At 37.1% G+C, this 72,089-nt stretch overlaps 1 long non-coding RNA gene across 2 annotated transcripts; it reads left to right on the forward strand.

Moving 5' to 3' along the window:
• Positions 1-4,082: 4,082 nt before the first annotated feature.
• Positions 4,083-53,717, forward strand: LOC107078485 (uncharacterized). Of its 2 annotated transcripts, XR_001479410.2 has the most exons (5): positions 4,083-4,144; positions 6,454-6,751; positions 7,322-7,406; positions 52,443-52,576; positions 53,537-53,717. It is a non-coding gene; the product is annotated as an uncharacterized lncRNA (long non-coding RNA). The 2 variants fall into 2 exon arrangements; XR_001479409.2 differs by lacking the exon at positions 4,083-4,144 and having other exon boundaries at positions 6,362-6,751.
• Positions 53,718-72,089: the final 18,372 nt, after the last annotated feature.

Below are 72,089 nucleotides of genomic sequence, written 5' to 3' on the forward strand. Positions count from 1 at the left end.
CACGTATTTAATACCCCGTCAATTCAAGTAGTTGAAATTCGAGCAGGTTTCTCCTAATACTTGAATTAGGACTACGTCTGCAGCTACTGTAAGTCTACAAAATGACACAGGTAAATTATACTAAGTCTCAGATAATGTCATTACATGTCTTGCATATTCCCCTTCACATGCTTTGTTTATTGTGTCGTGAAAAATAATAATATTGCTTAAAATAACATGTTTTGGAAGCAAGGGGCATTATGTTTGCATAGAATTAAAACACTACTAACATATCTCACACGCACGTCAATATTGCTTTTTCAGGAGACCGGCAAAATTATACAAATTAATCCGTCTTAATTTGCAAATTGTTTACAAAAAGTTTTCAATGCAATTGAGCTTTTCTGTGCAAGATTAATGATACACGTCGTCTTAAAATATCCAAGTTGTTTAAGACGGGAGTGAGCAAGGTCCTGAATAAATACATAACCTTTAGAAAAACAAAGGCAAGTGAAGTCTCCAGCAGACAAAGGGGCTTCTTTAGGAAAGGTGACAAGATTATTTTTATGCACTACACAGAGAAAGTGTTTTTTTTTACTCGAGAACCTGTTTGTTTTTGTTACGTTGCTCGGCTGTGCTTTCTGAATCGAAGTGTCATTTAGCGCGCCGTGCTTGTGCTTTCTTGTGAGCTCGGTCATAAAACGGTGCTGCGCAGTTGCTGGTTCACGTTCTGTGTTAGGCCGTCTGGAGGTCGGGTGCGAGGCGCAAAGCCAACGCGAGCTACTGTAGACTGCAGGCAGAGTTGGTACATCGACCGTGCTGATCTGCCCCTTACCTCGACCAGCACACAGCAAAACACACACACAAAGCAGTGTCAGCCAAGTCCTGCGGAAACTCTCTTTCTGGATCCAGCTTGTAGTTTCGGTACTTTACCTTTACTGAGGTAGTAGGCTATGCACCTTGGAGTGTTCTCAAAACCTGTTGAAATTATATAATATCGAGTTTAAAGGGGCACGACACCATTTTATGTTACTATCAACACAAAGCAGCACATTGGTGTATTTTTTTCAACACGATAATGTGTTTCGGTAGCACAATCAAAGCTTTAATTCCTGAATTAATGATAAAATTACAGAACTATTGTTGAAGGCGATAGAAGTCCACAAACTGTAAGCCTTTTGACTGATACCAAGTTCCTTGCACACATCTATTGAATAAAGCATAAGCGCCGAATAACTGTAAATTCACATTCATATACAATGAACTAAACGTATAGTAATTCAGATTTTAAAAAGTGTACTAACGAATTTCTGTCCAGTCCTCTTTAAACATAGACCCCTGTGTTGATCCCTTTTCAACACCAAATTATTACTGACACAAGTTAAATTGTACATTTCAGTACACTACTTACATAAGTGTATAGGTTTGAATACATACAGTATATATATACAGTATATTTACACATTAATACTAAACATCTAAACTAGATGTTTGTGTGTCACTGGGAAAGTGCATTCTTTACCGTGTGTGCTTTTTAGTAGAACTGAAAAAGAATTCAAATATTACAGTACATTCGAAACAGACAAAAAATTTTTATCTTTGAGTACGTCACCTTGAGTTGTATTATGACATTTACAATATCCCGAGTAAGCAGGAATTGGTGTATTAATGTCACTTTGTTCTGAACCTTACCAATTAACGATGTGCAGCGCTAGAACGGTGTTGCCGATCGAATAACTCAGTTCTGCAGAACCCAAAAACCTATTTTTCTGAACGCATAATGCCTGACAAAGTGCCGAAACAATCGAACTTACAGTAAATAACGCCACCTTGAAAATACTACATTAAAATACCGTAATATTGCCTTTAGAAAATCTATAAAGTGGTATATGTTCAGAAGAAAAAAACGAAAAAAAAAAAATAGTGTAGAGGTGATAACTGAACGTTTTGCTAAGCAAATAGGTACAGTATGATCTGTGTTTCGTTTCTGTATAATGCCAGTTAATAATTAAACATTTTATCACATAGACTTTTCTGATTTATGCGTCCCTTCTTTTAAGTCTATAGTTAATGAAAATTTTAAAGTTAAAATCAATTTTAGATATTGCGGAAGACGGGTTCTTACGACAAAATTTGCAGACTTGCTTAGTCCTGTTTAAAAACTAAATGCATTTTAAGTATTATCAAAGACTGGGATGAACCAGATTAAACGGAAGTTAAAGTATATTATTATGGTATATGAAAATGTTTAGTGGGTTTTCTGTGGTATTGGATATGCTTTTTAGGGAAAAAAAGTACATTCAAAATATGTCTACGTTTAAAACGTGTTTGAAGTGTTTCATCTGTTCATAGTCCTTGAATTGAATTCAGGTATCTAGGAAGTTATCTGATCAGTAAAGCGTAGGGGTACCTCAGCTGTCCGCGGGAAATTTTACCTTGTTATTGGGTATTCTTCAGCGCTTGTTTACACCCGGACAATAGCAGCTTTGTTATTAGAAAAGTCTCAGTCACTGATCTGGGTATTAAGCGGCAGAAACTAAATCTGATTCTTAGGTCTTTGCTTAATGTAGGCCTACACCATACAAGGACCAAACGTCTCAGTTTGATATTTTTAGCAGAGAGTTCTGTATAGTACAGTAGTTAACAACTCTTAGATTTCCCTGGTTTGGACAATTTAATGTATTTCTATGTACTGTAAACAGATGTTATATTGGTTTCATTTGCCTTTTATTATTAGAAAACAATAAAGAACAGACATAGGTATAATTTTTTTGAAGACATGTTCTGGAGTTTGCAAATGAATTAGTTTACGTGTTGTTTTGCAATATACAGTATGTAAACCCGTTTTACCATCCTACAGATGTCCCGGCTTAATGTTACGATGATAAGAACAACTCCCCTTATGCAGTTATATAGAGACAAAATGTCGATCATCATTGTACACCAAAGCCCCCTTTCCTCTCTGGAGAAGGATCAGATATCTTTGTCCCGTCCATTGTCCTGTTTTCGTACAGCCTTAGACTGAAAACAGTTCTCTACCTGTGCAGATTCTGTGTTTGTAGCTTCTTGCTAATGTATATCGTGCAGTTGTTTATTTGGGTTAGTAAAGCTGTGGAAATGTGATTTTAGGTGTAATGTGGGCAGCATGTGTGCTTTCCTAGGCTACCTGAAGTTTTACATCTAATAGTTTACAGATGTCTCTTGGCAATTTCTCCTCTCTTTTTGCCCTCGAAGCCAGTATACTGCTCTTTTTAAGCAAAGGGAAACTCAGACTTCTGGATCTTGTAAAATTGTTTGTTTGTGTTACGTCAAAACCCCAAAAGCTGTATCAGTCAGTAATCCTATCTCCTGGTCAGGTTAATTATACTTCTGATTTATTTTTTAAAAATACATAAACTTATGCAAGACTTGATTTCTCTTCACCCCGCCTTTTGAAAGTTTATTTACACTGGACTTATTTATTTAAGATATTCACATTTTAACCACTTTTAGTACAAACAGAACAGGAAATTTCCAACTTTTTGTCAACACTGTCTTTGTTGTAAAACAGGTCACAAAAAGATAATAGCATGTGGCTTTTGAATTTTTCTAAATGTAAACTTGTTTGAAAGCATATTCTGAAATTTCTTCTGCATAAGATGAGCTGTGGAACCCCAGATGCTTCACTGTAAAAAATGTAGTTGTACTGCTAAGGTATAATTAATGGCAACCACGCCCTCGTCTGAAATATTTTATATCAATTTACTCCGCTTTAAAGATAGTTTTCAAGTAATATAAACATTGTAAATAATGTAAAAGTACAGTCCATATATCATTGAAAGATAAATGTTATACATTTAATATTCCACACTACTGGGCTAATCAGTGCTGATGTTTTTTAAAAACTGAATTTACTGTAAATTTCAGCTCTGACTGCAAATTGTAATATACTAGTGGGACATGGAAGTTTGTACATACATGTTTATAGGGCTCATTAAACACAGATTAAAGAACTGTAACTCAGGTCATCACAGAAATAAGATATAAGATATAGTTTAAAATTGAAATGCATCTGAAAAAAATTAAGTACTGGATGCCTTCAATTAAAAATGCATCTGTTTCAGAACGGATTTTGCTGACCACCTGCAATATGAAGAGTTCGTTGAAAATTACACCTGACGCGCAGGTAATAATTCAATACAGATGGGTTGTGTTTCTTTGTTCAGAATAATCTTGGGTAAACTACACCTACGTGTCAGACTGTCAGAAATAATAACGTTTCTTAACGCAAACATTATATCAAAGAATGAGAAAAACATATGGCTGAAAATGTACATGTACTGTATATATTTTTTACTCCCCCACAAAAATAAAATACTTGCATTGAAATTGCTAATCTCTGATTGATTTTTTAGTTGAAAGCTTCTGATATTAAGATATGAAGTTTCAGACTGGCATGGATTCAAATCACCCTGAAATTTGCCATGTGATCTGAAGCACATTTAAAAGTGCACAGTTCAGGCCAGGGTTTTTGTTGAGTGATAATTAATGTGGAATGGTTTGTAGAAACTGTAACACAGCTCTACATTAAATTAAAAATAATATATAGATAACAATGATACATAATACAGGGGAAAGTGTAATGTAAAACCTCTGTATGTCTATTTTATTTTGTTATTATGGTTAAACAACAATCGTAAGATGTTAAATTTTACACACTTAAAAACACAATTTCTTAACCGGCTGCTACAAAAATCTGATGGGCAGTGATAACAGTGGTGAAAAAGTGTAAGTGAAAAGGAGCATCAGTGAGCACCAGTGCAAGCCAATTAGATGGCTTGAGAGGTGAACTCAGGAACATTGTGAGAGCTGGAACATTATCTTTCTCTGCTTCCACGAACCATTGACTGACCATTGATTTTTGATAAGAGGGTTTAGATTAGAACAGTCAGGCCATTTGCAAATGAAATTAACATGATTTATTTATCATCTTTAAAGATGATTAGGGAGAGCTTTCAGCTGCCTTACTCCACAACTCTGGAACTTGCTCCCTGTCAATCTGAGAATGTAAGCTCTTACAGTTTTCAACTCTAGACAAAAAAGACTTATATATTTTGTCAGGCTTTTAATTAGTGTTTGTCTTTTCTCATTTTTCCATGTTTTTTTTATTTCTATCATTATTGCTGTTCAATGCTATTTGGCTTTTTTACCCAGTTAAGTGCCCCAAACACTGTTGGTGTATGTGGGCACTAAAATAAATTTGACCAAGATGGCAGTCTGCTGTCAGGCCAATGACTGAACGCATGCATAGGACACATATACTGTAGGGCATGCTACTGAGACTTGCAGAGCACAGCTCTTTTGTTTTCTTCTAAAGAAATACAAATCAGTATCAATGGGTAATATTCTTTGATTATTCAGTCAGAAGACACACAAATGAATAATCCTACGATTTTTGCATAGAGTGTTAATAAGAACTTTTTGGAGAAAGCCAACTCCTAAACTACTAAAAGAAAAAATCTTATAGCCATTGGAAAAGCTGTGGCCCTTGCTACAACTATGGGCTAAAGAAATCCTACAGGATTTTTATGTGAGGCTTCAGTTTTTCATGATGTGTTTATAGTGCTGTCCTGTATTTTGACAATCTTTAACAAAAGCAATGGTAGCCATAAAAGAAACCAAAGTTAGGAACAGAGCTAAATAATTTACTTCAGGACATGTAAGAATTCCCGAATACAACACTGTGTAGTGGCAAGCTTGTTTTGAATACAACTTCCCGGCACATAATTTCATTTACATCCTCCCTTGCCTCACAGGGGTTATGACCCCATGCATTAATTAAAATCAGGCCTTGATTAGCCTGTCAGCTTCACCTGTAATTATAGCTTTCAGTTTCAATCATTCACTGGAAGTTCTGTGAGTTCTAACTACCCTGCTTTTTAACTAGATGGTGAAAGATTTCCTTCTGCAATCGCCATGCTCTATTTGAGATCCTATAGAAACCACAAAACTTACCAGTGGTAATGGAAATACAATAACAATAGGATAAGTAGGAGACTGTTGTTTCTTGTTCGTTCACAAGCAAAAAGGCATAATTACTCTGATTTAAATAATCATCCACGAAATATGATCTTAATACCCTGCTGTATGGTTTTCCAGTCTTTGAAAAGGTTCTAGTCTTGTTCCAGGGCTAAATTGGGCCTCCAGCCATTTCTTTTGTGTAGTTTGTACAAACTGTACTTCAACTGCATTTCGCAAGAGCACTCCTGAGGATTGCTGCTTTTAACAGATTTAAATAGATGTTTACACATCATTGACTGTGTAGTTCTCCCCTTAAATTTTGGTTAACCTTTCTTTACAAGCATATATTTTTACCTTTTTCTTCAGCTTAAAAAATATTTTTTCAAGAAGCAATACAAACAATTCGCTTTTGCCGACATAGAAATGAAGCTATTTTATTATTATTTTTAATTTTTCTATTTCTTTTCTATTCAGAATCACCAGTTGAAGCAAAAACTGATGTTCCAATTCTAAGGCCTGGAATGGAAAAGGGAATGTTGCTATCAAGGCCTTCCAACACAGAGGAAGGTGCATCTCAAGCATGATTTTGGCCTTTTCCAGATTTACAGTAGTTAAGCTTGCTGTGTTTTGTGGTCGAGGGGACCAGTATGCTCCTGGAAGATGCATATCCCTGCGTGGTGCTTGTGTGCTGGGCTGCTGCTCACAGACTCAGGGCTTGGGAAACTTCTCAGCTTGACTTCTAACTGCAGCGTAAAAATTCAAGGCAAACACTGTGAGTAAACTGCTAAATCATGTCTTAGATCCCTTCTGCTCTCCCGGATTCCTCTCTGAAATGTTTAACCAGGACATTTTTCTGTGTGTATGTCAAAAGTTTTAAATTGTCCCAATAAAGGATGCCCTAGGTGTTTTTCCTCTCCCTTCTGAGTGATATTACTGTACTTAATTTTCCTTATGGCTTTATTGTCTTAATTATGTTATTGAATATATAGTAATAAGTTTAGTTGCACATTTATGTAAATTTACAGTAAAGTAGTCTTGCCAGCACTAGTTCACGTTTATGAATCCACAATAATTAACTGTGATTTCTAACATTCAAGTAAAGTCTTGTTTGTTTTGCAAAATTGACACTGATTTTTAGTACTCCACGTCTGTGGCTTTCATTTGTGACCATTCTTCTGAGTCCAGTTTGGGAAACTGACTGCCCTTTTAAAGGCATATACAGTATAGTATGTTGAGCTCAGTGTGTGTGTGCTGCTGCTGCTTCTGTTTGTGTTTACTAGGTCCAATGAGTCATGAGGACTTTCCAAGTGTAAATACCTTGTTTGCCTAACCCCTGACATAGGGCTGGACATTGGCTGCTGATGGGAGATGAAGTAATGGGAAAGGGGCAGTGGGGCACTGCGTGGGAACTAGAGGAACAAAGCTAGGTAAGGCCACCTGTGCTGGATAACAGGGCTAATGTAAAGAACATTAGCAGATCTCCGCCTCTCAGCAGTAGCAGCTATTTAGCCCATAAATCTGATCCCCCCTATCGAGTCGTGACAGCTCCAACCACCCCCCTCTCCCAATCCTCTGTGCCCCTTCCCTATCTCCTGGTGGCTGAAGTTATTTCAGACCAAGTTGAGAGTCCTGACAAAGCATGGTCAGGGCCACATCTTGGAACATAAAAGTGGTGACAGCAGCAGGGCGAGAGTCTTATAGCCCTTTATATGGTTGGGAAAAGCAATAGGTTGTTAAATTTGCCCCGGTTTAAGCCCCCATGAAGAATTAATGGAATTCTACCCAGTTCCGCGGCACTGTGATAAATAACAAAGGGGCAGAAGAGCAAAAGCTAGCTTTTCACCTGTCTAACGCTTTCCCTCACAACTGCCAGTTTACCAAGATAATGCAGCCGGGTGGGAAGGGCACAGCTACAGTACAGTACCTATTGATGTGATTTCCTTCTGACTATGAACATTTCAGGGAAACTTTAAGATTATGCCAGAGGAAACAATTACAGACATTAATTCTAGAATATACATGAGAATTCTCAGTCTTTTTTGTTTTTCGTGTTTGTTCATGGGATTATTTGCTCTTTATGTAGGTTATTACTTACTATTCTGTTATTATTCCTATTTTTCCAACCCACTCACTGTGTCTGGTATAAGCATATAAATAACAATAGAAAGATTTGCATGACTTATTTTAAATAATTAGTTTAATGATAGAAATCCAAATGTTAAAAACATGCTGTACCCATCAGAGAATACTGATTTATTGGGCTGATTGGGAGTTTGCCTGGCCAGATCAGAGCACTTGGGCACGGTCGCCTGTTGACACGTAGTATTTTGTTCTGGGTAAAGTTTAAACAAGACTTATCACACCCCTGACACCATCAGAAGGCAGGACTGATTTAAGAGTATTGCTTTCTCGCACCTTTCTAAAATGCCTCCTACTTTCAAAACTGTTCCAGTTCCCACTGCACTGTCAAAATGCTAGGCAGAGGAGTTTGCTTTAAGTAGGAGAAAAATTCAGTAAATGGGCAAAAAAAACTCCTGCCTGTAGAATCATGTACTAATGTTGAACATATAAGCTGAACTATCCAGCTTTAGGTGCTATAAAATACTTTTTGTAATATTCCAAATATATATAATATTAAATATACACAGTAAATATTCCTCTTACATCTAAAAAAATCACTGGAATATATCTTTAAAACATGAAAAGGAATTGAAATCTCGCAAATAAGGCCCCTGGGAATTCGTTTTCACAAGAAGGATAGTGCTATGTAAATACCTCACTTATCGTTCATTAGAAGAACAATGGCTTCCAGCGACAAGTCTCTTAATTCAAAGACAAATATGAACCTTCTTGTGTGCTTATAGTTAATTGCAATTGAAAGTAATCGTTTATCAGTGGGTGGTAAGTGCAACTGTTATTAAGCGAGTCAGTAGTTAACATCCAGAGCAAAAACTAGCTGAGTATCTTAGGCAGCATAATGGATTTTAAGATTGAATGTCCTCTGATTAATCACACAGTGTTTCAGGGATTTATGAAATACCACTAACAGACAGAAGCATTAGAAGTTTATTTATGTGCTGTGTAACCTGCTGTACCTTGATACAATTTATACTCATTTCCTCTAAGGTGCTGTAAATTCCTGAACTTTTATCTTTTCCTTTTATTGCGTGGTTTAGATCTGGAGATAGCACAAATCTCTTTCCTTCTCAGGTTTGGCTTTCTGGCAGACTGAGGTTCATTTTGGGCATACAGTTAGGGCATCTGTGGGAAAAAAAATGCATTCCTCCTCCTAAGAAGACTAATTGCTCTAGCTGAACTGACATCCCACTTTCCCAATGGCAATGGATCACAGCCTCTGTGAATATGGTACAAGCAGAAGCTCCTTATTGCATCCGTGCCGAAAACTTAATTAATACTCAAATTAATTCTGAAATTGCAGTCTGTAGACATTGAAGTCAATGTGTACACACTGGAATTAATAATTAGTTACATGTAAGGAAATGATAAGTCCAGATAAGTGGAAGATGCCCAAATTGTGGTGCTGTAATTAGTGGAGTACCTCATGGATCTGTATTAGGACCACAGCCAATACGTATATTGACAAACTATATCCTGATATTGTTGAAATTAACTCTGTTTTGCAGATGATAACAATCTAGGCTGATCAAACACTGTTAATCCAGAACTGAGCTAACATAGACATTTCATATAGACAAAAGATGACAAACCGGCATTTAACATGTTTCTCGTATCTTTATAAATAATGCTCATAACGGCTTTCCCCACCTGTCAGAGTCCTTAATCTTTGGTTTTCAAACCAGAGTAAACAGGATTTTCAGACATTTCTTCTACCATTAAAGGTTACTCAGCTGAAGGAATTTCAAGTTACAAGTTACAAGCTTTTTCTTGAAAGATTTCCATTCAAGAACTTTGGTTCAAAAGTATACTGATTCAGGAGAGACAGAGGAGTTCAGTTGGCTTTTACAGTATGTGTGTGTTGACATGTGAGGTACTTCATTCACATTCAGCAATTCACAAATGTCCGCTGTTATTAAACTTTAAAAGAATTGAATAAGGGCTGTCACTTCTGTAAATAGGTCATACCACTGTTAGGTCTTGTAATCTTATTGTTTTTGAAAGCATGTCACATTTGGAGCATGTGAACTATCAATAAATTGATTATGCATTTAGCTTATCTTTTTCAGTACAATGTATTCAATGGTTTCTCTCTTGCTTAATTATAAATAAGGTGTATTGATGGAGGGGGTTGAGCAATGTTCAACTGGTTCATGAAAATCCATTTTAAGTTTAAGATGTTTAGCAGACATAAATGGCCAGAATTAATTAATCGACAAGTTCACAATATGTCTAATTTATTTGATTAGAAAGATGGTATTAGAGATAGATTTGCAATATGTTTCATTTCAACAACAAAATCTCCATTATTGGATATTAGAATAGTTATGTTGAGGTGCTAGCTGATGGTAAATTCTTTGCAGAGACATGACAATATGATCATAACTGATCAATTTATTGCATATTTGTACAACAGTGTATCTCAGTATACAGTTTCAGTGGTAATATTGAGGATTGATCATACTTGTTTTAGTATTATGGCCAAATATAGCTCACCTCTGTCCTGAACTGCTGTGTGTAGATCATATTTCAATGCTGATTGTGATGTATATTGTACAGTCTTGAGCTTGAAAGTAGAGTTACATATTTCACACTGAAGTTCATGTCTGGTAACAAGAATCTTAAGTCTACAAATTTAATGTTGACTTTTGTATCATTCCAAATTGCATTTTTAACCTTTTTAAGAGATGACAAAGTCATAGTGTTCAGGCATTTTTGTTGGTGTTATCTGGTACTGTATAGTTGCAAAAAATAAAGATGGTAATGATACAATTCAGCTCTTTTCAAATGGCCCATCTTGACTATTTTTATTTCATCCACATTTTGTTTTCAGTTACAGCCATGATGTTTGATTATCTCTGAGAATCTTAGACTTCAGTGCATAGTTGTATCGGTAAGCATATTTAGTACAGTATATAACTTTAATGCTTCCATTCATTTTCTAACTGCTTTTATCCAATACAGGGTAACTGGGGAGCTGGAGTCTAACCTAACAAGTAACAGGCACAAGGTGGGATACTTCCTGGACAGGATGCCAGTCCACTGCCAGTCCATACTTTAATTTAGTATTTAAAATACATTTGATACAAACTAGAATTCAGTGCAACTGAATTCACAAAAATAATCAAATGCAAATTTAACTGCACAATTAGGATTGTGAAAATACTTTCATCTCACTGCAGTTAGTCAGTAGATGTGCTTTCATCCCTTCTAAATATGCTCCTTTGTAGTTAAAATATACAATAGGTAACAGGAAAACAACCTAGTTGGGTACAGTAGAAAGTTTGACACAATATATTGAAATTGAAATCTTATTACATCTCATCAGACACCATTACTGACATAACAGCTAAAATAATACATACATACTGTACTAATCTAATTCTAATTGTCTTGGTTTGGTGGGGGAAGAACAAGCATTTAGTATGCTATATCTGTCTGATCTGAGGATCCTTCCAGAGTTAATCTGATTCTAAAAAACAAAGCAGCCCCTGTCAGCAACAGTTCACTGCAGCCCTCCTTTGCTTAGTGTGTGTCTTGGACAAGTCCGCTGTGTGCTTCTCGCTGACTCAGTCTCCCTCTCTGTGCTCACTGATCCCCAACCAGACTCAGAAGGAAATTACAGTTTAGGTCTCAATGATGTCATTCCCCCTTTTTCTTTTTTTCGGGCACCTGTATTTCGTGCCTTAGGGTGTAACTCCATGCAGTTTTATTTTTTTTTCCTATTTCTTTTCCATGTAACGAAAGCGAGATTTCTAAATATAGCCTGTTATGTCACATTGACGTAAGTTTGAAAGTCTGGCGACTTTGCTATTAACCACTTCCTTCAAACAACACACTCCAAAATCTCTATAGGTGCTGTGCAATATTTTAACTTCCTTATTTACTACACAGTTACTCAATAATGTTCATTCATGTCATGCTATAAATGTTTATACAGGAAATGTATATGTATACATAAGTGTAAATAGACAGTGACTTCTTTAGGTCTTTCACAAAGGGTTTATGTACTGTAGTGGTGCATCAAAGTAAGAACTAGAATTTAATGTACAGTATTAATTAATAATGTAATAATGTTGAAATTTTAAAACAAAACAGCATTTACGTTTTGACAGATATTGTCAGGGAGGTATTGCATAGCAGATCCCTGTACATAAATCTGTAATTGCTTATAAATGTCTAAAGTGTTTAAATACTGTATGTGATGTGTACAGATATGAAACCTTTTTTTAAAGAACATAATGGAAGAATGTAAGTACAAATCTTTTTTTGTTGGTAAATATAACTTCTTTATTTTGTGGCTTATGAAGTAGATAAACAAATATATATATATATTAATTTAAATATATAAGTGATGCAATTTTCAAACCTATCCACTCATTGACCTGAGTTAAGAAAGCATAGTTTATGAACAAAATAGCTGAAATGCAATGAACACAATATCCTACTTTATATAACAAATCAGCCAATAGGTAATGCTGTTGTAAAATTGTACATTAAATTTTACTAGATGTTTTGCATCTGACAAATGAATAACACAAAGAAACTTCCTTGGCGGAATTCTTCCTTTAGTTTGTATCATTCCTATATTGCCACATCTCCAATTCTTTCCAAGAAGCCCACAGATTCTCGGGCGAATGAAAAGGTTCATTCTTTTTTTGCGCAGTCACAGTTACACCTGTAAATGCCACAGTAATGAAAGAGCGGTGACATCTAACCCTGATGTGGTACGGCTTGGTGAGGCGCTTCTAGAAGTATTTTTGTCCTGGTTGACCAGTTAACTGGACTAGTAAGTTATTTGTCTTCTCAGCCTGGAAATATTCTTGTAGCAAAAACAATCTAAAATCCACATACTCATGCAAAACATTGTGGAAAGAAACCAAATATAATTAGGATATATACTTATTTGTTTCAAAATCAAGTACACATAGTCAAATGGGGTGCAATAATTGCATACAAAGCCTTTAATTAATTTTCCTTTGGTGCTCATGTTCTAGAGCTATTAATTGTTTTTTATAGCTGTTATGAAAGGAATACTACATGAGAAAGAGCTCCTGCCATTGTGAGGAGTGTAGTGAAGAACAGGAAACATTATCAGTTTTTATCTCTGTTATCACCACAGTACCACAGTAGTTTTATGAAATTAAAATGAAAATGATAGCCACTAATCCTGTAGTTTTTTTTTCCTTATGCTTGATCACTGGAACTTAATTAAAAAAATCAAGTTGGAGTTTTATGTGCCAATTTTGAATCACAGGTGCTGCCAGAAGATAAATGTTGGTCCTATTCTGATATATTTGTGTTTGTGTCTAGAAGATAAGGCAGCAAGGGGGAAATATTTGGCAAAAGTCGAAAGGGGGAAGGAGTGAACATTCTTTACATGTCCTTGTTGTTTGTTAAGCAATTGTGTAAAAGACAATATTTCTACATCAATACTCGAGTAGCAATGTGTAAAACCATTTTTAACAATAGCAGTTGCAACAGGTGTCTAAAGCTTTTCATACTGTACATGCTCTTGAATAAAGGAGCTGAAGCGAATTGTTTTTTAGGGTACTAGTCACAATCCCATAGGCTCATGGGTTTAAAACCCAAAAGCAAACAGTACGATTGTTCCTTTGAAAAAGGTACCATACTGGGTATTGGTGCAGTACCTTACTGCTTCAGTTAACCCAGGAGTTGGATCTGGATCTTAATGTGTGACAGAGATATCCATCCATAACTTCAGGACTGTTTTTATACTTTAAGCAGTTTTGAAATTAGGATAAACTATGTTGAGTCTTTAAGGACGTCAGTCTCTGATTCATTCTTTATTTTGATACAGTTAAAAATGGAACATTTCTATGCTGGTTTGTCATACATAGAAGCAGCATACATCTTATTGAATACATGAGCTTTTTCCCTTCATATCTTGTTACCCGGTGACTCGTTATTGCCAGTGACATCTCTTTACTATTATGCATCAATTTCACAGTTAAATAAAGCACTCATCCAATGTTTAAAACATAGAAAAATAATATTATGATCCATTAAATCACGGTTTTGCATTTTGCTGACAAACTTTCCTGAAAGGGGAAACAGAGAATGTCCACATGTGATTGCTTTGGAATGAAATGAGAGGTCATAATAAGGCACAACAGGGGAAGCTTTTCTTCTCTTTCCATTTTCTGTGGCTTTATTTTTAACGAGCACTTTGCAAAGTAGCGGAGGCAGTGTGAACCTGAGCAGGGTGTAGGGTCTGAAAGAGGTTAAGTGTAATATGTGCAAAGTACAGTATTCTCTGGGCACATCAGACCTCTGCCCAGCTATCCTGTATTCGGATCAGGTTCAGCACAGTGGGGTGGCGGCTTAATTGGAGCAGCCCAGTAGTTATGGCCCAGAGCCCCTGGACCCCTGCTTCTACCTTCTAAAGTTACATGAAGGAAATTGTCCTACCTGATTTCCTGAGATCCAATATTTGAACAGCGTGTGTATGAGTTCAGTGGGAGGAAAGAGAGTGTAATTCAATCAAGTTTATTAGATTTTTCTGTGATTGGTGTCCTCTGCTTGTCTGTTGACTTTCAGCCTAGTGGTCACCTGTGAGATAACAGCCCATAGCCATCCCTGCCAAGTAACACCTTAGTATTGTTACTACCATTATTACATGGACATGGGGGCAGGCATAGCTGTGAAATTATTCAAAAAGAAAATGGAATAACCCACCATTAAGAAAAACTGTATGACAAAATTTAAGAACATCACAAACGTTAGAGAGCTAATTTTCTTAATTGGTTTCTTAATATCTATTCTCATAAAAATAATTGCCACTGTTTTTTATATAGATAATATTGGATTGATGTGAAGGTCAAGCAGTGTGCTTCCTTATTACTGTCAACATTATCATCACCATTATTGTTATGCCGAGTGTGTGCTTAAGCAGGCTGGATTCCCCCCAGTGGCTTAGGTATGCAGACAGGAGTATTGAATCTGGCAGGGGAATGCATGCTGTTCTCACTGAGTAACCAGGCTATGTCACAAACACAGATGACTCAGTAGGTTATCAAGAAGCATTGACCTGCTTATCGCACTACCAAGGCCTGTAATTAAAAATATAGAGTTACCCTTACCTACAAGTGCACTCCCGTGACCTTCCCTGTGAGCCTTAATAACATTTTTTAATGAATTAACTCGTAAAGGTATTTTCAAAATGCTGACCTTGTCATTAAAAGGATGTCTCGGGAACCCCTCTATCTAGGTATTATGTTCTCTAATGACAGAGTCTGAATGTTAGTGCTTACGCATGGACATACAGGTCAATCCTTTCACCTGGCAGTGTGGCTCAGGGTTTTACACTGCGCTGAATAATATGATTATTTTTCATGGGCCTTGACCTCTTCGCAGTGCTAAACAGAGAAAGGAGAAGGGAAGAAGGTTATTGTATTCATGTAATACATAGTGCCAAAAAGGCTCTTTACTTATCACCCTGATTCATATAAAACAGAGCAACAGAAATCTATAGTAAATAATAATATAATCAAAGTATACTATCACAGTATAAATATAATTTGAACAGAAGGTAATAAATAACCTTTCAACACATACAGAGAAAATATTTTTTTACAGTGTTAACTTTAGGTCTTCCACTTTAAAAATATTTATAGTAGTGATATCCTTCCACAGCCCAAAGACATGGTAGGTTAATTTGCTTCTGGGAAAAATAGCCCTGGTGTGAGTGTGTGCGTGTGTACATGTTTATGTATGCGTGTGCCCTGTGATGGACTGGCCTCTTGTCCAGGGTTTTTCTGTCTTGTGCCTGTTGCGTGCTGGGATAGGCTCTGGCTCCCTCACAGCCCTGAATTAGAGAGAGTGGTTTGAAAATGGATGGAAGGATTGTCATTTATAATGATTCAATCCAATATGCCTCTTTCATTTATTGTTGTCTAACATTTTGTTAAAGCATGTCATTTTAAATGAATGGCTTTAAAGGTTGTACTTATGGTGAGAATGGTTGAATAGTCATATTGTGATGTGTGGAAGAGACACAACCCCAGATTGTAACACCCTTACAGCCTTAGTGATTTTCTCCAAATACACTGTGGAATTTTCCAAATTTGACTGGATTTATTCAGTAAAGCCCTACTTTACCTGTCATTTTTTGTTCATGTTGGCTGTCTCAGTCTCCGGCTGTGTTCTTTACTGAATGCCCTCAGTTGGACAGCAAAAAGAGAAGAAAAAAGCATTTGTACTCCAGCCTCAGCACCCCCAGTTCAGTTCCACTTCATAGTTAATAAGTTTTGACTAAAAGAGTGAGAGAGGAGAGGGATGGATAAGCGCAGCTGAAGTTACAGTCACATTTGATGTGTGCGTCTTAGCTGAGTCCTGTCACATGTTAGGCGAGGGCACATGAAAGTTCTAGGCACAAAGCTGAAGAGGGGTAGCTTTGAGTGAAAAAAAAAACTTACTGGTAGCACAGGTCAAAGTCTCCTGGGTCATTACTGAAGCTCATGTGAGAGGCTAGGAGGAAAGACCATTTCGGAAGTTTTCACTGCAGTAATTGATTACCAGGCGGAAGGAAGGATGTGTTGCAGAGAGTGAGTCCTTAGAGCTTAAAAGTTTACAATTTAATGTAAAGTAGGGGAATGAAAGTGGCAGGAAAAGCATGGAAGCTGAGCAGGCTGTGTGTCAGTATCAAATTTGACCCTTGTTGCCTCACAAATCGACAGTGGTCGACCAACAAAAGTCCTAGAAAGTCTTAGTTTCTGAGTGGCACAACCTGGAAAAGTGCACATCTGCAGTTTAGATGGACCTCTATAGCCCAGGGTCAAGGTTCACTGGTTCAGGCCTTGAACCATAGATATCCTTAGTCTAGCATTGTTAGTGTCCTAGTGTCGTTAGGTAACTTTCAAAGATTCTCCAAGCAGCAGTGCATCACAGGCCAAGCATAATCTTAAATCAGCCTGTGTATCTTTGATTGGAAACCCCATAGTTACTACTACTACTACTACTACTACTACTTGAAAGGTGCTTGAAATCTTCTAGTACTCAGTGTGGTCAATAAGACTGTCAGTCCTCCCTTTGATACTGACTTTGCTATTGTCAGTGGAACTTTCAGCATGGAAATTGGCAGCTCGATCTAATGTGTGTGTTTCAGGGAAAAGTGTGTCTTCAAGCCACTAGTCCCCATCCTACCCCATGACTACATAAAGATCATAGTGTCCCTTGATAACAACGGGAAATTTTAAATTAGAGGAGCTTATTAGCTGATAATTTAAGGCCCATGACACATGAATCGCGTTTAATGGTGAAAATCCCACAATAAAAAAAAATGAGTTGTGCAGGCTGTGTGTGTCTAAAACTACGAATACACTAAAGATATTTTTTCTTTCCTTTTATTAAAAATATGTATAGTTGATAAGAATTTATAAACATTTCATGTTTACTCACAGTAGCTCTTCATTTGCCTTGTTCAGCCGAATCCATGAGATATATTATCAGGTGATTTTGATTCTTGACCAGGGCTCAGAGGGGTCTGTGCTTATCACACTGAGTGAAACTGTCATCTATGTCTGTGCTGTAGTAAATGCGCACAGATCTGTGCTCTTGCATTACTGACAGACAACTGTAAATCACTGAAGCCTGATTCATATGGCCTCACCTTCTTTTTCTTATCAGGCAGGTTGCTTTACAGAGTGCTGGAGAGACCAACAGTTTAAAACTAGTGTATCTCAAAATCTTAGACAACACTGCAGTGAACAAATGCAGTGAACTTCATTGATGGATGTCTTGTAATAGTCTTAGATTGAAACTTTGAATTGATAAGTTGAATTTTTATTAATTTATTTGTGAAAACCTAGGGTGTCATGTGTACTTCAGGCAAAGGAAACTAACAGTGAGCACCCTGCTTTGTGACAGAACCTTGGTCTTAACTCCAGTGCCGCTAAAACGGTGATCTTACTTGCACTCAGCATTGTGTAGTATATTAAAGTTGTCATGCAAAGACGTTTAAATTTCTAATAAAAAAAACCCACGTCTAAGCTTTTCAAAACAGGGGTTTGCGTAAAGTCAAGTATCACCTCACTGAATAAATAAATACTGATGAATGTAACTTTATTTCAGAACAAGCTTCAGGTTGTATCAAACTGAAAGCATATAGTCCTGTTTCAGTGTGGCATCGCCTAACATTTTACTGTAAAATAATTCATTTCCAATCTTCTGTGCCTCTCAAGTTCATGATCCCCGATCTCAAAACACATATTTTAAAAACAAATGAAAACACAGTTTGAGTAGTAAACCCTTTATTACTAGAAATGTTGATATTTACTTTAAATTAGCTTTTTTACCTAACTGCAGACTACTATACTATATAGTTAATGTATACCGTAAATGCTAGTTAAATATTATTGAGACCTGAAAGGTTTTTTGGAGGTTAAAAGAGATTACCTGTTTTTCTTTAATGCAATAAGAAATATACATGATTTTAATAAACAAAATACCCTCTTTGTTAGCTTACTTCTCGTATTTCCAAAGGCATGCAGATTTTTTTGTATATGGACAAAATTCTAGACGATTCAATGTAGAAACTAAGGGGCTTGACCTAATATTTATTTTTACATTAATTCAGAAACAGGCCAACTTTCCAAAATCTAAATGAAAGGTAAAATGTACAGTAAATTCCTTTTTTTTACATTTCATGTGTGGTTTATTAGCATCTTCCTTTCTGGCTGTGCCAGTAAATAAAAAAGGCAGCTCCTCAGTAAGTGCCAACTGATTTTTATCGCCTTTAGAAAACAGACCCCACTTCCTCTACAGTTTCTCTTTGGCGCATTTAATAAATTTTACACTGACACGAATCAAAACAGGTAACTCTAGATCCGCTTAATGAAATCTACCATCAACAGTGTCAATTGTGAAAAAGCAATATCTTTGCTTTTATTTATTTTTTTAAAATATTTTATTTGAGCTTGTGAAATGTTTCTTTTATTTTGTGCTATTTATTTCATGACGTTTCACCTTTGCAACCCCTTTCCTGTGAGGATTGTTATTATGAGCAGGGGAAGGCTTGCCAAAAGGCACTGAAATAAAGGAGCTTCAAGACCAATCAGACAAGTCAGCCACGGCAAAGCATTTGAAGGTTAACTCCATCTCAGTCCTGTTCATTTCCTTTGTTTAGGCACCTTGACATCTCCATTTCTTCATGGTAGTACTGCTCCCTGTTTGCTGAAGAGACATTTGAGACTGTACAATTGCACTGATTCGATTTCTACATCTTCAGCTGAACTTAGGGTACTTAATGCAGCTCAGCAAATGTACTCAGATAGTTGCTAACATTGAAGTAACCAAGAATTGATCCCACAGTTCCTCTAGGTTTCTTTTTGGCCTTTTCTTTCATTCTTTTCTGTGATCCTGCAAATAATGTGAGGTGAAATTAGAAGCGAAAAACTAGTGGCTCCTATGGTTTGAGAACGATCCAGTACTTTACGCACTCAGGGCCTGATCCATTGTCTAGTCCCAACAGGGGAAGGAACTGGGATCCCCACCTCATTTTCCGCCTGGGAGAGGACTAGCCAGCTCTATGCCTCTCCCGCTACAACCTGAACCATTTCTAGGACTGCATACTGTATGAGGTAAGCAGTTCTTACTATACTGTATATTTCTGACTTTGCCCAGAATAGGTCTGTTGTGAGTTATGCTTCAGGGACCGTAAGACAATTTGTGAGGCTCATGGAATCAACTATCTGCATTTGATACAGTTACAGTATATCTGCTACATCCAGTAATTCTTAATCACATCGCAAATGCAAGTTTTTGGAATATCTAAAAGTTTCTAGATGGTCCAGAATACAGTGGTATTAGTAGTAATGTAGTAGATAATGAGTACTTAACTGGGGAGCGCCAAATTCAAGGATAACTGTTGTATTTCAAAAATGAAATTTGGTCTTAATATTCTCATCATACAGCATGTATGTGAATAAATGTAGAAAAAAGATCCATTGTGTTTAAAATGCAGTGTGGTTAATGGCTATGCTACAGAGTGCCGCAGGAGCAGAAACAAGCCTGCTTAATAGATGAACGACATGGCAGCATCTTTATGCTCAATGGTTGTAATTGTTTACCTGCAAAACCTGTCCTTGTGTGAATAAGTACTGCTTTTGGTAGCTGAAGATCAAAACTGAAATGAAGATCAAAAATCTCTTAAAGGATTAAAGGCAGTTATGCTTCAGCATGTTACTATACCATATGGTAATCAGCTTAAGTTACCAAAGAAAAAAAAATCTTCCAGCATTTAAAGACAGAATGATAGTCCCTTATAAAAAAAATGTATATTATACTATATAGATTTACACAATATATTTTGTGATAATTTTGTACCATAATTCACAAGGTAAAAATACGTTTTACTGGTACAAAAAAACGTTTTGATTTGAGTAATTAGATTTGTTTTCATAATCTGGGCACTGAAGAAAATAGGGGTTTACAATGTTAATGATTTTGCTTTGACTTTTTGATTAAGCTGTTTTTGGGCACTGCTAAGGCCCTCTCATGCCATAATTTTGAAGTAGTGACCGTAACTGGTGAAATGAAACCCATACGTAACACTTCCATCAGCGCTAACAAGGTGGGGCTCTAATTCCAGTTAACACAATCTGCAGGTTCTGTTTGCTTTGTTTAATAGTTTAATTTTCTCAGCCTCAGTCTTATTGCTGAAAATTCTAAATACTGGGTGCAAATGTTTGCTTAAATAAAAAAAATCTAGCATAACAAAAATAAAGGCAATGTCACATAAAAAATATTTGAAGTGGCAGCTACTTTGTTTTCCTTTTATTAAAAGCTGATTAATATTCAGTGGTTGAAGGTTAATACTTCATTCATTTTATTCCCCAGTATCCTGCAGAAAGGTTGGTTTCAGTGCTTCATCTGGGCTGTAAATGCTCAGAAATCTGGTTTCAATCAAGTTGAGACTATATTACAGAATAAGCAGAATTGTATTTTTATTAAACTCATAATTTGCAAAAATGGGGTATATTTCACACCAAGCTAAAATGTAAAATGTCACAGTGGTGCCTTATCACTTTTGTCAAACTTCCTTACAGTGAAAGCCCATAATGTTAACTTGATATTTACTAGTAATAATTGTGTAACCAGCTTAGAAATTGCTGTGAACTCATTTTCTTTTTCTTGCTTATTTGAGCTCTGTGGCCAAACAGCTTTCAAACTGCTGAAACTGATACACCGATCTCTTGGTTGCCCTCAACAGGGAAGAATAAGAGTGGATGATAAGGGAACTAAGGGCCTTGCTTGTGTCACATTTGTCAAGATATCAATACAAAAATTAAATGGGGAAACATAACACATGTACAATAATGACCTACAATTTATTTCATGGCTCTGAAGTCCCTGTTCAGTGTCCTATTAATTATGCTGTACTACCATTAAGTAATAGTATTATGTAAGACAATATCACTTAGCTTTTACCAAATTTGTTTTTATAGCAAGCAATTTGAGTGTGGAATGTCCAACCTTCAAGAGCTATGCTCTAAAAGAAATATCTTTAATATCTAAGTTACATAATTTTGTAACGTAACTCCAAAAGAAGTCTTTGCATTAAACGAGAGGCTTGATTTGTTCTTTATTTACATTGACTGCTGTACTTTAAAGAGCCTTAAGTGTGAGAGATTACTCACGAGGGTCAAGGATCAAGTTTGGGACTTTCAGTACAGACATTTGTTGATGGTGGAAGATATTCTTGTAGCGTGCATATACCATTACTGACCATTGTACGCAAACCACATATCAGAATCACAGGATCGGTGCAAGGTTTAATCGATCAAGGTGGCCAATGGGAGAATACAAGGGCAAATGATTGGAGGGGAGGAGGGGAACAGAGGGAGCAGAGAGGGTGCTGGGAGTTCAATACAAGGTGGAGGATTTGTGGTGGGAAGGTTGTTTCTTGTGGTTGACACAATTCCTCAGCATGTATTTCTGGTAGAATTCTGGTGAACGTTGTGTATACTGTATGTGAGTTCAGGGAAGGTGGCAACCAGTATACACAGAAACCCTTCCTTTCTTGTCCCCCTGCTAGAGCTTGCCACACAGAGCCAAAAAATGCTTAATAAGCACAGATACCAAATTAGCTCTTCATTCGTTTTCAGTTTTGTCCTCCATCTACCTTCTGCATTCTATATGCCAAGCCCAGTCACGACATTAAAAGGCCTATCCATGTATGAACCTTTAGCGTTAGAATGGAAACAGAACAGTCAGGGCTCTTTCAACGCCTTTTTCAGCACCTCTCGGAAAATGATTTAAATTAGAAGCAATAATGTCGAAGCTCCAGCACCTGCCGCTTGAGGCAATCATAGTGATTCATCTACTGTAAGGGCCAGCCTCCCTTTCCCTCAGGTTATTACTGCTCTGCTTGCAAAAACATTTTGGAAATTAGTTCTGAAAATATGTGTTGAAGAATAGAGGAAGAGAAGGGAGGAAAGCACTCCAAAATATAAATCACTGCAGTTGATTGTATTTTTTGAAAATGTGATACTCTGTTATTTTCCTGAATTGCTCATGCTTTGGAGACCCTAGATGCTTTCTATCTTGTAAGCTTTTCTTCTGTCTCTTCTGTTTCTTAGTGTGATCAGGCTGTTGCTGAAGACCCGATGTGTTTGTAATGCACACAACACAGACTGTAAACGATATACTATATTTGCATAGAGAAATGTATGAATTATGCAGGGAGAGCTATAGAATACAGATGTGGGAAGATATTAGACATCACCACACCACTGTTGTCACTTTGTTTCAGGTAAAACAAAAAACCTCTTACAGAAATAACAGTGTTTTCCCAAAGTACTGTATGCTGCTCCATACTGGAAGCCATCTTCAGAGGTTAGACCATTGCTGGATCAAAAAAATACCTCTGAACATACAGTATATACAGTACCTCTGAAATACCTCTGAGTTATGTACTGTATATATAGTGTACATACAGTATCTAATTGGATTCACCTAAAATACACATATATTTTTTGTACTGATTCTACCTTATATGTATAGAATCCATTGTAATTCATTTAAATATTAAGCTTCAATTTCCAGTCTGTCTTGGAAATGTATTATAATCTTAAACAATAATTTGGAATTTACAGATAAAAACTAGAATAAGTTTTAGCATTCATGACGGTGCTTTTGTTGTGAAGAGATAGAAAACCAAGAAAGTGCACAAGTAAGGTAACATCTAATTCTGTAAAGGATCAAGTAATAAGTTTATTCCATGCTGAAAAGAGAAGAAAGAAAACATAACTTTTTGGCCATGGAGCCTTATTCAGGGTGTACGAAAGACTGGACAGTAAGCAAAGGTAATGTAGCAGGAGAACAAAAGCTGGGAGAGAGGAGGGACCAGAGGTGGGAGCAGGGGACAGACGGGCCAATCAGGTAATGTGAAGTCAGGATTGGTGAAGAGAGGTGTGATATAAAACCTACAATGAATAGAGAGAATTTAGAAGAAAATAAGTCTGTCGTTGAGAGAAGGGGACAGGTGTGATCCTAGCTGCAGAGTAATTTTAGTTAATTTTAGTTTCTGTAGTCTTTCTGATGTGGGGGTTAGGAAAACCATCTTTAAGAACACAGACGGAGAGATTAGTGTGATCATGGCCGTCAGAGGTGAAATGAGAAACAATAGGTTTCTTCAGAGCCCTAACATGTTCTCTGAAGCGGTCTCCGAGTCTCCTTTCTGTTTCCCCAATGTAGATGGTTGGGCATTTACAAGAGATACAGTAAATAAGGTTGCTGGAGGTACAAGATGTACCTCCGGATGCTGACACAGCTACCCACCTGAACTACTTCAGTCTAATACCTTAAAATACATTTAGAAAATACATATATATTGAAAAGTGACATACTGTTACTTAATTTTTCAGAAGCAAACATACATATGCTTAAAAAAAAGTTCACACGTGTTGCAGGCACTCCAGCTTTACTGGAAGCAACATTTCTCCTTATCACCAAGGAGTCGTCAGATTTAATTAAATTAACAGAGACACGAGCCACAGCTTTGCCTCAACTGTATGAGCAGGAAAAAAAAAACAACAAAAAAGTTGAGTTGACTGAGAAAGAGAGGGAGGAGAAGAAAGTGAAAAGAAAAAGGTTGCAGTGTGGAGAAATTACAGCGGGTATAAATCAACGCTTTGATTAGGCAATCAGCCTTAAGCAACGTTCTCTAGTAAAGTTTTAATCAGGGAGTCATGCTGTCTCTTTTTCCCCTCCATACACATCCAAGCTAGGTCTCTGGAGAGCTGTTGTTGAGGAGTTTGACTGGAGTAAATCATGTTTTATTTGTGCAAATCTCTCTTTACAAATTGTTATGATGAAATCAAAGAGGTCCCCCCCCCAAGGTCTCCCTGGGAATAATTCCTTCCAGAATATTAGAGTTAGTGAAACGACCAGGCTATTTTACACTGGACCTGGATCCTGGTGTCATGTGGTTTAGATAACAGGGCAGTAATCAGTGTTTTATTGCTGTCTCTCCAATTACTGGGTATCTTTAGCATATCAGAGCAATTATTTATGAAAGTGTACTGTGAAAAGCATATAGAACCCCCTGGCTTTCCTTTTCGGTTTCTTTTTGTGTGTTAGCCTTAAATATAAAATTCATCCCTTTGGATTATAGTTCTCAGTTCCCTGTCAGTGTCTTGGAAAGGCTGGTTAAGTCCAATGAAATTGTTGAGAAATTCTCTTTAAATAAGTAAGGATATCCATATTAGATATGATCATTATCATATCTAAAAGCTCATGTGAAATGTATTTTGTCTAATAGGGTAAATAATAGATTTTGGTATTTTATATTTTGAATGCTTTCTTTTTTCCATTCTCTAGATGACTAGTGATTTTGTCACACAGACACAAACTGTTCATTGTCAGGCACACAACAATACTGTTTCACACTGAGGAAAGCACTGAAAGGAAAGCAATGCTTGTTCCCTAGTTACAAATTCTAGAAGTTTGTGACATCTTGATTTTCAGTTTCCGTCATTAGAACTGGTTTAAGGTTTCCAGAGAGTGGATCCCAGTAGCTAATTCCTTCTGTACGTTTTTGGCTCAATGAGCTCTTAACTTCAATTTGTCATGGCATTTAATGATTTACACTGGGTTTGGAGTTTCTTTTTCATGTTTTTTTATTTTATTTTGTTGTTGCTCATTATTACTACATAAGGGGTCAAAGTTGCGCTGAAATGTTCTTGGTTATCCAATTTAATAGTAGCTGCCTCTCCAAAACTGAGGTAATGCCCCAAAACAGAAAAACGAACTCCCTCTGAGCCCGTCACACTGGAATATGACGAATAGACCGTGTCCTGGTTACTTTCTCTCTCTCCCTTTTCTCCTTATTTTCTTTTTCCATTTACGTAACTCTTGTTAATGCAAATGCTCAAATGAAAAAGCGGGGAGCTGTAATGGAAAAATAAGACAGCATACAAACAAAGTTAAACAAGCTGCCTTTTTATGAAACATTGTAAAAGGAAAACCAAACAAACAGGAGACATGTACAGTAATACTCAAGGAGTAGTGGCATCTGAGAGTGGCATTTATTACATTTTTACAGCCATTAAATGTAAATTTGTGTTCCAAATTCAATGATAAAAATCAACATTGACAATAAATGACCTGCCTGATATTTTGGCCAGAATCTTCATTAGAAGTTTGATATTTAACATTGGAGCTAATGGTTCTTAAAATATCACATTTGTACAGGTAGGTTAACACTATTGTCCTGGCAAGATTCCAGTTTGGTTTGTTTTTTTCTGAAACTCCAAATTAATTCAATTGTTGAAGTAATTTCTCACTTCTCCACCTCATCTTTGGTATAGTAAGTAGTGCAACAGCTGTTGCATAATGGTAATCTTGCATTGTCCTTTGGGGTGAAAGTAAATGCAAACACTTATCATTATGATTCATTCTGGAGATGGAGTAGATTGACAGCTCTTGCAGGGAGGATAGTTATGATTGAGTTACTCTAGTCTGGGTGGGACAAGGACCCAAGGAATGTGCCTCTTCTACTTCAAACACTAGGAATGTGTTTGAAGTAGAAGTGGCAGGGACCATGAATGGAACCAAGGCTCTTGAAAGAGGAGGAGGGTTTTAGGATGGTGGTGGAGTGAAAAACAAAAGAAAGGTCTGATAAGGGGAAGGAAGAAGAAGGGGGAAAAAGAATTAAAACTTCAAGAGGTTATGTTCAAAAGTGATAGAGTGCATCCAGGTGGAGAGATTAGTATTAGTAAGAAGAAAAGACCAATATATAAGCATCATTAGCACAAAAATAAGAAAAACCATAGGGAAAGATGAGAGGACCCAGGGATGAGATGTACAGAGAGAGAAATAGGGGACCAAGGGCAAAAACCTGGCAAAGAGTGAGAGTATGGGAAATTGAGCCTCACCAGTAGGTCTTTTATGTTTGACCCATGAAGCAAGAGAAGAGGCAAATGTGAGCACTACCAGTAGTGCGTAGGTCAGAAAGTGTTGACTGGGGGATAAAGCGGTCCATAGTGTTGAAGGTGGCAGAGAGAGGAGATGGCACAGGTGAAGGGCGAATCACTAGACAAATAGCTGAGAGATGGGAATCAGTAATAGAAAAGAGAGCTGATTTTGTCAAGTGTACCCAGAAATTAAATCAGACTGGACATGGCGAGTGCAGTAAGTGGAAAGCAGAAATCTGGTGGTCTTTTTGACGGCTTTAGAGAGAAGTTAAGACAACTGTGAAGCTCTGAAGGAATGAGGAATAAATGGAAAGAGAGATATAATATAGGCCTGTTAAGAAATTTGAAGGAAAACAAGATGTGAGTAGAGAGGTGTCAGGAAATAGAGAAGTGATGTTTAACAAATTCCTGACTTGGCATCACTTTTTTATTCCCTGCTATTAATTAATTAACCTTGGCAAATATTAAGTAATATAATTGGAAACACATTAGTCTTCCATTCTTTGAACCGATACAGTTAAAAAAGTACAGGAAATGCCTTTTGCTGGCAACAGGTCTAAGACATGTTCTGTGAATCGGTTCATTGCCCACAATCAGTGATGCGATTTTACTTCTGTGTGGTCATTTTTCCTTGCTTCTAAATGGTTAAATGGTGCCCTGCAAGGCCAATAGTAAATAAGGGACAGCGTGTACACTTCATTGCCAGTCACTCGTAAAGTTGCCACGTCCTGTAAAATGCTGAAAGGAATACTTATTACAACTTTATGCGTTAGTGAACTTTATTTTTATGAGGTTTTAATAAGTTTCCCTGGGGCTGCTATAATTTTGTGGTTTATTTTCGGAACAGTTCTTATTTTTATGTAGGCTTTTTTCTTCTCCTCATATTGTTAAATTTTACAGTAAGAGGCATGGCTTTACACTGCACAGACCCCGAGCTGCATCCTCTCTCCACCTTTCCCTCCCCACCCCTCCACGCTGGCCATGTATACAGCAGTTGGAGACAGTTCTGGGTGGCTTAGGGGGAAAAATAATGGTTGGGAGCACTCTGACGTTGGCCTTGGTAAAACAATGCTTTTGAGCTCCTGCACAGTTGGCTGTTCCTGAATTTCAGCTGCAGCGGGAGAGAAAAAGTCCTCCTTTGTGTGGACAGAGCCTTGTAAGATGAGCCGCAAAATTCCCGCTCCAGGTCACATTAGGCAAGCATTAGATAGACATGGAGGAATAGAAATATAATCAAGCTGCCCATTGAAACAGTGATGTTGCAGAGACACAAGTGGGAGATTGCAGGACTCATCCGTTTTGATCAGTTTGTATTTGTTGTGAATGTCATTGCATACTTTGTTTTACAAGACTCTGAATAGGAAATGGGGAAAAAAAGAGCTTTGCACTCTGAAGTTAAAGGTTTATTAAGATTCATTTAATGTTCACCCAATGGATTCAAAATCAAATTGAAGGCTCTATTAACTGCACTGCAAACTGACATTTTATAAGCCTACTAATAATAATCTGGAACTCACCAAGGGGCAGTTAATTACCCATCTGCCATGGGTACAGTCTGGGTAATCTTACAGTTTCAGTTTGTTTTGGTGAAATACAGATGTAGATAGAGGCAGCACAACTGAAAGCTTCAAATTAAGATTTTTTTCAGAAAATATCTTTAACACACTATTGTGTGCGCTAAATGGTTCATCTACAGCTTTGCCATGAATGACTCTGACATCCAGTTCCTAACTCACTCAGATTAGAAGATAGTAAAATTAACGCTAAACTAATATTCATATGCATTTTAAAACAGTTTATGTCTTAGCTTGTAAGTCCAAACCAATGTAATGTTTTGAAATACTCCAGAAACTCAGTGTTAATGATAGTTAGAACAGTTATTGTCTTGTATACTGTCAGTTGAACAACTTTAAGGCATGTCGTTATTAATTTATGTCTCCATTTCAGATGTAGCAAAAGCCAAATATTTTTCCTGGAGCAAAACTGAACCATCCTAAGGGCTTTTGGAAGAACATTTGTACAGGATAAACCAATCAATTGAGATTGTTAGGATGCCAACATTGCCTTTTGTTTGTTTGGTTTCATAAAATAAGTTTTAAAAACTATGACAATACTTTTTTGAAAGGTTGGGTCTTATGTTTATTGTTTTGTTCACTTGTACAATGGCTTACCTTGTTGATATTCATATATATTTAGTGAACCATTATATAGCATTACTGTATTAGCATGGTATATTTTTATGGGATAAATGTAATAATATAACACTTTTCTTTCTTGTGGGTGAAAACTATTTGCAGAAAGGAGCATGTATGTTTTGTAAATCAGTATGATCTTCTCCTCCTTCGCGAAGCTGTCTGTTTTCTGAGTGGGAAGGATTATGAAAATTGCATCCATATGTTTGCAAGAGACATTTAGTCAAAAATCATGATCTATAACATGTCAGATGTTAAGCAGGACTGCACGCCTGACATCCAAGAACCCTTTTTTAGAATGGCAATTACTGACAGGTCACATGACAATGACATCATTAGTCTAGTAATTCTGTAAACTCTATCACATGAATCTATGGCTTTCTTATTCATTGGGTGGTGCTTTGACAGATACACCAGTGATGTAACCTTATCCATCTAACCTGCTATGCATTAAAAAACAGCTTAACCTCAGCTAAATCTTGAAGCTACATCCTGAACCCCAGCAGTTGTATCATTACCTTGGCATGCCAGTATCACATTTAATTCAAATAATCATTGTCTTCTGTGCTAACTGGACAAGATCTGAACTTGTCTGCAACACAGTGACCCCATTGGGGATAACTACATACCAGAACTTTTAGTCTGTTCCAAGACAATATGCATTAATATTCTACATTTTGTTCCTACCCAGGAGGGCAGGTGGTGAGTCCCAATCAACAGGGAAAGTTAATGTGGCTAATGTTAATTGTTAATGTTAATGTTCCTGGACTACGCAAGTCTGTAGATGGGAGCAGCGTGGACCAAACTAGAGCAGCACAAGCAAAGTCAGTCAGTAGAACAGCCGTGGGGTGGAAATGTTTGGAACCCAGTCATGACGGAACTTTTAAAAGTTGAAAAAATTCATTACATTGGCAATGATGGGTTTTAGTACAGTTACAACGATCTACCTTTAATGTTGTCCCAAGTCCTTAAAACTATAATCAATAAAGATATTCTAGATATGCACAGGGATATTGTAATAACAGGTCCTATTTCACCCTATTTTGTTAAATGTAGTAAGAATCAATTCTATTTATATCCAGTACAGTAGTTAATTTTATAGGATTAAAAATACAAAAAATAACTATATCCATATTTTGATTAATGTTATACTGTATGCTTGTGACATGGGCATTTGATTTATTTGAAATGCATTCAATTTCCAGAATCAACGTTTTGTAGTTTTAATATAATGCAAAGAATACTTTTTTTACTGTTGGAAATATAAAATTTCAGACCTCTGTCTGTTCACAACTCAGAGGTGTTTTGTTATCATATTTTTTAATGCTGTCAAACGTCTTCCTGTAATCAGTTTTTATTTTTATTTTGTATGTTCTTTTGAGTACATTTGTGTAGTTTAATACTCACATTGTTTCCCTTTAGATATCATTTACCATACTGGCTAAGTATTATAAAGGAATCCTTCAGATGACCTCTTACTATATCAGGAGTTGGCAACTCATTTGATTCTCATTCTGACTTTAATTTTAACTATATAGTCTAACTAATTATTGGACTAATAGGTCAAGTCAACTCCAAAGCATGGCTCAGTTGCTAAATGAAAATCAACATTTAAAGAATTTTAACACTTAAAGAATTTTCAGTCCAAGAAAATGCGTGCTGACCATTCCTGAAGCATACCCTGTTCAAGCATGAAAAATTAGGATCAAAATTTAATTACCACACACTCAAAGTTTACCATCTCATCCTTTTGGAAATTCATTGTTATTGTGTTATTGTGTGATTGTCACCAGAGGTTTCATGGTGGACACTGAAAGACTCTTTTTGGTTTGGTTGTCATTTGTACATGAGCTAAATATCAAATTCCAATTATAACCTTTGCAGCTGGACAATGAGAATCAATTCATTAAAGTTTGTTGACAGCTGCTGTACATTTCTAAAACCTGTGTGGTGTTATTGAGAGCCCTAAGCAGGATTTAGACCTTGACAGCATGGTTGGTGTCAACAGGTTGACTTTACGTGTTGTCACTAATTCATTACAGGTAGAAATTTTAATTCCACCTGTTCTGAGCCTGTTAATCTTGGGATCATGGCTGATCACTTTGACCTGTTTACCAAAGCAACACACTAGGACTCTAAATGGAGACACCAAGGATGCAATTGTAACGGATTTTTAAGGAAAGATAAACACAAAATATGACCAACCGTTTCATTTCTCTCAATAATGTGATTGAAATATCAAATCAGTTGAAAAACATATTCTATGCATGTACGAAAGCTAGCATCATAGAAGAGTAAATAGTTGTGGCACATGTTTATTTGATGACTAGCTGATTAATTACATTTATTTGTGATTTTAAAATATTTTAATTTCACTGCTGACTGTTCTGTAAGTACAGTGGAATTGGAATTTCAAGGCTGGTTGCTGCACATTTACAACGCGTAGCAATGTGATGCTTGGTGCAGTAATTGGAAAGATATGTGCTAATCCACTCTTACTGGAAAGCTCTGGAAGAAACGCAGGAGGAACATTCCACTTTTATTATGGCACACTGATGGCATGACTCATGGACTTCTAATCTTATCCTACGAATATACAGTGTACCAGAATTTTCCTTCTTTTCTTGATAGGAAATTGACATGGCCTACTTAATGTGTTTTACAATATGTTTGACTGCATGAGCAGGACCTTTTCATATTATTGAGTTATTAGGGTAATTAAGAAATTAATTTACAGATTTTTTTTCTTACTTGCCAACTGCTTATACTTTATGTGTTTTCTCTACTGCAATGAAATGCATATTTTTGCTATAATGAGTGGGAAAACAGGTTTACTGATCTTTTCTGTGTGTATTATTATTAGTAACACTATTATTTAAATATGCTCAGCAGCTGCACATATTCAGTATGACTTAAAACAGGTTTCAAAATACACAAAAGAGATTCATTTTAAAACCTTAAGAAAGGCAGTTGTGGTACGTATCTGTACACATTTAACACAAAATACAAAATGCAATCAAATAATCATTGTTTACCTTGGTTTAATCAAGTAGCAACCAAGCCTCTTCATGTTCTTTAACCAGATTGAGGAATGCATACATCTCAAGCTATATGTTGATTAGTGTTTTCATTTAAAGAAAATAGTTTAAAATTTTAATAACCCTAAGCAGCCATCCTTGCTAAAATTAGACAGACATATCCCTGCAGGGAATTTGGAAGCAAAGCCAAGTATAATTGATTTTGGCTGTTTTTTGTCTCTCCTCTCGATCCAAGTGTTCCTAGGCTGAGATATACCGCCATCGTAAAAATGTATTGACAAATATTCTGCTGTAACGTTTCCTGGAATGTTCGGAGGGAACCTCTTGTAGGAGTTCAACTTCTAGAGCCCACACTAAACAGGTAGACATGCAGACATGCAGCTCTTCTCTCAGTCCACTGTAGCGCCAGTGCTGTGCCAATTTGTGCTTGCCAAGAAGTAATTGTTTCCATACTGTATAATATATTACAAGCCCATTTTTTTAAGCTTGTACAGATTGTAGCTTTCCTCATGTACCAGACTTCCTCCTCAGATCCCTCTGCCTCTGGCTGCACTTACCAAATGTCTTAATATTATTTAGATAATATGCGAGTGTGAAATTGAAAATATATTATTCACAGAAGTGAGACTTGGCCACCATTAATTCCACTGGTTTGCCAAAACCAGGAGACAGAAGTATTGCTGCTCATTATCCAACATATAGTGGTGTGTATATACAGCAGGCAATATACAGTACTGTACGTGCACTGTTTGTGTTCAAATAGGCTGACTGTAGAAAAGAGGACAAATAACAGCTTCATTTGTTAGGTTTTACTTTAAAAACAGTCTAGGATTTGAAAATAATTGATTAGCTGGTAGATTTTTGTAAAATGTATTTATATTATATTTTCCTGCCCTGCGGGAACATATGGCAACTTTTATTCTGTTGGCTTTATACTGCAGACTGGCACAGGCACTCAGCAAATGAATGAAAAACTCAAGCTGGCACTTTGGTTCCAAACCAGTTCCTTGGCTGTAGGATTTAGCCCTGGTACAGCTTGTGGGTGTCATTATCAGACCTCAGTTTACAGATGTGGTAAACTTATAGATCTTAATCACAGCGGCCAGCAGGATAAGTCTGTGACAGAGAGAGAGTGGTTAGGAGAGCCACAGGGATTTAGCCAGGCAGAACATCCTCTGCACTTGACAGGCAACAGGATTCTAGATGTTTACTGTTACTCAACTTACAAGCTTTTCCAGATGAAGATGCCTTTGCATCCTTATCCATAAAAGTGTCTACTCACAGAACCATTAATGTGTCAGTGCCAGTAAAAGCACATTAGCACACCCTCCTTATGCTTTCAAGCTGTTTGGATATGGTCTTCCTTTCTTTGATTGGATTTTCCATGTTTTGTACTTTGAAGAAAATAGAATCATTTGTATGGTTAGTCACCAATCTTCTTTCCAGATTAGTGTAGTTGGGTAACGTTCTGGAGAGAGCCATTTGGTATTTCTCAGGAGCCTGCCTAAATATTTTAGATTAAATAAGTAGCTTATTGAGTGCTTGGGGAATGAATGTAATTGGGTTTAACTTGGAAAAATAATCGCTCTTCGCAGCTCTGCACCAATGCCTGTGACTCAAAACTCCAATACTGTATATCCGTAGAAAAAGTGGCAGAGGGATTTTAATCAGATGATAATATAGCTGAACCTTTCTAAGTAATCTACAATATGGAAGAAGTAAAAACAGGTGTCTGGCTTGTCACGTGAAAGGCATCAATCTGTTTTCTTTAAAGACCTAGTGCTTTGTGTTACAAAAGAAGATTCTCTTAAGGGGACCTCCACTGGTCATTTTACAGGATCCAAGTTTATTAGGAACTGGTATGAGTTAGAAAGGTGGAGTTGCCTAGTGTTTTAACTGCTCCCTATTACCACTGAGGATTTTTAAAAGGTGGTTTTTACATATAATGTCATTTGATAGGTAGGGTTTCAGACAGGAGGCTGTGAGGCGGAGTTTTGTGTTTATTTAGAGGGCCGTCAAAGAGATAATAGCGAGATGTGAGTTACGCAATCCATGGCTGCTGAAGGCAGGGAAAGTTCCTTCCCTCTCATTATTAACTGCACCAAAGTGGTATATTTAGTCTCTGTCTGTGAAGGCTAAATAAATATGGTGATGCTTCCGATTGGGAGAACATGAGAACATATCAGCAATGTGCTTAAAAAGGAATACAATTTTTTAAGTTTTATTTCTATAATATCGTAAGGAAATAAAAGTCTTCTTATAGTTTTGACAAAGACTATCATTTAGCCGAGTTTTTGTGTTGTTTTATTATTATATTGAAGGCGTTTTCGTCTCTTCCATAGAGAATCTGTGTTATAAAGATTTGAGAGTAGCAAATTACAACATTTGTCTACATGGACAGCAAAGAAAAGATCAACTAAATTAAGAGCTTATAAGGAGGTCACCTTTTCACCTATTTTTTGCAGGTTGTTAATGATTTGCTTTGGGCCTGTTGAAATAAAATAATATACACATCCAAAAGAGAAGCCTTCATCTTTACAAAACATTGTTACATACAGTAATGTAAGTCCTTTTTCTTAAGATGCTAGTGTGGTCTGCGCTTACAGGATTTAGGCCCAATTTCTATCGGGTTGCCCAGTTTTTGCAGTATGTTAGTGATTGGTTTTCTGTTTGTTTTAAGTGGATAAAAACACAGCTGGTATACAGTACATGATTACCATATGCCCTGGTTTTAGGAAAGGTCTATGGTATTACATATTCGCTTTTTGCAAAAACAGAAAAAAACAAACATTTATCATACACTATGCTTTGAACGTTTTTTTCATTATATGCCACATTTTCCATTTCACAAGAAACCTGAAGGTTCATAAAATGCAGTGATATGAAGTGATTTTGAACAGTAGCTGATCTGAAGTGAAAATAACCAGTATTGAGCTTCAGTTATTTTAAAAGAAAATATTTTTTGGATATTGTGATTGTGATGTCAGCAACAAATACAAAATACAATGCAATTACACAACGTGTTATTTCTCATGCAGTTCAAATAATCCATACTGTATAAGATGTGACCTGTCTGACTAATCAACAAAAGCATTCATGAAAATAATAGGTTATTGGCGTTAATTTGGGTGATGAGTTCGTACAAGCAAAATGATACAGTTAATAAAAATTCCTATAATCTAAATATTCATCATTAACAAGTGTGTGATGATAAAATTAATATTGACTATACAATTCAGTGTTTTATTTATGATGGTTGCATCTAAATCGAAATTTAAAAAGTTAAATGTCAGTTTTCAAAAAATATATAATATACCATTCTTATAAAAGTCATTACAAAATTGCAATTTTCTTGGTTGGTTTGAGTAAATGATTTACAGGTTTCATTTTGATTAATAGGAGTCCACATTAATTTAATTTAAATATAATTGGAAGTTTTTTACAATGCATTTTGTATATTATTTAAGAAATATTTCAAGGAATGGAAGACTTTGTAATAGAGTGGCTCTTGTCAGAAAATAAATGCTGATCTGAGTTCCTGAGTCGTAGCCTTGTGATTTGAGCAATGTACAAAAACAGTAAACACCAAAGGCTAGGATCATGTGCTTTCTGAAATTTTAGGAGACAAATCCTGTTTCTAGATTCTATTGCAAAGTTAATCATTTGGCTCTGTGTAAATGTAAATCTGATAAGGATGATTTGTAAGGGGAAAGAGAAAGCAGTACAAACAGTAGGCCTAAGTGATCCATTTGCTAACATTCTTATCTGTTTAGATCAAATAACAGATGATAATTCTCTGAAGGTGCAGAAACCCAAACACTGTTCTCAAACCTTTCAATTGCACCTTTACACTAAAGCCTTTAAGCTGTTTATGGATGCTTGCTAAAGCGTAATCTGTCAGGTAGTACTAAGAGGTCTTAACAACCACTTAATCCTGCACTAAAGCAATCCTCAGTTGGGAATGATTGCCTAAAAATTATTTGTAATGCCTTCAGAAATTTATGTATTTTTTATTTTAAAATAACCCATTTTTCTCAATCAATATTTCACATCATAGGATGTAGTTGTACAAGAGAAATAAAATCACAGTAATGGGATGGTTTAAATTAATAATAATAATAATTGCTTACACTAATATAGCACTTTTCTGGACACTCCACTCAAAGCGCTTTACAGGTAATGTGGACTCCCCTCCACCACCACCACTGTGCAGCCCCACCTGGGTGATGCAATGACAGCCATAGTGTGCCAGAACGCTCCCCACACACCAGCTATCAGTGGGAAGGAGAACAGAGTAATGAAGCCAATTCATAGTTGGGGATTATTAGAAGTCCATGATTGGTAAATGCCAGTGGGAAATTTGGCCAGGACACCAGGGTAATACCCCTACTCTTTTCGAGAAATGCCGTGGGATTTGTAATGACCACAGAGTCAGGACCTCAGTTTTACTGTATATCTCATCCGAAGGACAGCGCCTTTTTGCAGTACAGTGTCCCCGTCACTATACTGGGGTATTAGGACCCACACTGAACACAGGGTGAGTGTCGCCTACTGGCCCACTAACACCTCTTCCAGCAGCAACCTAAGTTTTTCCCAGGAGGTCTCCCATCAGGTACTGACCAGACTCACACCTGCTGAGGTTAAGTACGCTGCCAGTTGTGAGTTGCAGAGTGATCCTGCTCCAAAGACAGTCCAAACAGTCTAAAGACATCCTGGTAGGTTACTTAGCTTCTGGAAAAATTGGCTCTGGTCTGTGTTCTGCAATGGAATGGTGTCCTCCAGGGTGTATCTTGCCTATTGCTTGCTGGGATAGGATCCAACTGTCCCTCAACCCTGTATTAGATATTGAGGTTAGAAATGGATGGATGGACAAACTTAAGAAGATTGAATAGTTTAAATCTGAATTTCATAAACTAAGATACAAATTAAGAAAATACCGCAACTTGTGGTGTATATAAATGTTTATTTTTGGTTTAATATAGAATTTTCAAAACTGTCCTTGGTTAAACTGCAGGGTTCATCTTCATTATCTTCATTTGATTTAATTATAAGCCCTTATGATACTATATTAATATATAAACAGAAACTCTAACTTTGATATACCTGTAGTGGTACACCATACCAAAGAAAGAGCTTATTTTAAAAACATCCCAATGGTAAATGTAAAAATGTCAGGCTCACAGAGCTGTTATATACTGCAATATATACTGTGGTAGTTATGCCTAGGTACATTGGTATGGGAGGTCAGAGGTTAATCTTAAGCTTGGGGTAATTAAGCTGTGGCACACTGTCCTAAATTTAGTCTCCCGGTGTAACTGCTGCTGTTGTTTGTCCCTAGGGCAAATTAAACGCACAGCTCAGGAAAACCTGTGAAGTCGTGTTGTTCATCACCCACTTCTTACGGATATACATTCATACCAAAGTTACAAATGGAGAAACAAAATATTAATTTGAGTCAGTTTCTTTTAGTTTGTAAACTGTAAACTATAATTTTATAACAAGGTCAGATACTGCTTTATTGACGTTTCATTCCCCATAATAATCCATCTGATCACATTATTCTTTCCTAGAGAGGAAACATACTATAATGTATTGTGATTTTCATTTAGTACGTAAAATAGATTCTGTTCTAAAGAAATGGGGGGGGGGGTATTTATTCCTTCTTTATTTGTCAGAGATGAAATGTTTAGCTGTTATCCGTCAACATTCCCGATACAATTTTTTTAAATGCATTTAGTAATTTTATCATCTTGTTAATTCTTGACTTATATAAACCTACCCAATGAATGCAAGGGAAAAGTAAGTTTTCTGGGCACACAGTTTAACTTATTGAGGATGATGAAATAACCAGGAAAGCATGATCTTAATAATCTGTATTTATTATGAAATTGTAGGTGAAAATATGTATTCTGCAGTATATACAGTTGCACTGTGCTTTACGCTGACATCTGGTCCATCCCACAAGGCACCAATTCTGCTTACCAAAATTCCCCATGAGTCTAATAAATTTGTTACCACTATAGCATAATATTGTTCTCTATACTCAATGAAAAAAATATTTTTAATTGTGAAATTTCACAGGTTTCAGAAACAGATTTGTTGGATTTAAAATTTTGAATCATACTTTGCTTACTATTTTGCATTTTCACTTTTCTCCTTGCCTCATGTTTCCAGTGTACAGCAAGAATACTGTGGCAGGAGTCTTGTATCAAACATTTTGTAAAACTTTCCACAAGCCCAACAAGTTTGTTAGCTTCCTTTTCTTGCTGATTCTACGTAATCCCATAAGGACTTCAGCTGGATTGGTGTCAGCACTCTGTGGTGACCACTCAAGTGCCTTTAGCACAAAGGCATTCACCTTGATTTCTAATAACCATATTTGTAGTGAGTCTGGGTTACCCTGCTGTTGAAAATTTGACTGGAACTTGTACAACAGAAAGAAATGCTAACCTTTGCAAACTGTGTAGTTCCAGCAAAGTCAAGTGTCTGAATGTGATGGTCGTCCATACAGTGACTGCAGCTATGGAACTTTATTTAGCGTGACGGATTGCAGTGTTGCACAGCCATGACAGCTGAGCCTTCTGTGTTTTGCTAAGGGCACTGGTGAGAAATCCAGGAGTCTGCTTCATCTCAGCACGGCTGCTTCATTTTTGAATCTCAGCTTTTAATTGTATTTCCTAGCATGGTGGCAGCCTTATCTGCAGAAGCGTTGTCTCTCATTTTGAAGGGACCACACAAAGAGCATTTTGTTGGAGCAGGAGCATAGGTAGGATCCTGTGTGGTGCAATCTTGATTGGATGTTATTATTTGGATATATGGTCACAAGTGGGAAACACTGATACTATGCAGAGAATCCATAACATGCTAGTGGTTTTGAGATTACATTTCAGAGTTGTCTGTCTGGCAGTCTTTTGGAGGGTTGTGGATACTGTTGTTTTAATTGATTTTGACCAGCTTTGAGTGGATCCAGGACACTGTTCTTAACATCCCCCCCTTTTTTAAGTGCAATTCTCTTAAAAGAATAAGTGAAGATATTCTGCAATGCAATATTTATTTCATTTAAATACATTTTTGGCACTTCAGGACGAAAATCAGCTTTGTAATTATTCTTTCAGTGGAGGATTGGGAATGCGACACAGTGTTATCATTATGATAAGAACGTAATACCTTCCGACAAATTGTGGGATTTCCTTTCATAAACACGCGTTATAGGGTAATATTTATTTTTAGTCTGCATTTTTAAACAACTCAAAGACCAAAATAAATGACCACTGTGACCCTCCCACCCCTCCTCAACTGCACTTGCTTTGTGGTATGGGAATGAGCCAGCACGATGATGTCATGAAGGCTTCTTCTCACCTAGCTGAAATTCTTCAGTGACGATTCCGGCCGCAGTCTGGGTGGTTTCCTGCCTATACCAAGCTGAGATAATTCCAGGCAAACAATGAGACAGACAACAAACAAAACACTATGCGCCATCCACCTGTTCACGCTGTATGGCCTGCCTCCAGCGCACAGGGACACAGGCTGGAAGACAAACACATAAGAGTGGTAGTTCAGCAAGTGCATCAGCTTGCTTTGGAGCCATTTCAAAATAGATGTGCAGAGGAATCATGCTATTGAACAAGACACCTCAATCGTCAGAAAGCAGCTAGATAACTGTTGTGCTATATTTAGCTGCTTTCTTAATCTCTTTACCCCACCCTTTCCTGCTCTCTTTATTTTCCCCATGATTACCTTAACATACTGTACTTTAATTACATTAAAATGTTATGCCTACATACCATGAAAAGCGTATATTGGATGTTGGATAGAAGCAGTATACTGTACGTTTATCTCAGGAGGGTAGGAGGGGGGGGGGATGCTGCATTGTATTGCTAAGATGAGCAGATGATTTATTTGCTTAGCTGCCACCCTTATCTGGAGTGACATCTCACAATTTTCTGTCTTCAGCAGGTGGCAAAAGGTGGTCAGGGACCCAGCAGTTCTGATTTCTATAAGTGGTTCATTCTGATGCTGAGGAGCGAGGAAGGGCAATGCATGGGCTCTGAGAGCTGGAGAATGGAGTATGGATACAAGTAGTGCAGCGAATGTGGAGGAAAGGAGAAGGAGGAGAGTGGTTGAGCCAGTGATAGACAAGGGATTTATTGGTCCTATCTGTGTAGCAATGTAATTAACTCAAGTAGTCAAGTAGCATGCAAATGTAAAAAAAGAGAAAAGAGAAGTTGAGCAGCTTGACTCTGGATGAGGTGAAGTGGGAAGAGGGTTGGTAGAGAGTTATAATATTGTAGGACCAGGGCCTGTACAACGAATTGTTTCGAATGGTTGGTAAGGAAGGGAGTCTTGGTAGGGGAGTGGGGAGAAAAAAGCTGATAGAGTCCAGGGGAAGAGAAATAGAGAAGTCTGTTGATCGACTTCATAACAAGAAGCATGCTGATAAGCTGTTTTCTTCATTTTTAACAACATTCTGTATCCAAGATCAGTACAATGGAAAATGATGCTGATTTTATTACATTTACTTGAATTTAACCTCAGATGAAAACAAAACACCTGTGAGGTTAACACAATATGGAGTGCCATGCAGATGACTAAATCACCATTCAGTTTGAAACAGTTTTTAAAATATGTAGGCTCTGCAACAATTCCCCACAAAAACTCAGACTCTGAGGTTAAAGTTGTCTGTCTGGGCTCTGAACATTCTTCGAGATAATTCAGCTCACAGACAAGCAAGAATGTTGTCACACCACAAAAGTGAAATATTATAAGGCTGAAAACTGTGACTGATGCCAGTTCCAATTAGGGTTTGTGCTGTAGATATCTTGATAACCCATCATCAATTGCTATTAGCTTGTTAAGCCTTTCCAGGACATTGTTCAATTGCAAAAGTTTCAAAGCTCACAACCAATCAGTCGCCTTCAACAAAAGAGGACCTGTTGGCCTGTTTGTAGGACTTTAAATATAATAGTTTGTGAATGCTTTAAAATCCCAACACATGGCAATATAATAAGGAGACAACTAAACAGTATGTATGGATATACTGTAGCACGGATTTAATCAAAATGTAATAAAGAATGGGTGTATGGATTTATACTCATCATTTAAAATGGATTTCAGAGATTGATTCCAAAAATTCTATAGGAAAGTTGTCAGAAAACTTAATTGGGGAAGTCAGATGGCTGAGTGGATTTATCTTATGCATGTGCATGTAGTGAGTAACGGATTTTGTTTATTTAGAGGTAATTGGAAGACAGGTGGGCCGGGGACATGTTATTTTGCTTAATCTCCACTCCAGCAATCCAGAACTGTGCAAACTAGACCTCACTGACCCCTACCTCTACTTAAATCAAGGCATAGAAATCACACATATTGTCCCTTATGTTTCTGAAGCCTGTAACAACCTGTCAAAATATTCCCCGCATGTGCAGGGCGACAACTACAAGACCTCTACAGTAATTTCCAGAAATCAAACTTAATTGCTTAAGTCTTAAATTATCTTTAATTGTCCCGTGTTGGACTATTGGGGGTTGCTCATAATCATGGTTTCAAGTGAAAGAAACTAGTCTTTTCCAGCTGTTTAATAATGGTAGTGGGGTGCCTACTGACACTGCTTAAAATGATGAAGGTTACCTTTGGCAAATACTAGAATGCTGGCAGGTTAATTTTGAAATAATGGAATTGAAATTGTGAAGATTGTGAAGACCTAGAGCTGAGAATTTACATTGATTAAGAGATTATATAAAACTTCACTGGGGCAACTAAAACCAAAATGTATGCTAACGTTCACCTAAAAGTAATGCATTAGAAAATATATTGTTAAGAGTATTCCATTGACATATTTATGTGAAAGAAATACAATACTGTATGTGCAAAGCAACGCTTAAATCATTGGCCGTGGTACAAGAATGATTTTGCCTTATGGAAATTTGGAAAACTTTCCTCATCTGTAATTTGGAAAAGAAATCAAAATTCGCACAACAACAATTCTCAGATTCTCAGAAAAAAACATGATAAAAAGTACAGAAATTATGCTGAGCACTCATCAGATGATTAAGTTTAACGGCACGAAAGCTTTTCTTTAATAATCATTCATTTAAAAAAATGATTAAACCAAAACTGTCTGCTTTAAGATACATTTTTTCTGACTGTAATTTATCACAGTTGATAAATCAAATTAGTTATGGTTTTTGGATTTTGCATTGCTAGTTACATAACTACGACATGGTGGCATGGTGTTTAGCATTGTTGTCTAATAGTGTCTGGGTCCTGAGTTTAATTCTAGACTGGAGCACATTCTATGCAGAGTCTGCTTTTCTTCCGGTGTTTGTGTGGGTTTCTTTGGGTGTCCTGGTTTCCTGTCATGCCTGAAGACATTTTTCAGCCTTGGTTAATTGGTATCTCTAAATTGTACCCGAGTGTGCAAAATTTCAGTATCAGCCATAAAGTACAATTCCATCAGGAAAAATATTTTTTGATTGCTAAATTTAAGCTGTGTTCAAAACTACCACAGTACTTTTGTTTATATTTAGTACTCCAAACCCCGCCTATAGCATCTGATTTCATTTATATATGCATCTGTACATCTGAGTTCAATTCTTGAGGGACTATCTCTGTGGAGTTTGTATATTCCTCCCATATTCACATGGGTTTCCACCGAGTACACCGGTTTCCTCCCACAATCTAAAGACATGCGGGTAGGTTAATTGCCTTCTGGCAAAATTGTCCCTTTTGGGAATGTGCGCGTGTTTGTGTCAATGTGCGCCCTCCGATGGACTGGCATCCCATCCAGGCTGTGTCCTGCCTTGCGGTTAGAAAGTGGATGGATGGATGTGTACAGTATATATACTTCAGGCAGTTTGTCATATTAGATGTTAACAAATCTGTGCATGCTATTAAACACATTTACAGTATACAGCAGCAGAGCTTTACTGATGTGCCATAATTTTTATGTGGTATTATGTAATGTGCTAAGTGGAGTCTCGGATGGTGTATCACAGAGACCGGAGAGAATGCCGAAGTGTTTACAAGCCAGTGGTATTATCATTTTAATACCTGGAAGTAACCAGAATCCCTGCACCAGTGGTGATATCAGTGTGGCTTGAAGGGGGGGTTACATCGCACCAGAGCTCCTTGCGGAAGAAGGAAACAGACCCTCTCTTTGTGCTTTCCCAATGAAGTGAGGACGAAAAGTAATCAGGAGGCAGAAAACATACACCGGGGCAAAACAGCATCGGGCCTGGAGAATTTATCACAAACTTATTAACTTTTCAAGGGCTTAAATTGAAACCAGCTCAGTCCTCAGGTTTCAGAGGTGCTGAGTGCTCGAAGTGACAGAATAATTTAAAGAAGATAGCCAGCAATGGAACAGACAAGGAGAGAAAAAGAGCGCAGTGCCAGAGCATTAAACCAAATGAGTGCTACTCTGAATCATTTAGGAGGGAGAGAAAATGCAAAACATGCCCAAAGTACGATGCTTGAAAAAGCAGTGGTAACACAGTCTATTAATAGCAGCAATGTTGACTGTTGTTTGGCATATTTTACAAAACCAGCAGATTTTGTGAGTTATCATAAAGGGCCAATAATATTTCGTTAAATGTCATGAGATTGTTTGAAATCCATAAACCAAAGATTATAGAAAAATTCAGTGATATTAGTATGATGATTTTAAAACAATTAATCAGTGACTTTTATGATTATAACATTAAATATAAGGTATCAGGCAAAATCTAAAAATGAAATTTAATGACTTAAGGTTTTAAACTGTATGTATGAATGTATTTTTCTAATATTTAGATTTTATAAATCAACTATTAATGTAGTTACTGATGTCTGCTGATTATCGTATACTGTATGCTGTAGTGCTTATTACTTAACAGTAACAGACATGCTCACCTTTTCTCATTTTCCACACTTAAAATGGGAACAGAATGATTTAAAATAACAACAATAATTATTAATATAGATTTTAGAAAGTCATTAAAGTTATGTAGTATTCTAACACTCAGTAATGGCTATTGAATATGATTTTCGAAACACAGATATTGAAACATTTTGTGTTTGAAAAGGTTTTTATTACACCCTGCTTTATCAAGGATGTTTTCCTTGAAATATTCTATATAATTGAGCTAACAAATTTGTGTTCCTTGCTGATGGATAGAGTTTTCATTCCATGTATAAGGTGCACTGCAGGAGCTGGCATGCTGCTGTCTACTTTACACCCCTAATTACAAACGCAGTGCTGTAAGTGAGAATCCAGACTGATAATTTACACCTCCTCTGTGTGTTCTGGAACTCACCACCACTCTGTTGCTTCAATCTGAACTGTAAACACCGTTATGATCTGTTCCCAAACATTATTATTTTGCTCCCTTTCCATTAAATTGAATTGCTTTTCTGCAAAGATCAACAATGCAAAGATTTGTTCCCAGTTTTTGTTAATATTGCCTTTTATTGATCATGGCTCTTGATATTTTTCCACTTGCATTTTATCTGTGCTTCACTTTAATTTGTCCTCACATACTGTTTAATGTGAGTACTGTATGGTGGTGTTCTCTGTAACAAAGCTGTTTTAATCTAAATACACATTGTCTTGAAGTAAAGCAATTATTCTGTTCTCCGTTTTGTATACCATACAATTTTCAGTGAGCGTGCTGTTCTGTGTCATATCTTAATTTGGTGGGAACTCTGATAACCTTTGTACAGAGCCAATGTTGGCTCAGTATTCCCAGCTACAGTACTGCAACCACGAAGCAGTTCTTTTTAGCTCGTAGGCGCTATCTTAGTCCAATACCACAGTCCCAAAATTTTCAATCAGCCATGCTTTTGTGTTGCCAGTTTAACTGGAAACTCTTATATTATACAGTCTGACTGAGTTAGTGGTGACACTATGGTTCTACTTAACTTTCAATGATACTGCTGAAAGGCCAGGCAGCACATTTACATCATGTTTAGTACAGATGACTCATGGCAATTTAAGTTTGGGGTGCCTTCTGTGTGGATGCTGTATGATCACCCCATTTCTTTTAGGCTTTCTTTGGGTGCTCTAGCAAGATTAATTGGTGCCTCTAAATACTCCCTATGTGCTTGCATATGTGCCCTACGATGAACTAGCATCTCATCCACTTTATAGTTCTATTTTGTCCAGAGTTCAGGTTGCTGTAACCCACAAGAATGGGACGTTCTGGTAATGGACGGACAATGAAAAGCTTAGCTTTCAGACTACAGTAGGAGTCAGATTTGGCCATGCTGTGGCCAAGTTGTAATGAAGTCAACCAGCCTAACCAAGATATGTGTATATTATTATGTGTACAGTATATACTATGTTTGTGCATCTACTGTACCTGTAGATGCTGGGTATATACAGTATGTGTACAGTATGTGCATACTTACTAGGAAAATAATCACTTAATAAAAATAATTTTAACTGCTTAAAAGCCAAATAAAGTAGTTTATAAAATAAAACAGTATATAAAATAGGTTTACAGTATAGAAGTATGTAAGAGTTACTATGGCCACACAAATACACATCCCATTCTGAGGCCATAAATTCCACATTTCTCGATTTGCCAGTTGTTCTTTATGTAATTGTTTTGTGTCATTGTTCCCTATCCTCTTCTTCAGGTGTCCAAATGTTTGGAGGAGCCATGGTCTGTGTGTTGTGGGGAAATGGGAGGGGACTATGGGAATTATCTGACTTGTTTCACTTAATTTGGGATTGCAAATCCAGGGTTCTACCATTTTGGTCTGGCTCTCTTCTTTCATGGTCCATGCTTTGTTTTGGTCATATTGGGGACCTGCTTTAAATCAACAGGCTGACATTTGCTTAATGTCTAATTAGCCATGGGTGGGCATGTTCTTTGATTATAGGAAGTGCCTTGGGCTTCAGGCTGTGCAGTTTTGACAAAGCATTCGAGACTGATCAATCATGCCCTGACAGATGGTTCTGTCTAATTTTATCACATTAGATTTTTTTACCCTTTCTTTAAACAAACATATTTTATATTTACTGAGACATTTTCCCTTATTTCTCCCATCTTCTTCACACATGAATTAATAATTGGTTTTGGCTGTTGGCCACACTAAAACAGTGCTTGCACTTAGTTGAATAAAAACATAAGGAATCACCCACAAATTCAAGCTGTTTCTTAAAACCTCTATAAGACTAAAATAAAGGGCGCCAAGTTACCAATGTTTTGGCATCTGTCATCTTCAGTGAGGTGCTCTGCAGACGATAGATATGGATACCTTTGTTTCCAGACTTCAGTTTCCTTTTCTGTTCTTATGGGAAAAGCCCACCTCAAATTGTGTTTATGAATTTAGGAGCAACTATATTAGATCCATCTCCTTTTACCAATTTAAAGTCAATGCCATTTTGCCCTCGCATGTTGGTGTTCTATCAATTATTTGTCAGTTGTCATCCAAAATAAAATTCATTTGTTTGAAATTTAATGCAATTGAACAATTCTAATGGCACAATTTCCCATAACATTGAAACTGAACTGGGTTAAAATTAACTCAAGGTCCTCAAATGTGATTTGAGCTTAGGAGGACATGGCTTCAAATTCTTTAGCACACCAGAGAAACACCAGAGAAATGCTTCAGAGTCTTGGATATGGATTAAATATCTGTTCTTTGTTACTAGGGTTCAGTGTTGGGTTATTGAACATTCTTTACATTGTCCGGCACTGCATTAGACTCTGACTGAAATTCTAAAATGTTTTTTTGATAATCATTGCCTTGGATGTTTGAGACTTAAATAGTGTTCCTTACATGTTAACCATTGAAGAGTCAGTGAGTGTGACCTCTCTTCATTTTATGTGTCAATTGTATTTTTTTGCTTAAAAATCAATAAAAATGAAACAACTATTGAGTTGAATATGTGTGTCTTATGAGGCCAGTAATGCAGGCTATTCAATATTAAATTTCAATTGATAAAAAGGAAAACTCAGTTTTACAGTAATACTCCTCATTGTGAAGAATGAATTTTAGGTTTACTCTGTGCAAGTGGAAAGTGATTAATTGGTTAATTTTGCTACATTGCTTGTTCCAGGAAGAAAACAGCCCTAAACAATTCTATTCAGATTGCCTGCATGACAGACATAATGCAAAGAGCTTGTCTTTTCACTGATTATTACTTTGTCTGAGGTATACAGAGTTTATTGGGTCTAACTGGAGGTCTGTTTAACTTGAGTTCTCTTTGCCTTTTGTCATGCCTGGAGGCTTCAGGATATTGGAGTGAAAATGAATGGGTTCTCCTCAATTTTATTAAACTTGGAGGGTTTTCTTTTTCTTTTCCTTAAAACCAACTTAAACACAGGCCAGATGGCGGAAGGTTTACTTTGTTTAAACCCCAGCATTCCGGCTGCTCAGTCTTCTCCCCATTTGGTATTTTTTATATCCAGCATAGGCCCCTGTGCATTTTGCTCTACAGACGATTCAGCTTAGTGACGACATGTCGAAATTACACTGTGATGACTGGAAGTGCAGAAGGGATTAGAGGGGTCCGTTTGTTTGAAAAGAATTGGCATAGGGTTTTGTGATCTTTACGATTGCTGGATTTTTTTAACACCACTGAGGCAACCGGGTAACTTTATTTCATTCGTTTAAATACGGAACCAAGAAATGGAGAAACAGAAACAAATTTTACTTTTTATTTTTACCATCTTAAGTGTGTCCACTCTTAGGATTATAAAAGTGTAAACCGAAAAGGGATGGAACCTTTTAAAATTGCTTAATGTATTATTCCATGGAGACGGAAGATAAATTGATTTGCTTTTCCCATATGGGCAATGTTAAATCACATATTTTTTATGTTTTGAGGTTATGAAATAGAATCTTCTTGGCATCACTGGTGTGGTAAAAGGGGTGTGAGAAAATGAGCTCATGTTTGAGAGTTGATCATTTCCAATCATATTTTTAAAACGTGATGTAGAAAACAATGGTTAATTTCACAATTTTGTTGTGCACTTAAATACTTTCACCAAAACATTCCAGGATGATGTGTTTTTAATCTATATTATAACACTTACGGGATTGTTCCATCCAGAGGCACATTACTCTCATGCAATAAAGGGCAAAAACACATTGTTTCACTGTGCAGTCTGCTCCAGGTCACTAAAGTAACAAAATTTGTAGAGGATTTGCTTAATGAGCTTTTCCCAGTTTTAGTAACTTGTTACCTGGAAAGATCGTTGTGAAATGTTTCTTGATGCAAGATGTGATTTGTGCTCAAATCATTATATATGCAGAATTCCTGACTAGTTAATACCTAAGACCTGTCTACAGTACTGACTTTATCAGATGGCTTTCATTCTCCTGGCTCTTAAAAGTCACATGAATCTACATGCTGAAAGAATAATGCCTTCATTATGGATCTCATTAGTGTGGGGGTTAAAGGTCACAAAACAATCAAGATTACATTGTGTTTAGTGACATACCTCTGCTTTCATTACTGATAATTGTAGTGTCTTCTGGTCTAGGGTGGGCTTATGAAAACCTGATTATAATATTAATGTGTTTTGTCCATTTGTCTTAGCTTTTCTGTGAGTGAATTGAGCCATATCTATTTATACCTGTTACCTGTACCTATATTTACACACAGGAAGAAAACCTTGCATGTCTGATCTTTTTATACTTGTCTTGAGGTTTAATAGAAAATTAGTAAAAGAAAAGATGCTTTCAATATGAAATCACGTATTAGCATCCCTGCATCAAATTGCTACTTGCTGGCCGTGGCTCAAATGCATGATCTATGACACCTGCATCACGAGCTTGTAGTTTAGAATTTAGACTCCATGTCTGCTTCCATGTCTCCTTTTTCATTTACCGCTGCCTGGCAGGTCACCCTCTTCTTTTACCCCTTGAAAAGAGAGCAGCCAGTCCTTGAGTCCTTCAATGCACAGTTTCCTCAGAGGGAAACTGAATATAAACCAGCAACAATGGTAGGGGTGCAGGGGGAATAGGACCGAACAGCCATTTAGCAGGTGCACCGAAGTGGCTCCTTGCTGTTCCCACACATATCACTCAGCTGTACCAGGAGCCCCGGGGACTACCTTTGAATTGTCATTAAAGATCGGGTATCGATCAATTAAAAGGAGAACAAGGGGGGTCCAGGACCGTGTAGTGTCCGGTCCCCCCTGCTTTCTTTCACAGAATGCTCATTTGCAACTTTATCTGTGTTGCTGCTTATAATTATTGTGTTCAGGCTGGGATGGAGATGCTATCTAGCGTGGCTGTGAGAAACTTCCATGGCATTTAACTCTGGCTTTTGTTGCAGGCAGTCAGGGTTGTCAGGTATGAAGTCACCTGGTCAGCCAGCTGGAGGGCCTTGTGAGTATACGTTATCTACAGGCAGTGTATGGGTCATGATGATGATGGTGGAGGGGAGGAGGAGGGTTCAAGCAGTGTGGAGGCAGCGACAGAACACTGCCAGGTGGCGTACTGGGCTAGTGAACCTGCCTTTCTGCTCTGGTGGCCCTGTTGCACGTCTGGCTTCGATTGCACGTGGGACAAGTCTTGAGGTTTACACTTAATCCCTAAGTCCAAGCTGCGTATGACTTTTCAGCAAGGCTTAGTCATTTATGCCTGAAGAAAGCTTAGGATCCGGAGGCATTAATGGTGATTGAATCTAAATCCATTCTTATATGTCATACACAAACTCACTTAGAGAGGAAACAAAATTGAAAGCTTTCGTAGTTTGCCCCAGCTGCTATAGAAAAATGGCTGTCATTGCTAAGCAACAGCAGCATTACTGCAAGTTTACCGGCCAGGTGTGGAGGAGGATGGGAGCCTGATGAAATCAAGACTGCCCCAAGGGGAGAAATTGTATAATACCACACAGGAGGGAGAGCAGGACTGATACTGAATAAGGAAGGAGAAGCTAATTCTGCAAATGGGGATAAAGCCTAGCTACAGCCTCCAAGGCAGATCTTGCTGTTGCTTCACAATTTATACAAGTTGCAGGTCAAGGCCTCATTAGAGCATAATTTCAAGAATGTGTTTTTTCCATGTTTCGTCAGCAACTTACAACCTGTACTAATAAACATGATTGTTCGTTTTGAGCTTAATATGCTTTACAATCTGATGTTCCCTACTAACTCTAGCACATACTGTATGTCAAAAGAAATGGGCTTCATTGCATTATTTTGTTATTGAGACCACCAATTACACATTTTTGTCTAAGCTAAGGTTACATTTGAAGAAAAGTACCAAATTACTCTGAACTCTGAACTTAGCAATAATTTATCATGGCAATTATTAAAATGTCACTAAAAAGAGTAACTGCAGTTCATGCCCTTAATTAACATTTCCCTTCATATCAGTGAAATGGAAAGGTGTTGGTTTATAAATAATTGCTGTTGGTCCTAAGACATTGATCACAATGTGTGACACCGATAATTGCGTTCGTGGTTGAGACTAAGTGAGTAGAAGAATTTCCCTGACATAATATAGTGGACTGTGTGAGTTGTGAGATAGCAGGAAACTAGAGCTGTAGAGCTGTTCTTACAGAGTCTGTGCAGTTCCCTTGTAGCTGGTTTCAGATCAGCCTGGATGGAGTATGAAGGCTGCCCAGAAGATGGTGGCAAAAAATAGCTCATTTTAAAGAGAATCAAACATATCTAGAAATATACAGTATAATTAGAAGCAGGGGCTTCCTTGGTGGATCAACCAGTACAAATGTTCTTGAAAGCGTAGGCTGAGCTCAATGACTCCACATGGGTTCGAACCTGGGTCACGTCAATACTAGACTCTGACCGGGGTTTCCCTAGAGGTGGCGCTCAATTAGCTGAGTGCTGCTGATGGTAGGCTGGAATTAGTTGGCCAAGGTTTTCTTGGCTCTTAGCAACAGGATGACCCCTATAGGCTCGTGATGCTGCTGGGGAGGTACTTGTCTTTCCTCTGGTCGGTGCTGAACATCTGGTAATTGAGAAATACAGCAGTCCTATTTCTCATGCAATCATCTCCAGTTGCCGTGGTTGGATAGTCACAGGAACATCTTTGTATGCAACTTTGATTTGTATCCTCTGGGCCTTAGATTGTTTTCAAAGATGACCATAATGTCCAGTATAATTTAGCTGTCGGACATGGACAAGAGTGAAGACTGATGTGTAATGGAGTACTGTTTTTTGGGGAAAATTTGGGCTGCTGCATGCTTCAAAGGGGAGGAACAGATTTTCTGGATATATAGTTTGGATAACAGTGGCCAGCACTATAGAAGTTGTATATTTTACTTCATATGAAAGTAAACACAAATAGTAATCATTAATTTCCAATACATGTTTTAAACATTTTTTCTCAGTATATGGCTCTGTTACAAAGTATTTACGGCGTATTTTACTTGAATATGTTACAATCAACTATGTAAGTGCACCAAGACAGAACATTTCCCTTAATGCTATCCACTGTGTATGCAGTACTCAGACTAGGAACTGCCCTGTAATAAATAACCTAGACCAATACTTTGTAATGCCTTTTACAGTGCATTTTCTTCTTAATCCTTCCAGGCTTATGTTTTTTTTGCTGCAGTCAACAGTTCCTGTTGCCATTACACTTGCTTCAAAACAGAGTTCTTTGTACAGATTGCATTAAAAAGTGAAAGGAATGCAGAAAAGCATTTTAATGGCATTTCTGGGCTGTGCTAAGCTCTACTCTAGCCTGCTTCTCCATGTCTGTGTTGTAAACATGCCTGGAGTCAAAAAACAGGTTTATATAATATTGAAGCCTTGGCTGGTAAAGAAGTTAAAATTAATAAACACAAAACCCAAAATGTAATCTTAATGATTTCAAACAATATATTTGCCTACATACAGTATTAGACTTTTCTGTTTTCCTAACTGTTTATCTGCTTCATGTTTTAACATAAAAAATTAAATGTGATGTCAAAAATAGATAAGATAAAGAAAATAAGGATCACAGATGTACATGCTTTATAAAAAGCTTGTTACTGTGCTCACTACTTAAAGCTGCTGTTTTAAGAGTAATATAGATTTCAGCTGACCATAAAGGCTGATACTGATGCAGAAAAAACACCCACATTCTTGTTCATTTTATTTATATATAGAATATTGCATTACAGCAGGGGTCTGGTTCTGCGGATTCCCAAAATACTTAATCAAGATTGGCAGCCTCTGTGGCTATTGATGAATCAATCAAGTAATCTGTTTAATTAACTGGACTCTGGTCTTTGAAGACTGGGGTCAGGAATTTAACATTTCACTCCTAATTATCTGTAAATTACTTTATTTAACACATCACCTGTTTAATTTATCACAATTGAACTATTCCACATCAGTAGAAGTGGGTGATTTAATGGTGATGTAAAAAACTGCTGGAGTATGGCACTCCAGGACGAGGGTTGGAAATCCCAGGTTTATTGCAGGCAATAAAGTATAAGCATATTCTTTTCTTACAATTTCTCTCAAATTCTTATTAAGCTCTTTATAAATTGGCATACCATTCATTTGCCAACTGTGTCAGTCAGCTACTGATACAAACTTTTATCTCAATCTGAATTCCTGAAAGGTAGTTGGTGGGTGACCCCTTACTTTCAGCAGTTAGGAAGTAATCCTTATGTGTCCTCATCTTTTTCCACTCAAATGATTAAAGAAATTCTCCCTTCAGAGAATCGCTGGATAAGGACATATCCCTTTCCTCCTTATTGACAGATTGTGAAGTAGATGAGCAGCAACCTGCAATTTCTGTGACAAGACAGCTAACAAATGAAGCCGTCACCGCGTCTGATGGTCACACAAAGATGAATACAAAGAGGTCTTCAGAAACAGCAAAAGGATGTCAAAAGGTACTTGCATCTGTAAACAGAGGGAGAACCCTTCTAAAAAGCAGTAGGTCTTAAATTTCAGAAGAGTTAAATGGTGGTCAAGGCTTACATGTGCTGTAGCATTGTTTTGAAAACAATAGATTCACCCAGTTAGTACCACCTGTTATGCTGACCCTAAACACAACCTCCTAAAGGGAGATCACTTCCGAAAAAGCAATTGAAATCCCAAATCATTGGTTTTGTAGTGAAAGAGGATTGTAATGCAAGCTATAATATTATTTTTAGTAGCATTAAAAAGATACAAAAGAACTGCTCACAGGAAATTCTGAACTACACTTTCAATTTATTTGCAGTTATATCTGAACTGCATTGTTCAATGGCTTTAATGAAAGAAACCATACGCAACATGTTGCTAGTAATTTACATTTTATCATTTACTTGATTTATTTTTTAAACAATATGAAATATTTTCCTACTACAGCTTTAACCTTAATCCAAAACAAACTGCCTCCAAGATAAAATTCTGCAATCAATTTTTTCAAGAGGCAATACAATATGGCTAGTACTAGGGTCTACATCCCTGCTCCTAGAGAGTTATTGTGGGTGCAGGGTTTGTTCCAGGTCTAAATGACTTAATTGGATTAATCAGTTGGTTAATTGGGTAGTATTGTTGTGGGTTTCTGATCTCAGCTCACTGACCATTGAAAGCATCAGGGAATGGTACTTAATGTAAGTGTGTAATTCACTATATATATATAGTTTCATCTAGTGGACTATATTTTTTCAGTCAAAGCTATCTATAAGCCCTTCAGGTCTGTAGATGTGTGGTATAGCAAACTAAAAGATAAATAGATAAATCAACAGTTGTTTTTTATACATGTAACCTTTCTGTAAATGTAATATGATTAAAAATGCATACATACAGTAAATGTGTTTCTATATTGAAATTATATTTTCTGTATTCGCCACACTGTGGCTAAGGATCTGCACCTGTGACTGGAAGGTTGCCGGTTCAAATCCCATGGCCGGCAGAGGAATCCTACTCTGTTGGGCCCCTGAGCAAGGCCCTTAACCCCAACTGCTCCAGGGGTGCTGTATAAATGGCTGACCCCAAGCTTCTCTCTCCCTGCCTGTGTGTCTCATGGAGAGCAAGCTGAGGTATGTGAAAAGACAAATTGCTAATGCAAGAAATTGTATATGGCTAATAAAGTGATTTTATAAATGACATGGGAAAAATGTACTTGTGATCAATTGCAGGTGATGAGAAAATAAGGCCACCAGCATAAGTTTCCTTTACTGATCAGATTGCTTAATTAATCAATAACTGGTATATGCTCCGAATCTTCAGACAAAGGTGGTTTAGTGAAGTGGTACCCAGCCCTGGTTCTGGGGGACTCTGTCTGCTGGTTTTCATTCCAGCTGAACTCTAATTATCAGTGCTAATTGTTTTATCTGTTTCCTTGTTCATCTGTTTCTGTACTTGGATCTTGCTGTTTTTAAAAATCCTCCTTCAAACTTGTATTGTTTCCAATTACAAGAACATACATGTATTCTCAACTTGCATTTGAGAGTGTTTTCCTTGATCCTTTATGTGATCAATTTATGATGAACAGAGAGAACTGGGAATGATAATGTATCAAATGCTGAACATTTTGTTTCCTTTTCAGGAAGCCCGATTGGTTATCTTTCAAATAAACTGCCTGAATCAGGGGAGTTCAAAACCTCCTGAAATGAGTACAGGTTTGATGCCATTTATGAATTCCAATTAACTTTTTAGGACATTAAAGCAATTTTAAAAATATGCCTCAAAAAGTCAATTGAAATCAATTAGTGATTAAGAACTTGTCAAGAACAAAAACCAGAAGAGTCAGTGGTCCCCAGTCCCCCCAGGACCAGGTCTGGAAACTACTGGGTGACCTAGAAAATTTTCCATCTTGGGGCTTTCTGGGCCAATGTTAGGGACCCCGCTCTAAAGCCTTTACATTTGTAATTAATGCTTGCAATCATGCGGTTTTATGAAGTTTGCTTAGTGTCCTGTTTAAATGGAATACATCAGTTATACATAAATTTACATATGCGTAGATATATATAATGTCTGTGTGTCTATGTGTTACATGTTTAATTCATACATACATAATATATTTAACTCAGTGTTTTCCTTTTGGGAGTAAACCAGATTTTTTTAGTTCATTTCAATTTATAAGAATCAACCGAATGGAAATTTTTTTTAGTTTTTTTTTTTTGGTCGGGCAGTTTTATGGCTACAAAAACAAAATTTGTGGTTTCGACGGTTGAGGTTTGATGCAAACGGCTGTGGAACCTTTTATGCAACCTGGCGTCCAGGAGACTAAAGAAAATATTTTGCTTTCCACCCTTTTGAGCCTTTTAGCCTCTGCTAAGGGAAAAGCGCGTGTTTGAAAACCGCACGGAGAAACTAAAAATCCACAAGGTCAAATGTCCTAAGTAGGCTGCATGCCAGTTTTATTCCATAAGCAGTTCACACACACGGACTGGCCACGGCCTCAGAAAAATAAAGGCTAACATGAGTGATCCATGAGAGCATAAGAGGGTATTTCAGAGGAGAAACACTGCAGATCGCCCAAGAAGATTAGGTGTGTGCTGTAAGGCTTGTGTAAATCTCCTCCTAATTGGTTGGGGAATTTGAAAATAAAATAATTTGTGAGGCCTCAGCTTATTATGGTTGCTCAGCTAATGCATAAACACAGTGTCTGTAGATCCCTATAAGTGCCATCAGTGATCAGATACGAGGCCCTGACCCTCAATACCAACAGTGGCTCATTGTAGTGACATTAAGTAATAGGTGGTATAGTATGGCTGTGAAATCTAACTCTTGAGTTGAAAACCTATTGTTACAATTGAAACTGTGTGTATGCTTAGTAAAGATTTTGTGAAGGTTGCAAATGGAGTTTTATTTGTGACTATCAGGTGTATTAATGAAAAAGACCTCCATACATTTCTAAGAAAAATGATAGATGCTTCATACAGTAGATATACAGTAGATGTTATAATTAATTGTTAAATGAATAATCAACAATATTGACATACAATTTTGTCCAACTGACATTTCATTTTGAATACTAAAATTAAAAGCATCTTGTGGTCTTCATTTGACTTGAAATCAAATGAAGACCATATGTTGGTCAATCAATGATGTCAGTGACTTTTATTTTGGTGCTCTTCACAGGTCAGTATAACCAATGCATGTACAGTAGTGACTTAGACTGCAGTTTTAAATTGTACAATTGTATGAAAGCAAAACAATGATGTGATAATATCTTATTTCTTAGTGCTAATTATGTTTGTTTTATATTATAATATGAAGAAAGGGCAAAATAAATACTGCCAATGCAAATGGAGCTATGGATTACTGTGCGACTAGTAAGTACCAAAACAAATCAATACGATTAAACCTGTCTATGTGGGTAGAAAATTAAACAGCAGATGTTTAAATGTTGATTTATGTCAAATAATAAATCAGATTATGGAGAAATGTCTTGATTTAAAATAAAATGTCAGGTTGTAAGAAAATTTCTTTCCTTTGAAAAACAATGCAGAACATTAATAAAATATCAGTGTCAACAGCAGTTTAGATGTACTGTAGCATTATTCTGTTTCATTCTGTTTAATGTTTTATTCACTAGGGAAGATGTTGTGAATGCTTTTAAGATACTTTTGATTGAACATGTACATTTTGGTTAGTGGTTTTCTTTATTTTATCCGTCTTCCAGCAAAACGGGGTATCTTAATTTTTACTCTGGGATTGTTCACATGAATAAATAGAGATCTGACTTTTTGTCTCAAACTCCTATAAAGTGACTAATCTGACCCAAAATAAGTGTGGCCAAGCTCTGTTCTTATACTTCACAGAATTGCTTTTGCTTGCATTTTTTATATTAAAACATCTTATCAGAGGAAAAGAAATTCACTACATTATCTTGGCTATCAGAAGCAATAAGACAATATTACTGTACACTGTATATCTACAGAGTCATTAATTGTGGAGGATTTAACATCAATTCATGGATTAACAATCTCTCAGTCTGGGAAATCAGCATTCCTTTCTTTGGCTGCTTGTTAGGCTGCTTGTTTTTTGTAGATGGTGATTTGATCTGTACATACAAAACAAGCAGAAGAAAGAGGCAAAGGCTTCAATAACTTAGCAAGAACACAGTGTGCAAAAGTCCACACTTAAGCCTGTGCTGGCTCTCGTCACTAGAATTTTAAATTCTACTGACATCAGCCAGGGACTGGACGCAAATACACATACTAATACTGGAAAAAGAAAGGTTTTGTTTGACACGTAAAGGGTGGATGCCAGTGAGGGCTCTCCCCATTAAATACAGTACACGTAGACCTACAGCATGGTCAGTCTGGTATGAGGAGGTATACAATTAAAGATGCCTTCTTCTAGAGAAAGGAAAAAGAAACTTGAACATTTTAATGCAGTGTTATTGCAGGTGCGTGTGGAAATCTCTGTAGTGATGATGTGAGCTCACCACAAAACAAGAAAAACAAGCCTACATTCCCCACACATGGCAAGAAATCCGAAAACAGACACCCCAGTCAGATGCGATCCAGTACAATGTTATCAAACCAGCCAAGCCAGATAAGAAAACAATTTAAGAATCTTTTTAGTTTTACTCCTTTCTCAAAAGCTTTTGGTCAGGTTCAGTAATGTAGTGCCTTGCATCTACATTTCTATAATTGTATAGGAATTCCAATATACACTGATAGCAGACATGTCAATGAGAGGCCTACACATTCTACAAACATCTATCCCAATTTAACTTCACTAGGAATAAATAATCACTAGGGTTAACCTCCTGGCCAGAGGATGAGGAGGCTGGTTTCCTACTGTATGTAGAGAGAGGAATGACCAATGGGCAGCTGCAAAGGTGGAGGTGAGATGCAAATAGATGTATGTGTGGGAGTGAAGGGGATCATGTACAGTATTTATAATGTTTTAGGTGAGGAAATGACTTCAGGAATGATAATGAATTACTGACAGCTGAGTCTGATTGAACTTGGCTGTTGTCATCCCTCCCAATCTTTCGTTATAAACACCATTTAGCATGTACTGATATTCTGATGGCATCACAGATGTCATTGTTCACACTTTTTCATCGCAGATTTTAGCTGTTCCTAACCAAGGCAAAGCTTCTCAGTTAATTTTGTTCTCCTGGGCTTCATGCTTCACTCAGCTGCCTCTTCCAGTACCTAATCTGTAGCAAAGGCTTCAACATTCATACATGTCACTGTTGGTTTAATTAACAGAGAACTACAAGCAAACTATGTCTTACACTTTTAAAGGTCAACTAATGCGTAACACAGTGTTTATATAAACAATGCTCTTAACAATTAACAAATTGACAGTTAGTAAATTAATCTGGATTTCTTACACTGCCTGAAATGAAAATACTATCCCACTGGGTGAACGGTATAGATTTAGGGAGGTACTGTTGTACGGGCTAGTATAATAGGGCTTTACAAAAATACATGAAATATCGGCATTGAAAATTCATATACAAAATTTCCCTTTGTAAAGAGGGTTTAACTACATTTTGAAGTTTGAAGTGAAATTGTTCTTATGTTTAAAACTCTTAATGATTAACACCAAATGTTTAAAATATGCTTTATTACGTACATATATTATATACCCCCCTGGCTTTAGTTATCAATCTTAAAACTCAATCTTTAAAGGGATTTGTTCCTGTTAATAATTATATATTACCATATTTTTGAGTACTTTGTGAATAATTTGATTTCTCTGTTGTGATCTTTGTGTTTTTGTATTTTGTCTTTTAAAAATATGAGAGGCACTCCCACATGCCAACTTTAGCTTTCTCGTCTCTCGTTGCAGTCTGCCAGACCTCATAGTTTCATCTCACACGAATTGTTTGACCATGCCTACTGTTCTTCCTGAACATACTGTCATTAGAGTGACATCACCTCAATACACCAACAGGTACTTTGCTTCGTTGCTCCTAATGAAAACAGGAGCTGACCACGTACACAAAAGGAATGCTAGAGTCATTTCCTTGTGCATCATCAGCCAAAGCAACAGGATGCCACAGCTTTGTGTATGTGTTTCAGCATACAGTACCATCCAGACACTCATAATGTCACTTTACTTCTTCCCTTTAAACAGTGTGGAAAAAAATATAATTTAGAAATGAAACAGCTAATCCTTGGTTACAAATGTTCGTTGCTGTATTAAAGAATCGACAAACAATGCAGAAGTCTCGTTTACAATTCTCGAAATTCACATGAATGATTTTCCTTTCAAGAGAGCTTCAAAAAGTTTCAATAAAGTGTACATGCTCTCATTGTTGTGAGAAAAGTAGAAAAGGACAGCAGTTACTTTGTGGTATGTTAAGTGGCTAAGAGACATACTGTAGAGGCTTAATTTTGTGGTCCTTAAAGCTTTGTCTCCAGAGCCTCTCATACCTAGTAAGCCAAAGATGTTTGATGGTCTTAAGCTAGCCCCTAGTGGACATCAATCTACATCACAAAACACCTCAGGCTATTTAAAACATTTGGAAATTAGTCCTTATGCAGGATGTAGGCAGCATGTCAAAATTATTACCTGGATTCTGCAGAAATATATACCATAGTAGTCTTTCCATAGTAGTATTTTTTTGTATGACATATTCATTCATTTTAAAGTGTGCAATCAGAAAATAAAGAACATTGCAAAAAATCCAAATGCTTTAATGTATGAATATGAAGACAAATCTACATTTAGGAAGACTCTTTATTCTGTTTCAAAGGCCCTTCAAGGCTTTGATGGAGTGATGCTTAAAGAAATATTGAACCTATTACTTAATACGTCGTGTATTGTTTTGCTGCTTAGTTTGCTAATGTTTCTCTTCTTTTTGTTTAAACACAGCTAAACATACAGCATACCGCCAGAAAATGAAACACAGTAACCTGTTCCGCTTACTTGATCCCTCTGGTGATATGCTCGGTGAGATGGGCCAGGTACTGTGGCTCATTAACACCTTCACACATTGCGGGAGGATTCCAGACACACAATGTTTTTGCAGCAAATTCCTCATTACTATCCCATCGTAAACTTTCCAGCAGTGCCCTGTCTCTGATTATAGTGTCAGCTGTGACTCAGCTGTGAGAGCACTTTAGACTAAGACGCCCACTGACAAGCACATGGAAAAGTTGCACAACTTGGGGGAAGGGGGTGCATCGTGGACACAACACCATTAGCAAACCATTCAATGGCTCTGTACACTCTACTGAACTGGTAATAAAGTCTGCTGTAGTTACATCTCTTTGCTCCACAGTGTCATGCATGTGCTCACTGAGCAGAATCTCAAGTAATGACAAGTGCATGATACTGATTGCACCAGTTAAAAAGGTTATGGGCTCAAGTGGGACTACTTAAAATCACTGTAAATCCTGGAATGGCATAAGCCATTAGGATTTTTCTTTTCTTATCCCTGCTGTGTGAAGAACAAAATCTTCAAGCAAATCAGCAAGTACTGTGATAATTTTTAATTCCTCATAGCACAGTTGACTGTTTTTCTTTTTATCATCTCAAATCCACTTTAGTTGAAAAAGTACAGCCAAAAGTAAAATACAGTATTTGCAGTTGTGTCTGCAGTGACAGTTTCATAGAAAAATATGGACAGCAAATATAATGCGAACAAGGAAATGAAAGGTATGAAATACTGTTCATTACAAATCTGAGAAAGGTCTAAAAACTGAAATTCACATACAGTGCAGCTCTTTTTTAGTCATCACATTCTTTGTCCTGCACACAATGTCCTGTGATCTGCTTACTTTACTGGCATAAGAATGAACAAGTTAGTTAAGAATCTGAAAAAAAATCCTGAAAAGCAGTTAATTGTGTAATGTCTGTGTTGGGAAATAGTGTCTTAATCTGAAAATGCTCTTGTTGATGAGTTGTTGTTCTGGTGGTTTTTGTTGCATATGATCATAATACTCCAGTTCCCTTTTCAAGTGAGACAAAGATAAATATTTAACTTTTTCCATGGCCGCAGTATCTCTGCAACCAGTTCTGTTCACAGGGAGTGAATCGTGGAAATGAAAGTGCGATGTGATTCATGGTACAGTATATGGTTTGCCCTAGACTGCAACAAATATGAGAACTAAGTTATTCCGTTGAGCTAATCATTAATGTATGGATTTTCTTTTCCATTTTTGAGACTCTAGCATATGTAAAATGAGTTTAAAAATGGCTGGACTTGAGGGGTGAAGTTTTATCCAATGTTTTTATGATACCTGCTTGTCTCATTTACTTTCATGTGGTCTGGGTGTTGCTCACCTCCACCTGTAACTCTGTCACTCTGTGGCAGATTCAAGAAAAAAGCCCTCTCATAATTATTTCGAGGCTTGTGGCATGGAACAGTGCTCATCTTTGTTCTCTCTTCTGTTGGGTGATCATAGGTGACGATTGCTCACAGGTCATGGAGGAAATAGTGACAGGAGGGGTGGAGGAAGTTAAAAAAGCATTTTAAAATCTTTTTCTTACATTTAAAGATACAAATCAATCTTGTTTGTAAAATGCAAAGTGAAATAGTTGTAGGAAACATGCGCACATAGTTTTAAGCTTCTCCCCAATGTCTTCATTCAACAACAAAAAAGGAAAAATGTCCTGTCACATATGTTTTCTTGGACAAAACTGTGTACATATCACATATGGTTTCTGTTTGAATTAAGAGAAAAGGTTGAGTATAAGTCTGCATATGTTTCTTTAACAAAAATTGTTCATCTAAGATTTATCTGAATCTAAGACACTTCCCAACTGCTGAGGAAAACAGCATGTAGCTGAACTTGTCTACACAGAAATATAAATAAGGTATCTTAGTACTAAACAGAGTTTGTTGAAGCCACACATGTGACTTATGTTCAGTTTGTTTGTAAGGAAAAATGTATATTACAGTTGGATATATAGTAAAGTATGTACTAACATTATTCATATCCAGAAATATTAGTAGATACCAAAGGCCTCTTTTACACTTTGCAAACACACTTCACTGAGGGATTTAAGTACCAGTAAAGGCAATCTTTTTGTTTTCAGCTGCTTTCTGCAGGAGGGCATGTGAATGCTTCATTGCCCATAGGGTAATTAAACCAGCTCACAAAAGTGCATAAGAATGATTAGTTACTAATTGTGGTGCTTAGAAGCCAGAAACCAGCATGGAACACAGAAGGTGGCTGGAATTCAGCTGTGAATGTACCTCCAAGGTAGCACGGAGACCTTTTTCAATTTCATCGGCTGTCTAGACATGCCTAGAGGCTGCAAGGAGAGCCAGTGGCAAAGGAGACAAGCTCCTGGGGACAGGAGCCTTAAATCAAGGACCGCAGGACACTTTCTTAATAAGAGTCTCCGCCAGCAGATTCCCAGCAGGGAGACGTGTTTGCAATTGATCTCACTCGAGCAGTCCATGTCTAATCACTGCCCTTCTTTACTGCTAGGGTTAAAGTAGCCAGAGGATCTCCCCAGGATCGCTTAGCCATGGCAGATAACTTTCTTTTGATTTTTTGCCCCCAATTACGTGGCCCGAGGCTTGTAATGTAAGAGCTGCAGGATTAGCAGGTCAGAGGTCCACTTTCTTGCTGGGAAGACCATTTCATCCCATATGGACTGATACGCTCATCCTACTGGAATTTGTGACCTAAAGTTGTGTCTTATATAACTGTTCATGGCTAACATTTTAAATGAGTTTTAAAGCTTTATATACATATACACTGAGAGGCATCCTGTAATCTATTACTTCAGTTTAATGCCTCCCAGTGTGTACAGTATACTGTATATTCGATGTAAGCAATGAATAACAGATTATTTGAAGAATACATGCATGTTAAAGTCACATTTTAATGGATCTTTTATTAAATAGGAATTTAGATTTTTTTAAAATTTTAACAGAACCTCAAAGTATGTTTTCTCTGTAGTTGCAGTGGCTTTCTATTCTAATCCTTTAAAGACTTTTATGCTATTGAACAGTGAATCATTATCTGATCCTCTAAATTCTTAAATAAATATGTTTTCTAAGTGATAAACTTGATGTTGCATGGAGTGCAACCGACTCTGATGGTCCCAATTCTTGAGACAGCTACAAAATTGGAAAACTGCAATGGGTGGAGGATGGGCATCAATCAGCCAAGTTCCTGTTGGTGTTGTTGAAGCATTGCCTTACAGGGTATTTCCAGCAATAACACTGACAGATGTGCCACTCCTCCAATCCACTCTATCTCTCCTATCAGGTACCGTGGAGGTCGTGGCATGAAAATAAAATGTACAGTAGCAATAACAAGTGGGCATGTTGAAACAACTTGGACTTGGTTTACTATGCAGTATGGATGTCTTAAGCACAAATCGAGAACTCAAAAACAGCTAATAATAATAATAATAATAATTATAATAATAATAATAGGGTTATGGTTAACGCCAAACCCTAATGTTTTTTTTACAGATTTATTTTTCCACAACGTATTTGTTGTTTTTGTTGTCTACATTGTGTGCTGTTGTCTGTGGTACTGTGCATGTACCGAGATATCAGTGCAATTAAGAATTCCAATGTATGTGTACATATGGCAATAAACTACTCTACTCTAATGTATTAAGTATGCTATCCCTTTATATTTGTCAGCTGATATTATCATAATTGATGGTTTTACAATTTATATTATATTTTTGGAGAAAATATTTACTAAGGAACTGTCAGCTTTTTGATTAGAATTTATTTATAGTGGTGCAGAGTACAGTATGTATGCTCTTAGTCCACAAGACAGGGCCTTACCTTAAAAATGTTTAAAATAAGAAAGAGGGAAGAAAAATAACTTTTAATAGTTTATGTTTCCTGAGAATCACATCGGTGTTCATTCTGAGACAGCAAGCATTCAACGACATGACTGCCAATAAATCAATGTACAAAAACGGAATGGTGGTGGAGGAATATTGTGGAGTTTCTGAAACTTGTTAAAATACTTATATACCTCTCTACAACACACATGGTGCTGTCAGGAAAACAGTGCCCTCCCGTCGGCCATTAATTCCTTGTTTAAATGGTCTGTGTCCCTCACTGGCAAGCTATGAGGTGAAGATGTATAGACTGTGGATCTGACTTCTCCCCAGCAACTGTACTAACACAAAGGTGGTTGCCACTACAGAGTGTGTGGAGTAGGTTGTTAGTATAAGTGCACTGTTCCGTTTACAAAAGGAGTAAGGAGATCTAATGCTGCAGATGCTGTAGTTTGAGTGCTAGGTGCTCTGAAGGTATTTGGAGGAAATATCCTGTAAGATAAGAGTCCAACAATTAGAATTTTTCATACTTTGCTTTGCCTACATGTAATCCTGTGTCAGGACACGTAGTCACAGTCCCAACACATGTACATTTTGTAAGCCTAAAGGAACATTTAGAACACATCTGTGTCTAAAAAATAGCTCAGTAAGCAGCATGGTATTATTGGCTGTTTGAATGTTAACTTGGATTGCTGACTGGAAGACACGTTTTGTGCAAAAATGGCAATAATTTTCCTTCTGTCAACCTCTACCCAACTTAGGGCAACAAACTCTCTGACCACATTGACTTCATCTGTGGGCCACCTTGGAGCTTCTCTTGAGAAAGTGAGGAATTTTATACTTTCAAAGGGTATTTTCAGCAAACTGGACTTCAAGAGAGGCAACACCAGAAGGCATATAAAGTGGAGGTTCTTATCGTGGTCCAGATGCACAAATGTTCCCTGAAGCACACTTAGTAGGGTACTGTAAACAATTTTCCTGCATCACAGTTTAAATGTCCCAGTACCACCTACTGTAGACAGTATCTTCCCTTTGCAAATAAACAGACTTGGCTTGAGATGCTGGTCTTGTGGCTGACCGAACGAGCCCTTTGGTTTGGATCTATAGCTGCCAGTGAAGTGGGATGCAGTGGCTTTTATCAGCAGCCAAGGTTTCATCAACCTAGATGTGGGCCTGAAATAAGAAGGTGAAAGTGGGGTGGCTAAGTGCCCAATTGAGATGTAAATCCAGTTGGCGTAGAAAACATGGCTGAATTAGAACTAAAATCAGGCACTTGGTCACCTCAATGTCCATGAATAAGGCTATTGAAAGTTGTGGCGTCAAGTTTGGCACAGAACTCAAAATGAAATGATGGTCAACTTCAGGACCACAGAGCAAAACAGAGAAGCACAGTTTTAGAAAACATGTTTTTTATTCAACCTTTCACACAGCTCATTTAGTTTTAAGACTGGTATAGGATAAGGATTTTAGAAAATGCCTTTTTTCTCATCTTTTAATTCAGCTCATAGAGTTAATTTTAAGAATATGCACTTAAAAAGGAAGGTGTCGCAGAGCTCCCTCACATGATGAGTTCTGTGAAGTGGTTTTTAATTGTTATCATTTGGTTGTCACAGATTTTTCTTCTTCTCCCATTTGAAAGAACGGGGGGCTTTTATTTGTGGTACATCTGTGATCCGTTTAGTTTTTTTTTAAAATAAACTCATCCTGTTTTCAGAATTATCCCACAATCTAAGACATAACAGATAGACTTTGACTAGTGGCTGCATTTGCCTTTTAGACACAGAGCTATAGAAAGGAAATAATTGTCTGTATTTTGAAAGCTGGTTAAGATTGATCCGGTAGTCTGTGGACTCTGAAGTATGTTTCTGCTAACTTTATTCGATTGTCAAATGTGATTCCAGACTTTGAAGGCTCACTTACATGGTTTTGAAATAATTTGTGCCACAGCAATGTCAGTGATTCTCAGAAATATCTGCAGCTAGGGTACAAGATATTGAACTGATGGAGCCACTTCCTTTGGGAATGCAGGAGTCTATTCTTTTAAAAAAGAAAAAAACACCATAAAACAAATACTGTAACAATAAAGCATTCCTTTGCCATTACCAGACCCAAACAATTTTTAACTTTAAGTGAATTTTGTATTGCATTCATTATGTTTACAGTAAAGCTAAATGCAAGTACAGGATGGTTAAATAATAACAATCTTGACCCCTTATCTGAAGAAGTAGCTTACTGATAATGAATGGGTTAACAGTTCAAGCAGCATTTACAGATACAATGTACTGTGGTCAGCATTGCTGCCTCCCAGTACTGAGGCCCTGGGTTCAATTCCTTGGGGTGTATCATCACGGAGTTTGCATGATCCCCCGTGTTCATGTGGGTTTCCTCTGGGTGCTCCAGTTTCCTCCTACAGTCTAAAGACAAACTGGTAGGTTAATTGGCTTTTGGGGAAAAAGTGGCGCTGGTGCGAGTGTGTATGCACTCCTCAATGGACTAGCGTCCCGTGGAGAGTGTATCCTGCCCTGCTCCATCTCTGTTTTTGTTGCTTCCCTAAGTTGGATAAAGTGGTTTATAAAATAGATAGATGGTAAGATCACTTTATTAGCCATATACCATTTCTTGCATTAGGAATTTGTCGAGATGGATGAAAACTGAGATGAGTTATTATTAAAGATCAAGCACACAAGCACAAACTACAGAGGAACCTAAAAGGACTCGCATAGTATAAAATATATGAAAAATAAAAAGCATGGCAATAACTGTTTTTTATTTCTGAATTGTATTTTGTTTATATCGTGAGCATCTCCCCCTTGTTTGTGAAATGTTGTTTAAAATGTTGATGAAAAAATAGGACGAATTAGTGATATCGGAATCTTAATCAATCTATGTGTTTAATTTTTAAATCTGCAGTTTAATTTTTCAAAATTCTAGAATATAGAAAAGAAAAAAGATCATATGTTTACGGTATCTTTAGCACCAAAATCAGGGGTAATATTGCTGCTTTATGTCTTGAATTATTTCACTTTCATTACCTGGTCAAATGTTTCAGTCATTTATTATCAAATTCTAATTTTAAAAATATCCAATACACGTCTTGCTGAGAGAGATTATAAATTTGGTCCCCTCAGGATAAACAGTCCCTTTAGTTCCTCATTCCCAAGGAGATTACAATGAAGATGTATTTAATGGTTAACATCTCCAGTAACCCCCTGCTGGTACTGGGGTCACCTGCCGGAGGGGGGGCAACAGTTCTTTGGGCTACACTTAAGCAAATTCACCATCGCTTAGGGCAGTATACTACACTGACCTGCTGTTCGCTTTACTGACGCATAGGAAAACCAGCCATGAGAAATGCACAACTTCTTTCATTCCCTTTCCAATGTGCTCCCTCACCATGGTCAGTTGTAAGTTGTATGTACAGCTTTTTTATTTTTATTTTTTAGTTGTAACAGTACGACAAGGCAAGCTTATTCTATATTAGGTTCAAGACATATTGTGGAAAAGTGTATTTGACATATTGTACTGTACAGCTTTTAACAGAAGGCCTCTAGATCTCTTTGAGTTGTTATGGATGATAACAGTACTGTACAGTAAGGGCATTTTTAGTGAGAGCGTTTAAGCCAGTTTGATAAATGAGTGCAAATCCTCAAATTAATTTTTTAATCTAAGGTCATCTATGAAGTTACCTCATAAAGGCAGAAGAAACACTACTGTTCACTCACTCCAGAGTGATGTAAAGTGACAGCAATCATGTTCTTGTTTTCTATTTATCATACAGGTAACAGCTGTGCTTCTGCATTAGCTACTGTATGCACTACAACATTGGTTCCAAACATGCCTTGTTGCTGCTGGTACATTATATGTAAAGAGCAGAAGGCATTTCCAGTTTGGCAGTACTCTTAAGATATAATGCCATCCACATGTCTTGGCAGGAATCAGTGTTTGCAATTTGTGGATCCAAGTGAATCTGAGAGAATAAGAAATGTTTAAGAGATCATTGTCTCCAACTTTTTTTGAATTTTTCCATAAAGCAAGAAGACAGAAACAAAGCAGAGAAGAGAAAATGAGAGAACAATGAACTAGGGGTTTCCCATTACCAAGGCTTCATCAGGACAATAAAAGACAGCAATATTTGTAAAACTTTAGAATCTCAAAATTAATATTACTGTGTTGAAAGATGTGTGTAAATGGTCTCCTGACACATACATACTGTGTAGCCGCAGTATTTGCAGGTTTAACGCAACGTGTAAATCATTTGGGTTTTGGTGAGTGTTGCGAACACTTAGGAAATAACTGTAACTTCAAGAGCAGTGCTCTATCAAAATTGTACTAGGAAGCGCTGTTTGGCAGAGAGTAAATTCAGACTTCAGAATGTAGTCAAAGCATGGAGGTGTCATCATCAACTAATTTAGTGGTCTGTCACTCCAGAGGCCTCAGCTCAGATTTCAACATGGACAAAGTAAGCTTAGTGGTTTCACTATAGCCAGGAATGGAGGCAGTGCTGCATTAGTTTTCTTTTAAAAGTACATTTCCTCTTTTGACTTTGTCCATTTCCCAATTGTTGCAAAAAGATGTAGGCCTTTATCTAATCCAGACTACTTTTTTGTTGCCTTTAGACCTTATGTTGCAAATGAATATCTACTACTGCGTTATCGGAATTTTCCAAATCTCTGAACGGTCTAATATCTGAAATTAAAAATATTTTATGCATAATTCAAGATACAACAAATGAGCATTGATACCGATCTGTTAAGTTTTTAAGGAATATGGTGAGACGTAAAGAAGAGTTATTACAATGCAGTCCACCACTTCTTTCCTTAGATGAACTTTTGTACGTTCCAGGGTTTGGGTTATATACTGTAGTTCATTGGGACATGTGTAGTAATATATCGCATGCCATTGTATACAGCAAAAGGAGTGTCGGAAGATACAAATTCCAGAGAAAAAAATGATATATCGTGCACCAATATTCTCTAAATCTGTGGGTTTTTTTCATTGTTTTTCCGCTACAGTCGTTTGCATTTTCTCAGAAATGTCCTTTCACTGAGAATGTGTTCATCTGAAATTGCAGATTTTCTGAATGTGTGCAGAAGGGAAACAAAATCAGCTGGAACAAAGATTCTCTTCAGTCCGGCTGACTGCGCTCTGGAATCCAATCCCTCAATGGCAGCGGCCCCTTAGACAGAAGCAGTGTGGTATACAGCAGCAGTCCTTCAGACAGAAGCAGTGTGGTATACAGCAGCAGCCCCTTAGACAGAAGCAGTGTAATGTTTTAAGGTGTAACGATCTCAGAAACACCTAGGACAGACATCGATGAAGCGTGGGATTCTTACAGCCAGACAAAGCTTGAAAAGAAGGCAGCAGGCCTGATGAGGGCGTAATGGAGGGAGTGGAGTGGGCAGCAGTGACTATCACTGGGAGTCGCAAATAAAAATATCTGTGCTGCTGCTTGGCAAGTAGAAGCAGCCGGAGAAAAGGCTTCGTGCCATGGGGTGGTAATTAGGGCTGTGCTGCAGGGGAGTCTTCTCTACCACAGACTCCTGGAGGCCACTCTGAAGCTGTGGGACTCAAAGACTGTTGACCCCATGGGGGGTCTGTGTGGTGTTGTCTGCTGCTGGCAATAATGTTAATGAGCAGTCAGCTAATGAAAGAAAATTGCTTAATTGTGTTGGGTTCCCCCAAAAGTAACCACATACTGTAGTTAGCAGGAGACAATGCCGTTCACTGCAGATTTTGGTAATCCTTCCGTAATTACAGTATCTGCTCCATGGAGTACTAAAATATGAGAGAATGTGGAAGAAACTGCACACACCTCCTAAAAATCCAACGCAGAATGCATGCAAGTAGTTAGCAAAAGAAAACACAATGTTTTTGAGAGACTGTATTCATATAACTGAGTAAACTACAGGAATATTCAGACAAGGGGCATTGTAACTCTTAAGAAGTGGTCCAGTACAAGAGCTCTAGACCTTGTTTTAATGTACTGTATATTAGTAGAGAGAGATATGGTACAATATTCTACAGCTTTACATTTCACTAGTACTATATATGAGAGTCTTTAAATGTTTGTGGTCAGATGCATTATGGTAGAATTTCCTTGCAGAGATCAGATATATCATGCAGAAAATGACAAAAATATGACAAATGTTTCTAACAATGTATCATTTAGTAGACATACTTATGCAAGGTGACTTACAAAGTTTAGATGAAGTGTACAAACAAATGTGCTTATTATGAAGTTGGAATTAAATTAATTATCGAGTACCTGTACAATGCCCATGCTTATTTATTAGTATTATCCATATAGAGCTTGGCACTAGATCCTTTTGTCCCCATCCAGATTGACCATATTTAATAGCACACATGTTAAAATACAATTGTTTTTCCATGCCTTTATGCTACTGCCCGACTTTTTTACATGCCAGTACAGCTTTTATTCTTGGCCCCCTTCCCCCCTAAAAAGGAGAAGAACAACCAAGCCCCCAACTTTGCTAGGGGGCCGTGTTTAGCTTCTGACAGGAAGCTAATGGTTTTAATTGTGCAGTGCATGCATAATTAACTAGCTCACACAATGTGTACAGGATGTGTTGGGAGTGGGTCCAGTGAACACCTGTGGTAAACAAAGATTTCCTTTGCGATGGATGCTACTAGTACCCATTGTCGCCATGCCCTGCCATTCCCAGCTGCGACGCATTCAGCCTCGCATTCATCTCTCCGAATTTGGAGCTTCAGACGAGGCCAAAAAGTGACACTGTCCCTATAAAGAGGTCTTTATTTGATTATTAATGATAGCTAGCAAGCTGTGGACAAATGTGTGGAAATGAGTTTATTATTAGACCTCCAGCCTTGGCCTGAGATGGGTTTTGTTTTAATACAAGGATGCACATTCCACTGCCGAAACCAAGTGGTTGTGCAGGCAATGAGAGAATATTCAGCATCGTTTTTGTGTGCATTGTTTCACGTTATATTGTGACATTGTTTCTTTGTTTCTTGCTGCTGTTTCACAGGATTTCATTAGGGAGGGAATCTGCGATAATGGGGTTCAGCTGAGGAGCTTTTTTTTTCTTCTTCAGATAAAAAAATATACACTGAAAGGTAATGGCAACAAATTAACAGCAGCCATTGTGCAACCTGTTCTAAATCCTAGCAGTCATCAAAACAAAGTATGTATAAATAATTTTGTGAGAAAATGTATCACTTATGCAGTATTCCTTTTTGCCTACATCAGTGGTTCATGTTTAGTTCCTTCACAGTGGGTTATAATAAGACACTTGTACCCTGTTAACTTAGCCGTTTAATATTGAGCTTCAGTAAACAACTAAAAAATACAGAGGTCCTAAATATGATATTCCAATGTAATTTTAATTTGAGCAGCTTTTACTACTAAAAACAGTTTTTATTGCTAAATTTGTCTTAAGCATTTGTAAAGATTTCTGATTTTGTTGCAAAAACAATTAACTCTCTTGCTAGTTTAATAAATGATAAAAAGAAAGAAAATTTAAGCTTCATTATACAGGGATTGATGAGGTACCAAAGAAAATCTGATACTAAATACTTTGATTCTACTTCAAAAAACATGATGAAGTATGTAAAATAGAAGTTATTTATTTCAGGACTTAATTTTTCATTGCATAGCTCTGTATTCAAGGTAACTGCAATAACATTTTATTATAATTTGAGGTTCTGTGTTTCTGTGTTTTGTTCTTTTGCCATCATATTATCAGGGCTGCAATTTCTGCTGTTTCCAGCAGGGGATGATTTATTCCAATGGTGCTCTGGAATTTCTCAAGCAGCCAGCTGCATTGCTCTGTGGGGAACAAAACATTCCCAGCTGCAAAGATTACAATCTTCTATCTGCTACTGATGCTCTTCAGATTTGTTTCATTACACATCACATGACTGGAAGGTCGCTTTCATTGCTGTTGTTATGTTAATGACTTGGCCTCTTAAAAAAGAAGGGTTGTTACCGATCCATCCCAAGAAAAAAGGACAAGAATACAAAAGGAAGCAAATTTAAAAGAATCTGAAAGAATTCATAGTTTACAAGACTGCTAACCCCTCTCCTCCTCCCTCCAGATTTTGTCTTCTTCAGTGTCCTAAACGTTACATTTAAATGTTTTCTTGACACAATATTCTGTCAAACTAGACTGTGTTACAGTACTAAAATATTATTTTTTATTCATCGATTCACAAAGTAAAAGGGCATTTCTGTGTTCTATAAACATATCATAAGAGCTGTGATAGAAACAATATGTTGGCTCTGTGATATACTGTAGTGGGAATTTGTTGAAATTTAAATAGCAATTGCTGGTAATTGTGTATAAAGTTACAAAACTTCGACATTAAGCCCAGCTTGCCTAATGATCTTTGGGGGGCGCTTTTACAAACTGGCATAGTTGCAATTTTTTTGTCAATTAATCAATCATGTGAAAACTTTTAGCATTACTGATTAAATAACTATAAGTTACAATAAAGGGAGCAAACAAAGGATTCATATTTTTAAATAAATGCAAGTCACACTAAGTCTGATAAAAAAATCTGCTCAAAGGTGTTAGTGCTTGCAAAATAAACATTTTTTTTTTATCTTAGTCCCACATTCCTGCTTTTTAAGCAGACACGTTTTGGCATTATTCAGTGTAGTTCTGTCTGTTTTGTGAAGCATGTTGGAATCCCTGAAGTCAGTCCAGTTGGAAGGAGGTTAGGAAATGGATTGTTGGTATTGTGTGTCTG

Source organism: Lepisosteus oculatus, chromosome 9, assembly GCF_040954835.1.
Source record: "Lepisosteus oculatus isolate fLepOcu1 chromosome 9, fLepOcu1.hap2, whole genome shotgun sequence".
Taxonomy (NCBI): domain Eukaryota; kingdom Metazoa; phylum Chordata; class Actinopteri; order Semionotiformes; family Lepisosteidae; genus Lepisosteus; species Lepisosteus oculatus.